Below are 72,089 nucleotides of genomic sequence, written 5' to 3'. Positions count from 1 at the left end.
CGTACTTTTCTTTACAGCATTCATTACGTATCCTGTTTCAGACCTCACGCCAGCCTGCGTGAGTTTAAGCGCGTGCCTTTCGGCTTCCTGTCATTGTGTCTAGGCTGTCTTGTCTAGACACAACACATAGCACTATGTTTTCTTTCGCGTTTGCTGGAATCTCTTTGGACTTCCGTTTCACGTGGGACTGCAGCCAAGCTGTCTCGAGTACTGTCAAGTGCGATAATGAGGGTACTTTTGTGCTGTGCATTACGAGCACATCGACTTACCGGTCAGGTGGTACAGTTAACCTGCAGTGACGTGCTCAGGTGCAGTTCACACGTAAAAAGAGACGAGCAGAGAAGCAATACAGCTTCGAATGTCATTTAATTTTAAGCAGAATGAAATAATACACTGCAAATCTCACACTATACGTTCCTTAGACGACTAGACGAAAACCGCAACAGGTTATCCTCTTTCAGCTAACGTACTGTAGTAATTAAAAACAAGAATGATGAAAACTCCTGACTTAGCCACAGGGCAATTTTTCTGCATAAATTGTGTGTAACGTCAGAGAGTATTGAAGGATTTCACCGTATAGTTAAATATTGAAGCCACTGAAGGTATTACTTACAGTCAGTCGTCTGGTAATCTCTTAGCATTTCAGTTCTGGAAGTGTCACCTGCTGCGTTGACAACGAGCCTATCAACAACAGAATCCACGAAGCCAACCAGGCGCAGCATTTTTTCTACTTTTATGACGAGCCCTTCTATATCCCGCAAGCGTTCGGCAGTGACGCGAAAAAGCTGCGTGCGTTAGTTCCAGTACGTCTGACAGCTTAGTCTTGTTACTTCTCGGGCCAAATCCCGCAACTTGGCCCCAGATCAGTCCTGTTGGGTTCATATTGTAATGGTACAGTAGCAAATGTAAAAATTCAGCATCTGTATGATTTGCTCGATGCTGTGAAAATAATTGTCTTTTATGTTTCTACGATACTTATTTACCTGCAATACGTGTAACGACATTCCTCTCAACACGGCGGGGTCAGGGATTTTCTCTGCCTCGTGATGACTGGGTGTTGTGTCATATCCTTAGGTTAGTTAGGTTTAAGTAGTTCTAAGTTCTAGCGGACTGATGACCATAGATGTTAAGTCCCATAGTGCTCAGAGCCATTTGAACCATTCCTCTCAACAGCGAGTAGTTCGCCTTCCGTAATGTTCGCACATGCATTGACAATGCGCTGACGCATGTTGTCAGGCGTTGTCGGCGGATCACGACAGCAAATATCCTGCAACTTTCTCCACATAAAGAAATCCGGGGACGTCAGATCCGGTGAACGTGCAGGCCATGGTATGGTGCTTCGACGCCCAATCCACCTGTCATGAAATATGCTATTCAATACCGCTTCAACCGCACGCGAGCTGTGTGCCGGACATCCATCATATTGGAAGTACATCGCCATTCTGTCATGCAGTGAAACATCTTGTAGTAACATCCTTAGAACATTACGTAGGAAATCAGCATACATTGCACCATTTAGATTGCCATCGATAAAATGGGGGCCAATTATCCTTCCCCCATAATGCCGCACTATACATTAACCCGCCAAGGTCGCTGATGTTCCACTTATCGCAGCCATTGTGGATTTTCCGTTGCCCAATAGTGCATATTATGTCGGTTTACGTTACCGCTGTTGGTGAATGACGCTTCGTCGCTAAATAGAACGCGTGCGAAAAATCTGTCATCGTCACGTAATTTCTCTTGTGCCCAGTGGGAGAACTGTACACGACGTTCAAAGTCGTAACCATGGAATTCCTTGTGCGTAGAAATATGGTACGGGTGCAGTCGATGTTGATGTAGCATTCTCAACACCGACGTTTTTGAGATTCCCGATTCTCGCGCAATTTGTCTGCTACTGATGCGCGGATTAGCCGCGACAGCAGCGAAAACACCTACTTTGGCATCGTCATTTGTTGCAGGTCGTGGTTGACGTTTCACATGTGGCTGAACACTTCCTGTTTCCTCAAATAACGTAACTATCCGGCGAATGGTCCGGACACTTGGATGATGTCGTCCAGGATACCGAGCAGCATACATAGCACACGCCCGTTGGGCATTTGATCACAATAGCCAGCCATACATCAACACGATATCGACCTTTTCCGCAATCGGTAAACGGTCCATTTTAACACGGGTAATGTAACCCGAAGCAAATACCGACCGCACTGGCGGAATGTTACGTGATACCACGTACTTATACGTTTGTGACTATTACAGCGCCATCTATCACAAAGCGAAAAAAGTGGTCCAACTAAAACATTCGTATTTATTTACGTGCTACACGAATATGTAATAAAAATGGGGGTTCCTATTAAAAAAAAAACGCAGTTGATATCCGTTTGACCTATGACAGCGGCATCTAGCGGGCCAACCATAGCGCCATCTGGTTTCCCCCTTCAAGCTAGAAGAGTTTCGTTCTTTGTAGTTTTTTCGTTTGATGCTTATTTCGTGAGATATTTGGCCCGGTCACTATCAATGGACCACCCTGTATATATTTCTGAACTAAACTGGCAAAAATGTAATTGTGAACATATCAAAAACTATAAATTTAAGAGTATTTCATTCTAATCTGAATTTCGTATCTTTTAATTGGCTTAGCAACTCTTAATTGACAAAATAGGTTTTCATGTTAACAATGATATATATGTGTAGAAGTAAGAAGAAGGATGTGAATGCTACACATTCCAAGGAATTAAAAACCTGTTGTTCTACGACAAAGCACATTTTAGAATTTCTTCGATGTTGTTAATAATAAAAACTGCTTAAAATAGCAGTTTTTGAAGTTTTTTCCATACGCTCTCAGGGGAAGGAACCCTGGATTTTCTTTCTCCTCTAGGAAACCGCTCTCACCAACGAAATTTCATTAATCTGCCACTGCCTGACTTTACTGTAAACTGCAATAAATCTTTAGAAACAGAATTTGAATTTTATTTTCCCTCTTACAGACAAATCATGTAATGCACAGAACAGTATGCAAGAAACAATTGATTTAATGCTAGCACAATTAGTCTGTACTAATTTTGTAACATTCTCTTTCGTGATTTCTTCTGCACCCTTAGTTTTGTTTGACATGACGTTAACAATTTTTTTTGAGTTTTCAGGTGCACGTTTATGCCATTTGGAACTGATATGCACTTTTTGCAGATGCGTGAAACCTTTTGATAACTGCCATGCGTTATACGTGGCCGGAAGGACACAACTTTAACTGAGCTAGAATAAACCAACCATGGGTATAATGACAGGCAGCCGTACCGAAAAAATCTAGTTATGCTGTCTACATCATTCCTGAAATTATAATTTCGTCAGGTGACAATGGATTCAATATAACGTTATACTTCAGGGAATCATCAACCTTTTCTTTCAACATTATTTCTGACGTCGGAAATATTGACCAGGAGACTACTATCCCGTCCATCAAAGCACTTGAAGCCAGTAGAAGTACTAGCTATGTCTGTATTTCCTTCATAAGTGCAATAACTGGAATTTTTAATAGATATATCTGAGTCTGGCTCGCTCTTGTCTTTTGATATTTCGTCGCAGGTAATATAATTTTCGATTCCCTCACGCTCATTTTCGGCTTTTATTCGTTTATGAGGTACAAAACCTTAACGAATATTGGTCATTTTTTCACTGTATTCACTATGCTTTTACGCCTCATAATATTCTAAATAAACCACATTCATGCATCACTGCTCACTTTCAACTATGGTAAACGTTGAGTAAAAACACTGCTGACAACACTCTTGCGCCGTTCCAATCAGCTGAGTTCCCCCATCCACTTCAGCAATCCCATTAAGTGATATGTTCACCGAATACACAACGGGGATAGGGAACGACTGCAGTTATAGAGAGCTATGATTCTTTCAGTGATCAGTACATCAAAACAAACACACTAAAGGAGGGGTCATATATTATTTTTATTTCTAGGTGAAATGGCATGTAAATCTGAAATATTGCGGAGGAGGAGGAGATTAGTGTTTGATGTCCCGTCGACAGCGAGGTCATTAGAGATTAGATTAGATTAGTTTTTCGTTCCATAGATCCATGCTGAGGAGATCCTCGTGGATGTGGAACATGTAAATTTTTTTTTTTTTGCTGAAATAACAATACTAATAGTATGAATATACACAATACATCATTTGTTTCTATTAAAAAATTCGTCAATGGAGTAGACGGAGTTGGCCACTAGTAAGTCTTTCAGGCTCCTTTTAAATTGATCTTTATTTGTAACTAAATTTTTTATGTTTGCTGGCAAATTATTGAAGAGGAGTGAGTGTTCCTGAGTAGTGGACCCCTTTTTGAACTAAAGTAAGTGCTTTTAAGTCTTTGTGAAGACGGAGCACGAACTCGTGTTACGGCAAGATGGGGAAGGAAATCGGCCTTGACCTTCCAAAGGAACCATCCCGGCATTTACTTGAAGTGATTTAAGAAAGGGCGGAAAATCTGAATCAGGATGGCCGGACGCAGGCTTGAACCGTCATCCACCTGAATGCAAATCCAGTGTGTTAACCACTGCGCCACCTCGCTCGGTGTGACTTTTGTTCAAATGGCTCTGAGCACTATGGGACTTAACTTCTGAGTGACTTTTGTGACCTACTGATACCTAAGTATCTAAGTTGAGTATGTGCTTACTGAAAGATATTCGCTAAAGAAAATAGCACTTCCTTCTTTCGATTCATATTTTTTTATTAGATGTATTTACACTGGTAGCATCTAATTTGGACGAAAAAACGACGAGCGAAGCATTCAACTATTACCACCGTTATACCTTAGCAAAAGATCTTCCTGAGAATCAGAGAAAATTCCGAACCTACGAAAAACCGCGAAGCAGGCCGAATCCTTCCATACAGTCACTTATTGAGCAGTCTCGTAGGGCAATAGAAGTCAGCAAAAAGAAAGCTCAAGTTTTAAAATTCTCGTTTAAGAAATCAGTCACGAAGGAAGCTCGTACAAACATACCGTCTTTTGACCGTCGCACATACTCCAATATGGAGGTATAGAAATAGGCATCCCTGGCGTTGAGAAGCAGCTGGAAGTGTTGAAAACCAATAACCACCAGGTCCGATGGAGCCCCAATTCGATTTTACAAAGAGTACTCCACGGCAATTTCCCCTTACTTAGCTTGCATTTATCGCTAATGTGTCGCCCAGCGCAAAGTCCCAAACGACTGGAAGAAACCACAGATGCTTCCTGTATATAAGGAGGGTAAAAGAACAGACCTGCAAAAAAGTTACAGACCAATATCCTTAACCTCGGTCTGCTGCAGTACTATTGAACATAGTCTCAATTCGAATATAATAAATTTTTTTGAGACGGAAAAGCTTCTGGCCACAAACCAGCACGGATTTAGAAAGTATCACTTGTGGGAAACTCAGTTCATGATACCCTGCGAAGCATGAATGAAGGGCAACAGGCAGATTCCATATTCCCAGATTTCCGGAAAGCGTTTGACACGATGCCCCATAGCAGACGGTTGACGAAGGTACGGGCTTACAGAATAGGTTCCCAGATACGTGGGTGGCTCGAAGACTTCTTAACTAACAGAATCCAGTACATTGTCCTCGACGGCGAGTGTTCATCAGAGACAACTGTATCAACAAGAGTCTCCCAGGGAAGTGTGATAATACGACCGGGGTGGCAGAGCGGTTCTAGGCGCTACAGTCTGGAACCGCGCGACCGCTACGGTTGCAGGTTCGAATCCTGCATCGGGCATGGGTGTTTGTGATGTCCTTAGGTTAGTTAGGTTTAAGTAGTTCTAAGTTCTAGGGGACTGCCGGCCAGTATGGCCGAGCGGTTCTAGGCGCTACAGTCTGGAGCCGCGCGACCACTACGGTCGCAGGTTCGAATCCTGCCTTGGGCATGGATGTGTGTGATGTCCTTAGGTTAGTTAGGTTTACGTAGTTCTAAGTTCTAGGGGACTGATGACCTCAGATGTTAAGTCCCATAGTGCTCAGAGCCATTTGAACCGTTTTTCTAGGGGACTGTTGACCTTAGAAGTTAAGTCCCATAGTGCTCAGAGCCATTTTTTTATTTTTATTTTTATTATTTTTTAAGTGTGATAGGATCGCTCTTATTCTCTATATACGTAAATGATATGGCGGACAGTGTGAGTAGTAATCTGCGGCTGTTTGTTGATGAGGCTGTGATGTGCGGGAAGGTTGAGTGACTGTAGGAGGGAAAAAGATGATTTAGACAAAATTTCTAGTTGGTGTCATGAATGGCATTTTGCGCTAAATGTAGAAAATTGTAAGCTAATGCAGATGAGTAGGAAAAACAATACCTTAATGTTCGAATACAGTGTTAGTAGTGTGCTGTCTGACACAGTCGCGTCGATTAAATATCTAAGCGTAACGTTGCAAAGCGACATTGAATGGCACTAGAACGTCATGACGGTAGTAGGGAAGGCGAATGGTCGACTTCGGTTTACTGGGAGAATTTTAAGAATATGTGGTTCACTTGTAAGGGAGACTGCGTATAGAGCTGTACTGTGACCCATAGTTAAGAACTGCTCGAGTGTTCGGGATTTCCACCAGTTCTGATTGAAGGAAGACATCGAAGCAATTCAGGGGTGGGCTGCTAGATTTGTTACTGGTAGGATGGATCAACACGCGAGTCTTACGTAGATGCTTAGTGTACTCAAATGGGAATCCCAGGAGGGAAGATGACGTTCTTTTCGGGAAACACTACTGATAAATATTAAGAACTACATTATGCAATAAACAGCTGTACCAAATGCATACAGAGGTTTACAGATCATCACATTTTTTACTAAACCTCCAGACTGCCAATGTATGTCAGCTGTCGTTGTGACATTAACATAATGTCCGCCTGCTTACCTGTGTGGTAACGTGCTCGCATCCCATACAAGCGGGCCCGGGTTCGATTCCCGGCCGGGTTGGAGATTTTCTCCGCCCGGCGACTGGGTCTTGTGTTGTCCTCATCATCATTTCATCCTCATCAACGGCGTGTAAGCCGCCCAATGTGGCGTCGACTGAAATAAGACTTGCACTTGGCGGCCGAACTTCCCCGATTGGGGCCTCCCGGCCAACGATGCCGTACGTTTATTTCCATTTCCATTTTCTTAATAGTCTACGTGTTGTTTCTGTACTATATATCATTATGATTTATAAATAATGACATGTTAATATAGATATAGTTGCTACTATGAGCATAAAAGAAAGAATTGGTCAGGGCGCCACGTGTTCTCACAATTTTTGTAATGTAGATATCTATGACTATTGGTTACCTCTAACGGGCGCACTGACAGTGTTATTTACGAATCATCCATAGTTACATAACTTTTCATGACAAAGATCAGGAAACAGTAAATGGTATGGTAGCACATAAACGTCCTTTTCTGTAATATACTATACAACTATAAATAAGTATTATGTTAAACAGACAAGGTACCAGAACTGTCAAAACTAATGATTATAATCACTTATAATAAATATTTAACTATGTACCAAATGTTGATACGCATCCACGTGGGAATAAAAAAATAATTTAGATTTTAATTGACACTGCATGTCATGATTATGTTATCTGTAAGATCACTACCTAATAACTTTCAGAGTTGGTTAGACTGAAGAGTGTCTGTCTGTGTTTCCATTAATGTTATACAGTAATCATAAAATGCGACCTGTATCTAATTGAATTATTAATGTTGCATAATGGATGCATCTTGTGTTCGTCGTTATGTGAAATGTTAATATGTAAGTAGTATTAACAAACTAGCTCATCAGTAGTTGGTGTATGTTTGCAATGCCTTAAATGCTTGCCGGCCGATGTGGCCGTGCGGTTCTAGGCGCTTCAGTCTGGTACCGCGTGACCGGTACGGTCGCAGATTCGAATCCTGCCTCGGGCATGGATGTGTGTGATGTCCTTAGGTTAGTTAGGTTTAAGTAGTTCTAAGTTCTAGGGGACTGATGACCACAGATGTTAAGTCCCGTACTGCTCAGAGCCATTTGAACCATTTTGAACTTTAAATGCTTCATTGAATACTCTTCGACCTACTCTCTTCAGTGCATGAGTATACCACACACAAATGTCTATGAGGTTAAATAAACATAATGTTACGTACACTGAGTTGACAAAAGTCACGGGATACCTCCTAATATCGTGTCGGACCTCCTTTTTCCAGGCATAGTGCAGCAACTCGACGTCACATGGACTGAAGGAGTCGTTGGAAGTCCCTGCAGAAAAATTGAGCCACGCTGTCTCTATATCCGTCCATAATTGCGAAAGTGTTTCCGATGCAGGATTTTGTGCACGAACTGACCTCTTGATTATGTCCCACAAATGTTCGATGGGATTCATGTCGGGTCATCTGGGTGACCAAATCATTCGCTCAAATTGCCCAGAAGTTTTTTCAGACCAATCGTGAACAACTGTGGCCTGGTGACATAGCACGCTGTCATCATAAGAATTCCTTCATTGTTAGGGAACATGAAGTTCCATGAATGGTTGCAAATGGTCTTCAAGTAGCCGAAAATAGCCTTTCCAGTAAATGAGCGATTCATTGCAACCTGAGAAACCAGTCCATTCCATGTAAACACACCCCACACCTTTTTGGAGCCACCACCAGCTTTCACAGCGCTTGTTGGCCGCTTGGGTCTATAGCTTCGAGGTGTCTTCGCTACTCCCGAACCTTGCCATCAGCTCTTACCAACTAAAATCGGGACTCACCTAACCAGGCCATGGTTTTGCAGTTGTCTAGAGTCCAACAGATGTGATCACGAAGAGGCGCTTGCTTCCGTGTCATTGCCATTTTCTACTACAACCTGCAATCATTATACATTAAGGTGACAAAAATCATGGGATACCTCCTAATATCGTGTCAGAGCTCCTTTTAAGTCGTTGGAAGTCCTCTGCAGAAATACTCTGCCGTGCTGCCACTATAGCCATCCATATTTGCGAAAGTGTTGCCGGCGCTGGATTTTCTGCTCGAACTGACCTCTCACTTATGTCCCATAAATGTTCGATGGGATTCATGTCAGGTGATCTGGGTGGCCAAATCATTCGCTCGAATTGTCCAGAACGTTCTTCAAACCAGTCGCGATCAACTGCGGCCTGGTGGCACGGCGTATTGTCGTTAATAAAGATTCCCTCGCTGTTTAGGAACATGAAGTTCATGAATGGCTGTAAATGGTTGGTTGGTTGTTTTGGGAGAGGGGACCAAACAGTGAGGTCATCGGTCCCATCAGATTAGGGAAGGGTAGGGAAGGAAGTCGGCCATGCTCTTTCAAAGGAACCACCCCGACATCTGCCTGAAGCGATTTATGGAAATCACGGAAAACCTGAATCAGGATGGCTGGATGTAGGCTGTAAATGGTCTCCCAGTAACAGAATATAGCAATAATCAGTCAATGATCGGTTCAGTTGGACCAGAGGACCCAGTCCATTCCATGAGAACACAGCCCACACCAATATGGGGCCACCACCAGCTTGCACAAAATTTTGCTGCACTGTCATAACGCAGAAGATCGTCGTACTTCCCGCCTGAAATTTTGTATTTTCGCCACACTCTTGACACTGTGGATCTTGGAATATTGAATTCCTTAACGGTTTCCGAAATGGAGTGTCCCATGCGTGTAGCTCCATTTACCATTCCGCGTTGAAAGTCCGTTAATTTATGACATCTGGGGCAATGCACTGCCCTTGTGTACGCTATTCTACCACCATCTGTATATGTACATACCGTTTTCCCATAACCGTTGTCATCTCAATATTATATGCAGCTCCTATCAGTGATGAAACAATATATATCTGATAACTATTATTACAATTACGCAAACGCTAAGCTGAGATGGTTTTGTAAGTATTTTTTTACATTGATGTAAGATATGATGTACTTAATGTCGTTTCACGTAACAGCTGCATACTTTAATGTTACACAATTTGGTAAATGTGGTTTTGTTCTTCTCTGGTACAGTGAACCCCATGATGGTCCGATCCTAGACAGACATTTTTCATGTCTAATAAAATATACTGTTACAGCTGTGTATTCATAACGCAGTTCTCAACATTCATGAAAGCTCTACAGCTCCACTCCCATAAAATATTATCAACGAGAAAATTTTGAGACCCGGCCTTTGAAGTTGACTGCAGAACTAATCTACTGGTCACCATATGTACATGTCGCGTAAGTACAACGAAGATAAGAGAAATTAAGGCGAGTAGGAGGTATATAGACAGTCGCTTCTCCCTCGCTCTATTTGCGAGTGGAACAGGAAAGGAAATGACTAGTAGTGGAACAAGTTATCCTCTGCCATTCACCACATGGTTGCTTGTGGAGTATGTACTTAGGCGAATGTGTACGTTTGGTTCTTAGTTTTGTATTGATTAGACACGGTATTTCATTTAAATTTCACATACTGGTTTCAGTAATTGGGTCACACAAAAAGATTCAAAGTTTTGTGCTTTAGCGATTTGTTGTTTGTCTAGCTCTACATCTGGGATAATTATTTAGCTTGGTTTGAATCAGATTTTAAGTGATTTTGATGTATGGTGGTATGCCCTCCACATATTTTCATATTTGCCTTTATTTGTGCCTTTGTGTGTAGTGTGATAAATATTTCAAGAGATAATATGTAAGTAAGTCAATTTAATTTTGTTTATTATTGCGTTTTTCGACTCTTGAACAGTTCTACGATTTTAAATTCCAATTACCTTTAGATATCATATATTTTTTGAGTTTTCTCATTTTTATTAATTCGTTAGTAATGTTTTTGGCCATCGAAGCAACAGTACAGTAGAAATGATTTGCAACTGGTTTTCCTTTACTTTTAGAGATGACGCTTTTTATGAGTCATTTTGAATCTAATTTTTCATGTGTCTCATCATTTTTCATTTTGATTGTTTCTCATAAATTGTTAATAATGACATGGTAATTGAATACAGGATTGTCTATTGATAGTGACCGGGCCAAATATCTCACGAAATAACCAACAAACGAAAAAACTACAAAGAACAAACCTCGTCTAGCTTGAAGGGGGAAACCACATGGCGCTATGATTGGCCCGCTAGATGGCGCTGCCATAGGTCAAACGGATATCGACTGCGTTTTTTTAAAATAGGAACCCTCATTTATTATTGTATATTCGTGTAGTACGTAAGGAAATATGAAGGTTTTAGTTGGACCACTTTTTTCGCTTTGTGATAGATGGCGCTGTAATAGTCACAAAAGTATAAGTACGTGGTATCACGTAACATTCCGCCAGTGCGGACGGTATTTCCTTCGTGATACATTACCCGTGTTAAAATGGACCGTTTACCAATTGCGGAAAAGGTCGATATTGTGTTAATGTATGGCTATTGTGATAAAAAATCCCAACGGCCGTGTGCTATGTATGTTGCTCGGTATCCTGGACGACATCATCCAAGTGTCTGGACCGTTCGCCGGATATTTACCTTATTTAAGGAAACAGGAAGTGTTCAGCCACATGTGAAACGTCAACCACGACCTGCAACAAATGATGATGCCCAAGTAGGTGTTTTAGGTGCTGTCGCGGCTAATCCGCACATCAGTAGCAGACAAATTGCGCGAGAATCGGGAATCTCAAAAACGTCGGTGTTGACAATGCTACATCAACATCGATTGTACCCGTACCATGTTTCTGTGCACCAGGAATTGCATGGCGGCGACTTTGAACGTCGTGTACAGTTCTCCCACTGGACACTAGGGAAATTACGGGACGATGACAGATTTTTTGCACTCGTTCTATTTAGTGACGAAGCTTCATTCACCAACAGCGGTAACGTAAACCGTCATAATATGCACTATTGGGCAACGGAAAATCCACGATGGCCTCGACAAGTGGAACATCAGCGACCTTGGCAGGTTAATGTATGGTGCGGCATTATGGGAGGAAGGATAATTGGCCCCCATTTTCTCGATGGCAATCTAAATGGTGCAATGTATGCTGATTTCCTACGTAATGTTCTACTGATGTTACTACTAGATGTTTCACTGCATGACAGAATGGCGATGTACTTCCAATATGATGGATGTCGGGCACATAGCTCTCGTGCGGTTGAAGCGGTATTGAATAGCGTATTTCATGACAGGTGGATTGGTCGTCGAAGCACCATACCATGGCCCGCACGTTCACCGGATCTGACGTCCCCGGATTTCTTTCTGTGGAGAAAGTTGAAGGATATTTGCTGTCGTGATCCACCGACATCGTCTGACAACGTGCATCAGCTCATTGTCAATGCATGGGCGACCATTACGGAAGGCGAACTACTCGTTGTGGAGAGCAATGTCGTTACACGTATTGCCAAATGCATTGAGGTTGACGGACAACATTTTGAGCATTTATTGCATTAATGTGGTATTTACAGGTAATCACGCTGTAACGGCATGCGTTCTCAGAAATGATAGGTTCACAAAGGTACATGTATCATATTGGAAAAACCGAAATTAAATGTTCAAACGTCCTGTGTTCTGTATTTTAATTTAAAAAACCTACCTGTTACCAACTATTTGTTTAAAATTGTGAGCCATATGTTTGTGACTATTACAGCGCCATCTATCACGAAGCGAAAAAAGTGGTCCAACTAAAACATTCATATTTCTTTACGTACTACGCGAATATGTAATAAAAATGGGGGTTCCTATTTAAAAAAAAAAACGCAGTCGATAACCGTTTGACCTATGGCAGAGCCATCTAGCGGGCCAACCTTAGCGCCATCTGGTTTCCCCCTTTAAGCTAGACAAGTTTCGTTCTTTGTAGTTTCTTCGTTTGACGCTTATTTCGTGAGATATTTGGCCCGGTCACGATCAATGGACCACCCTGTATATGTATGTGTGATGAATACATGAACTCCAAGTGTTTATTGTCGAACAGTAATTGCGGGAGTTATATGTGACCTCTATAAACATTAACCATCTTTTGCTCAAGCATGTTACATAATTTTTCAGCATCAGTATTTTGATTATCCTCGGAGAATAACTTTATCCATCACCGAAAAATAGGGGCTGTTGAACATATGATTTCCTGGCTGCCAATGCACAGTTTGCTACTGCAGTCATCTCGACCACTTTCGGCCTGCAGGAGGAAGGAGATTTTGTTCAGTTGAAGGAGTTTGGCCGGTTTTTCCTAAGCTTCCTAAGTGGGTCGTGGTTAGAGCTGACTAGTCTGTTTTTAAGAGACTATTTTCGCTGTGATGGACGATATTTCCATCATCTGTGGCAGAGAAAGTTCTGTAAGTCTTGCCAGGAAGCAGCAACCTACAGAAGCGTGAACTGTATCAGGAGTGGGCAAGGTTCCTTTAGTAAAGAAGACGATCTATATATTTTGATATACTGGAGGATACAGTTTTTCTACATACAAAGCGATACATATGATCACATAAATGTAATATTTGGATTCATTGTGGATTGCAACTAATAAAAACATTCCATTTGCTGTTTGGTCAAGTACAATACGTAAGTATTATGTTTTCCAAAAAATGTTCGTCATCGTATTGATCATTTTGAAATAAAGAATGATAAACGGAGGTATACGCTTGAAACGACTATTTGCTTATTACTGCACTTTTGTATTACGCTATTCATTGCATTTGCAACGAGCATCAGGAAGAAATGTAAAATTTTAAGAATTTTATTGGGATAGTTTGAATTCAGATTTTTTTACTCAATATGTAGATGCCTGGTACATGATCAAGAAAATGTAATTAGTTGTATGGAAATCAAATACTTCACTAGATTCCCTCTCCCAGCTAACGGGAACGACTCGATAAACACCCACCCTAGGTAGGTTAAAGTCGACTCCAACTAACAGTGAATGAGCAGGTTACTTCCGCGCTGCTGAAAGTTGACCTTTGAATGATTCTACAACTGTCACAGGGTTATCGGGTGGCTGGTAAACAATTCGATGACTGAGTTTACCTAGGCTGGTTACCTGCGTCTAGATAACTTCGCAGACACAATTTGATCTGGAGAGACACAATATTTTTAGCGATTACAGTAAACACTTCCTCTCTCTATCTTTTCGATATACGTTTCATGATAGAAACATCACAAAAAATCGTGACTCACTATTGTGCATCTTTTGATCTCAGACCATTCTCTGAGGGTCTGCTGCTGTTGTTACTGATTATGATTTCGCTACTTATCTTCTTGGTCTCAGTCACTTTCTCCGTGTTTTTGCTGATGCTGGTGCTGCTGTTAAATTTGTTTTAGATCTTTTTGACCTTAGTTTGCAATTCTGTGGGTGACGATGGTGATTCTGGATGGATCACGTAGTGATTTGTTGGTAGGTCTTTTTCGCTGTCCTTACTTTATTGCTGGATTCGTGCTTGGGTGGACCTGCGTTTGGTGTTTATCTCAGAAGGAAAGTATCCTCTTGATAGGGTTGTCATTAGCTGCTTGTTGTAGTTTGCAATGATGGTTTCAGTACGCAGTGTATTGGCTTTCGTAAATGTTTTCGTCGCACTTTTCTTTGTTAATCAGTTTGTAATCAGCAACTACTGAGAAGTTGTTTTAGGAGTGCCTGTAATTTCCAGGCGTCCTAAAACAGAATTTTCGCTGCCAAAAGCTGTTTTCCTTTTTATTTATGGTGTAGTCCATGATTCTCATGAATTCTGAGTCTCAAGTAACTTATATACATAATTCCAGTATTCTTAAAATTCCTGCAAAACAAATATTTATGCTCAGATTCATTGTTGACACACGACTATGACGGTAAGTCATAACGTAGTGGAGTGTTTATGATTATTACATTAGTGTGTGTTAGAGCCGGCCGATTGAGTCTCAAGTAACTTATATACATAATTCCAGTATTCTTAAAATTCCTGCAAAACAAATATTTATGCTCAGATTCATTGTTGACACACGACTATGACGGTAAGTCATAACGTAGTGGAGTGTTTATGATTATTACATTAGTGTGTGTTAGAGCCGGCCGAAGTGGCCGTGCGGTTCTAGGCGCTGCAGTCTGGAACCGCGAGACCGCTACGGTCGCAGGTTCGAATCCTGCCTCGAGCATGGATGTGTGTGATGTCCTTAGGTTAGTTAGGTTTAAGTAGTTCGAAGTTCTAGGGGACTGATGACCTCAGATGTTAAGTCCCATAGTGCTCAGAGCCATTTGAATTTTCTTAGAAGCTTGCTCTGTACACATTAACGATGGTTCCAGTTCACTGCCGGATTTGTTACCCTTCATCAAGGGCTGTTATGCTCATTCAGGTAAATACTCATAAGACCGATCTCATTACATTGTTAATACACTGAGAAGCCAAAGAAACTAGTACACTTGGTTAATATCGTGTAGGGCCCCCGCGAGCATGCAGATGTGCCACAACACGACGTGGCATAGACTCGAGTAATGTCTGCAATACTGCTGGAGGGAAATGACACCATGAATCCTGCAGGGCTGTCCATAAATCCGAAGGGCACAAAGGGGTGCAACAGCACGTTGCAAGGCATCCTGGATATGCTCAATGATGTTCATGTCTGGGGAGTTTGATGGCCAGCGGAAGTGTTTAAACTCAGAAGAGTGTTCCTGGAGCCACTCTGTAGCAATTCAAGATGTGTGGGGTGTCGCATAGTCCTGCTGGAATTGCCCAAGTCCTTCGGAATGCACAGTGGAGAAGAATGGATGCTGGTGGTCAGGCAGGATGCTTACTTACGTGTTACCTGCCAGAGTCGTATCTAGACGTATCAGGGGTCCCATATCACTCCAACTGCACATGAACCACACCATCACAAAGCCTCCACCAGCTTGAACAGTTCCCTGCCAACGTGCCGGGTCCATGGTTTCATGAGGTTGTCTCCATACAAACGTCCATCCGCTCGATACAATTTGAAACGAGACTCGTCCGACCAGGCAACATGTTTACAATCATCAACAGTCCAATGTCGGTGTTCACGGGCACAGGCGAGGCGTAAACCTTTGCATCGTGCAATCGTCAAGGGTACACGAGTCGGCCTTCGGCTCCGTAAGCCCATATCGATGATGTTTCGTTGAATGGTTCGCAGGCTGACACTTGTTGATCGCCCAGCATTGAAATTTGCAGCAATTTGCGGAAGGTTTGTTCTTCTGTCACGTTGAACGATTCTCTTAAGTCGTTGCTGGTCCCGTTCTTGCAGGAACTTTCTCCGTCCGCAACGATGTCGTATATTTCATGTTTTACTGGATTCTTGATATTCACAGTATACTGGTGAAATGGTAGCACGGGGAAATCCCCACTTCATCGCTACCTCGGAGATGCTGTGTCCCATCGCTCGTGCGCCGGCTGTAACACCACGTTCATACTCACTTAAATCTTAATAACCTGCCATTGTAGCAGCGGTAACTGATCTAACAACTGCGCCAGATACTTGTTGTCTTATATAGGCGTTGCCGACCGCAGCGCCGTATTCTGTCTGTTTGCATATCTCCGTATTTGAACACGCATGCCTAAACCAGTTTTTTGGCACTACAGTATAGATGAACTCATTTACTTAAAAAAAAAAGATAATGCTGATTTTAAGAGTGACGATCTTGATTCGTTAAAAGAATTCCTTACATAGAGAACACGGCAGGCGCCTCAGCCTGATTTCATAGAAACTTCACTCAGTGGAAGAGGTGTCAAAATAAGCGAACATTTGTCACGGCTGATCCGTAGATACTCGACCGTATTTCAGAAACGACGGTCATATTTTTCGACACAGTTTATGTGCCGTTTAGTGCGTTACAACTGAAACGGAAACGGTTTCATAGCAACTAGCGTCGTGGCTTCTCACTTTTGAGCCGCGTGTTCCAAACATGATTATTGTTTGTTTTTTCATTGATCTACCCATGTCCGCAGAAGATTGCTACAAGAATGTTTCTTATCCGGTTAGGGAACGTAAGGGCGTTATATTAAATCTAAAATTCAACTGGGTTTTACAATACGCGTCATATATTTATTATATAATATATGTTTGAATTGCTTTTTTAGGGTTTAAAATCTTTTTAAATTCTCCTAGTCTTATAATTCATTCTCATATCAGTTATTATATTCATTCTTATATTAATTTTTATATTAATTCTTAAATTCATTCTTATATTTTATTGTTACGCTTATTCTTCAGGTTGACTGGAATACTCTCTTTCAAATTCTAAAGGTGGCAGGGGTAAAATACAGGGAGCGAAAGGCTATTTACAACTTGTACAGAAACCAGATGGCAGTTATAAGAGTTGAGGGACATGAAAGGGAAGCAGTCGTTGGAAAGGGAGTAAGACAGGGTTGTAGCCTCTCCCCGATGCTATTCAATCTCTATATAGAGGAAGCAGTAAAGGAAACAAAAGAAAAATTTGGAGTAGGTATTAAAATCCATGGAGAAGAAATAAAAACTTTGAGGTTCGCCGATGACATTGTAATTCTGTCAGAGACAGCAAAGGACTTGGAAGAGCAGTTGAACGGAATGGACAGTGTCTTGAAAGGAGGGTATAAGATGAAGATCAACAAAAGAAAAACGAGGATAATGGAATGTAGTCGAGTTAAGTCGGGTGATGCTGAGGGTATTAGATTAGGAAATGAGACACTTAAAGTAGTAAAGGAGTTTTGATATTTGGGGAGCAAAATAACTGATGATGGACGAAGTAGAGAAGATATAAAATGTAGACTGGCAATGGCAAGGAAAGCGTTTCTGAAGAAGAGAAATTTGTTAACATCGAGTATAGATTTAAGTGTCAGGAAGTTATTTCTGAAAGTATTTGTATGGAGTGTAGCCATGTATGGAAGTGAAACATGGACGGTAAATAGTTTGGACAAGAAGAGAATAGAAGCTTTTGAAATGTGGTGCTACAGAAGAATGCTGAAGATTAGACGGGTAGATCACATAACTAATGAGGAAGTATTGAATAGGATTAGGGAGAAGAGAAGTTTGTGGCACAACTTGACCAGAAGAAGGGATCGGTTGGTAGGACATGTTCTGAGGCATCGAGGGATCACCAATTTAGTATTGGAGGGCAGTGTGGAGGGTAAAAATCATAGGGGGAGACCAAGAGATGAATACACTAAGCAGATTCAGAAGGATGTAGGTTGCAGTAGGTACTGGGAGATGAAGAAGCTTGCACAGGATAGAGTAGCATGGAGAGCTGCATCAAACCAGTCTCAGGACTGAAGACCACAACAACAACAATATTCTTCAGGAACATTTCATGCATTCCCTTGAATGACACCGATCGTAGAAACATTTGGAACATAGAAATTACGAACACCATGAGCATCGCCTGAAGAAGGTTTTCCCACAGTCACAGTTCCTGGTTTGAGTCTCATTCGAGAAAGAAACGGCGTTAACATTGATAAAGATTTCGCGTGTTGGCAACAATTTTGCTTCAAACCATGCATGATAGATCACTTTTCCAAAAGTGTAAGTACGCAACATCACCAATATTCCTGGCAAGACACACTAAAGGAATTTCACCGAAAACAATTTCAAATAATTTTCTCATCCATTTATTTTGTGTAATTAGTTGAACGGACAAATAGTTTGTGGGCGAATAAGGGCAATACTATTTCAATATACGTAGGAAAAATCACTCGTGTAGTAATATTCTGCAGACATGGGTAGATAAATGAAAAAAAAATCGGCTTTCGAATACAGGGTGGAAAAACTTGAAGCCATGACACCAGTGTGTGTGCCACCACTACTGTTGAACTTGACGCGGCTAAAAGACATCTAAATTACGTCGAAAACTTTGACTGTCCTTTTCTCATAAACGGACGAGTATCTACAGACAAGCCGAGGCATGTGTTCGCTTATTTTGATTCCTCCTCCACTTAGCAAAGTTTCTAGGAAAACAGGCTATGGCGCTTGTCGTGTTCTCCTCGTAAGTCATTCTTTTAATGAATCCAAGCCGACGCTCTAAAAATCAACACTGTTGCGTTTCAAGTAGATCAGTTCATCTGTTCACACTGTGATGAGATCATCTTCATGAGTTTTTGGCCTAAATAAACATAACGTTCCTTTGTATACAGCCATATTTTCTGTTTTTGTTCAGCATTCACTCAACTATTGTGTTACTTTGTATTTAAAACGCACTATTCCCTCCGTTGCTCGTTTTACACACCAACGAACATTTTCTTCTAGAGCACGGTGAATTTGTGACAAGACGTGGTTGCTGAACACTCGAACTCATCGACGTGTTTGTCTGTTTTCGCTGTGCTTATTTAGATCACTTTTGTCATTATAGAACACGAGATGCACATATTTTCACAGTGAATGTTAAGGTTTTTGCAAAATCGCTGTTTCTCATTATATTACTTACAGAGTTCCGGAATTTGCGATATTCTGTATTCTCGGCACCATTATACCACCTCGAGATACTGAAAACTAACTACCTTTGGTGTCGCACCATTAAGAACGACAAACTTAGTTCTGTCTGCTTGGAAGTATCTATTAACCTAAAGAAAAGTTTCATACAAACCTTTTAAGTTAACCTCGCATAATAATACAGCACACGACCACAGTCGCTTTGATGATGAAATAGTGCCTCACAGGTGGCTTCGCGCTCAAGACAAGCTACAACGTCTCCAGCCATGAGTCAAGGCTGGTCTTCGCAAGAGGGAGGGACATTCAAGGAAATGTGATTCACAATACAGCTAGACTGAGCACTAAAACCACTGCGCGTTCTGTTTAACAGGCATTCGCGTGGTAAACCTGCGTCTCGCTTCTTGCTTTTAAGGCGTCTTCTTTTCTGCGTCTGCAGTAATGGAATACTGTACTGAAGCTTTTGACGCTTTAATAAAAGGCTTCATCGTGCTAAATTCCAACGGCTGGGTGCTCGAGAAGCAGTCTGCCGACGGTGCCACTGTTCACAGCAAGACACTCCACGACGGGGACAAAGTGTTCAAGTTAACGGTGAGTCGTGCACGCAGCGCTCGGCACACAAGCGGTGTAGAAGCACAGTGTACTAAGGACGAAAATGTCACCGAATACTAGACTTTAAACTTTCCTGCACTGATAGCTACGTGACTCAACTTTGTGTTATTTCCTAGTTTTAGTCATTCACATTTGTGGGTCTTTGCCTTCATTAATACTCATACATCAGCCAGTCGCAACATTAACCTATTCTAAAGAAATAGTAAGAATGAAGAAGTTCAGTAATCGTGAAAATACCGTGCGCAGAATCCCGGTTTGGGGGTGGGGGTGGGAATAGTCTTGGTGCTCGGTTCCTATTTGAGCTAAGAACATGAGGTAAAAAAGTGTTTGGTTTAGCCTGGACCAGCGGCCATTTGATAGCCATTCGAAAATCTGTCTTACTGTAGCTATGTTACAGTATATTAAGCAAGGTTTGAACGATGAACCGGAACTGGAGCCTAGGCAAATTGTACGAATCGCCTAATTCCTTTTGCAAAAGATATTAATTGGGATGAATTTAACGCTCATCTAAGGTCACCATTTGTATGTGCACCGTTCGGATTTGACGCGCAAAAACACTCTTAAATAACTCCGGACTGGAACGAGACTCATGGTTCAATTTTGGTCCACCGGCGTATCGGGCGTTTAATGTAAGTTTTAACCGTTTGAAAAATCTTGCTTCGTTTGGATTTTACGTGCAAAATACACGAAGATTTTTCAAGCGCACCACTTACATACATTAAACATGTACGAATGGGTTAAAACTCTGCACGGAGGCAGATATATGGATAAAGTCAAAACGATTTTTTCTTTACCCAATAATCTTTATCCGTTGGCGAGATACGATGGTTTAAAGTAGAGCTAAACGCAACACTTGGAACTTGTTCTTGCGTGAACTGAATGCGCAGAAACGGTTTAAAGTGACTCATATAAATAAAAAATGCATCATTACGACAGAATTTAAAGCTCACTTTCAAAAATCTAGCTCCATTCTGTTTTTACGTGACAAAAACAAGTTTTTTGTAAGTTTTTTTACACGCGCCACTTCTATGTCTCAGACTTATGGGAATTGGTCCACATTTTGTATGAAGGTAGACAAATACATTTAACTAATGGTTTTCCTGTTGCTTTATGAAAGCTTTTACTCTTATTAAGATATAAGCAACATGGTTCGTAAGACAGTAAGAAAATCCATACCGGATCAGTCATCTCCTGAGTCAACAAAATTCTACATCAGTCTAATGTCAAAATTATGTTAGAGTAAAAGTTGGGAAACAGAACGAAAAATGTTCCTGTCAGAGCACAAAAATGGCGAATATGTCCTGGACAGAGTTAGGGAGGTAAAAGATTACGTGACAGTTTCAAAGACATTTAAATCAAAATATCTTGACGTATTCGCGCTTTTTTCCGCGTTAACCCTACTTCCCAGCGCAGTGAACTCTCTTAGCTGCAAGGTGGTAGCACATCTCTATCTTGCAATTTATAGGCTAAAGTCCTTGATCCCGTGCCCAAAATCCAGGAGATTCGCTAGCCATAGTAAACGATATACTGTATAATATAATATGGCTGAAGAGCATATATGCAACAGCTAAACATGTTTTCATGGGGGAGGGATGGAATAAAATTTCTAGGGGTGGATTTGTTCCTGTGGGGACTCTAAAACAATTCTTTTATTTGTGCATGTCGGCAGGTTGAAGTTTTTTTTCCCGAGGGGACCATTTCTCCCCCAAATTCTCCATCTGTTACATGTATGGTGAGGGGTGTAAGAATATACAGACACAAATGTCTATGCTTCTAGAGAATAGGACGAATCTACAATAGAAAGTATCCGAGAGTAGGGGACATCTATAATAGGAATTATCTCAGAGTGGGGACACATGCATCCTAAACTTTAATGACACATTGTGTCATATTGCACGACGTAACAAATGCCATGTTGAATGACATGATGTTATGTGTCATGTTATGCGACATGGTGTGGTATCGATAACAACGATCCACGACGTATTAAAGTTATTAGATTGGCACTACGACAGACACCGACGACAGCGCCCTCTAGTCGGTGCTGTCCAGATCTACGAGCTCCGCTCCAGATTCTGCCCATTTGATCAAGAGCAGACGGTCGGGACACTTCACTTCAGCTTCACTTCATATATTTTGCTCTGCTTACGACGGGTTTAGGCTTGCTCATCATTACAAAGTTATGTATGCCCTGTATATATTTATAAACCACTTTTACTTTCTTGCAGTACCGACGTGTATTACCGTTTCCTGCTCCTACCCACGCGCCGCCTTCCAGGCGGGATACAAAACATGGCATCATGTTACTTTAGTTGACACGACGCATTACGCTACCATGACATGAGTAGTAATACTAATAAGTAAAAGAACGGCCAATATTTCAAGTTATTTTGATTTAAATTTCTTTGAAGCTGGCAGATAAGTCGAAAAGCTTGTTCCCTAACAGTGCCCAGGACATATTCGCCTTTTTTGTGCGATGATGGGAGCACATTTCAGTCTGGTTATCTAAATAAATAATACTCTATGTTTTCTATCCTACTCAGCACACTTAAAACACAGTTTATCATCATTCGCAATGGCGGTGACTCGGAGACCGGTCGAACGAACAGGCGATTCCTGTGGTCGATGACAACAGAGTTCACAATGTGCACAGCCAGCCAGAAATGAAGACTAAAGAGTAGCGTACGCAATCAGTCGACGAAGCGACGCGAATCGAAAAACGTAAACACAGAAAAGATCAATCACTCTGCTATGAATGGTTGTATCGAAGGCTAGAGAGAATAGCGAGGGCTACCGGACTAATATGCGTCCGCTGTATTTGCGGGAACTGTCGCGTCAGTGGAAGGGGCCGCCGTGACATCTATGCAGCGACAGTGGCGGCCGTGGTATGAAGCCCGAATTTCTGACCTCCTCGGACTGGATAGGGAATCCGAATCACTGTCGAATACTAAACCCTTCCCCCTTTTGTCGGCACACAGAGCCGGAAATGGCTCTGCATGTGGCGACTTCGTTGAGGGAGAGGAGAGAAAGATGTTAGAATACTCGCAAAAGGCTACCGCGGTATTTCCTTGTCGCGAACGGTAGGGTTTGATATTGGCGCTGTTAGTGGAATTGCTGGCAGATCCTCTGTTTCTGGGGCACTGTTTAATCGTACCTGCAGGGGAGTGGGTGACGGCTGTAGTCCAGGTGGGCAAAACAGCTCAGCCTTCATGGGCACCTCATTCCGAGAATGGTCAACCTTTGGCAATTACTTAGCGAGAGGGTCTCAGGCGTTGGTAGGAGCTGGAAGTATCTTAGGGAGTTGCCCTCACTGGTTATTGTCGATCCTTGCTGGTGCCTAACACGGGGACAGAGGTTGTAGCGTGGCAGGTAGCCTGTAAGGCAGGCTTTTCCCAGCCTGGTTGCATGAACCGTGCCCAATTGGCAGAGTGGGGGAACTGGGGTGTGCTATGTCTCGTTGCAACCGGAGCTGATCGTGATGTCTCACTATGTGCTCCGGGAAGGCTGTAAGCTCAAACATTTGCCACCTCCTATAACCAACGACGACACCTTGGATCAACACGGTGTTCCGACCGAAAGTACGAGCCCACACGTGGGAGCCCAGCTGTTGATAAGGCTGTGTGTATGGGCAGTATGACCGCTGAGTCGAGCACTGTAGGTCGAAGAGAGTGCAGAGTCTGCACTCATGTAAAAGTTTTGCCAGATTACGTCCGTTTACAGCAACGAAATAGTAGGTTGCGAGGAAGCTGGTGAGTGATTCCCCAGAGTCGACTGCCATCATTATCTGGCGCATTTGTATTTTGAAGGTCCTAGCCATATACTCGGCTTTCGAATTGTATTCTGGATGGTGATGGGCCCTGGTCAGTTTCTAATACCGTTGCATTTACAAAAATCCTGAAAAGTGGGTTCTCGGAAATCACAGTGGAATGTGCTCTTCCTATCGTAAATATGATGAAGAGGGCATAGATGGTAGCTGACATGATTGTGGTAGTTATCTGTGCCACATATGAAAATTTAGAGAGGGTGTAAGAAATTAGCAACAGCAGTGCTCAGAATGGTCTGGCAAGATCAATATGTACACTTTGTCAGGGATGGTCAGGGCGTGGCCAGGGCTGAATCGCTGGGCCAGGGCTGGCTGACTGTGGACAGAGGCCTAGTAGTTCTGGACTTGGCGAGTACACTTGATTGCTGCGCTATTGCTTTCATTCTGCACATGCTCAACATGCAGTGTGGAGGAACTTAAGTATGCAGGGCTGGAGCATGGCCAGAATTATCACCCCACATACATAATACTAAGCCAGTGTCATAGCGAAAAATATGTGCCCCATGGTGAGTCTGCGCCCTTAGGTAGGCGTTCTGGTCAGGCCCGCTGTGCGACAGATACCACTTTGTGGAGCAGAGGACAAAAGCCTGTATTTGCTGGTATTCGCGTGCCATAATTGGGAATTTGTCGAGGGTGTGTCGCTCATCAGCATCTAACGCAAAATGTAGTGCTTCGTCCCTGTCATACTTTGCATCCGGGTTGTATGGCAAGTGAAAATATGCGTCCGCGTTTGAGTCTTTCGTGGTGAGCCGATAATGGATCTCGGAGTTGTAATTACTAAGGAATAACGCCCAATCTTGCAGCCACTGCGCCACCTTGTCGTGAAATTTTAAGTGGATACAGAATAGAAATAGGGGACTTGTGTTCAGTGAGAGGTGAGACTCAGTGCGAGAGATATAGATGAAGCTTCTTGATGCCGTACGTGACAGCCAACGCCTCTTTTTCTATTTGCTAGTACTTTCATTGCAGTACATATAATGTCTTAGACAAAAAATGCAAGTAGATGTTTTGTGCCATCGGCGAATTTGTGGGAAAGCTCTGCACCAGTGCTACAATCTCACTCATCAGTAGCTAGCATTAAGTTCTTGCTCTGATTGAACCTTGCTAAGCAAAGGGCCAACGCAAGTCACTTTTTAAGTTGCAAGAAAGCTTTCTGGCACGCCTCCGATAACTCGAATTTAACTCCTTTTTTATGCAATTGATTAGGACAGAATCTGGCACGATATCTCTCAAGAGAACATTCAACAACTCTTTCAAGCAATCCCAAATCGAAAAACAGCTTGCATAAGGGCCAGACGTGGAGCAATGCATTGTTGACTTGCTCAATTTATGGAACTCTTTCACTTTAATAAATCATGCAAGTTTTCTGAAATTATTGTTTGTCTGTACAACTACATCACATCTACCGATTTCCATCCCATTTGGATAATTTCTTCATGGTACATTGTTTTTTTTTCTTTTGTCTTAGAGAGTGTATATGTTCATGGTATTTCAGAATTGGCTCAAAGAAACTACATACACGAAGGCGGCAATGGAGGCCATGGGCTTGAAGCCGCTAAAACAATATTTTAGATTCTGCAGGTTTTTTCCTCATACCTTGAATGAGTTGTGGGAACGCTCGCAACATCAAACGGCTATCTGTCAGGACGATACAAGGCGACTGGCGTATTAGTTATTAAAATTTTTGTCTGAACGAGGTCTGCCTTGGAAAAATAGTGGCTCCAATCCAACTTTTTCAACAATTCCCCTTGTCTATGAATGGGTACGGATTTACATTAGTTTGAGCGTTAATCGTAGACCTAAAATCGACACACATTCCAAGTGATCCATTTGGCTTCGTAATTATAATCATGGGCGTTTCCCACAGGCTATACGAGACTCGGGATATTACTCTCGTACTTTGCAATCTATCTAGTTCCGCATTGTAACTTGGTAGTACATGGAAAACAGGCACTGGAAGTGCTTTAGAAATCTAAGGTACTGCTGATTACTTTAAGGGTTCATGGACTTTAAACTCTGTTGCTAAATCTAATGCAAACAGTTGCTTATATTGTGCACAGAATGTATCAGCTTCCTTGGAATCCCGGTTGAAACTAGATTTACTTGATCTTGAATTTGGAAACCAAAACCCATAAAAGTGTCTGGGCCAAACATGATGGTTGTCACCCAAGAGTTTCTACTACCAACTTTAGCTGCCAAGTGTTATTTTTATACTGATCTTGGACTACGATCTGATCCAGCAATGGGGTCGATTGTCCATTGTACGTCACAATTCTACGCCAAGAACACAACAGCTGTGAGGATTCAGTGCACTGTTACGTGTCAAAATTAATCAGAAACATGGTCATGCTTATGATGATAAAATCTTCTCGGGTTGTCAGCCGATTCAATGCGTTGTTCTCCAGCAACGTTTCAGCAAGTTTCTTACTTGCCATCTTCAGGCGAAGTGTCGGGTTCACTCACTCTCATTTGACACTTTTCCCTCTTTGGGGACGTGTTTAGTGGAGTTTGCAGCCTTTCGGCTTTTACTCCACTTGTTTACTTGTGTGTGTGATTATTTCTGTAGTTTTGGGTGTCTATGTAATGTGATGAATGTTCTGTGTGTGTCTGGTACTTGCCTGAGGTTGGCGAGATGAATGAAATTAAGGGGGAGGCAGGAGGATTAGGGATTGGATATAGGGATTTTCTCTTCGACTTAGTCGTCGAAGATCGTCAATGGGCGTTTGTGCTTGTCGCGGGACATGTCATACCGACGTAGGGAGTGGATGAGGATGTTTCCTGATCTGGAAGAGCTTTCATGGAAGGCCCTTGCCAGATATTGGAAACGCTCTTTCAGGAGTGGGATTTCAGCTGCAGTGTGCAGATCGTCTGTGGGGAATCCCAGGGGTAGATGCAATGCTCTCCTGAGGGCGCAGTTCTGCAACCTCTGGAGCTTGTCCAGGTGCTGCTTCGCCGCATATCCCCAGACAGGGCATGCATACTCCGTTACTGGCCGTACAAGGGCGTGATAAACATTCACTCCTACAGAGCAGGGAAGGGAGCTGGTAGTGTTGAGGATTGGGTGTAGGATGGACATTCTGGCACAGACCTTCCTGTGGACCTCGTCTATGTGGGGTTTCCACGTAAGACGAGAGTCCAAGGTTACGCCAAGATACTTGGCGGATCTGCGCCAGGGGAGTTCCATTTAGGTGAAGGTGGAGGGGAGGGCGTTGAGAAGGTCCGCGCCTTCCTCGAGCCTCCGGGTGATCAGCATAATCTGCGTCTTTTCAGAGTTGATGGAGTTGCGCCAGCGACAGGCCCAAGTTTCTGTGTCATCTAAAACCCTTTGTAGCCCACGGATGACCAGATCCTTGTTCGCATTTCGAGTCCAGAAGGCTGTGTCATCTGCATACTGTGCGGTGTGCACTAGGGGGGCCGTTGGTGTGTCCGCAGTGTACAGATTGTACAAAACGGGCCCCAGGACCGATCCCTGTGGCACCCCAGCACGAATACGCCTTGTGGTGGAGGTGGAAGTTTCTACTTTGAAAGAGAAAGTTCTATCCGTGAGATAGCTTTTGATCTGCTTAACTTTGTTCCCGGGGAACCCTTGAGTGTACAACTTGTAGAGTAGTGCTCTATGGCATACTGAGTCGAAGGCTTTGGCTACGTCTAGTAGCACTATACTGCAGTAGCCTCTGTGGTTGAAGCCTTCTGTGGCTGCTTCAGCCACTCTCATGATCTGTTGTGGGGCACAGTGGTTCTGCCGGAATCCGAATTGGAAATCTGGCAGAAGTTGCTCTCTGGTAATATGTTCCTGTATGGGTTTTTAGCATGAGGCGCTCATAGATCTTGCTGAGAGTTGGCTAGAGTGTAATCGGCCTGTAGTGCTGCTGGAATAGTGAGTCTTTCCCTGGTTTGTGTATCGCGACCACTTCCCCGTGTTTCCAGCAAGCTGGGAGCTCACAGGAACGAGTAATCTCGTTGAAGAAGTTCGCGAGGTGTTCGATAGCCGAGGGTGGGAGGTTTTTAACTAACTGATTGGTAACACTATCACATCCCAGCGCCTTTTTTGTGGGGAAGGACCTAATTACTTTTGCAATGTCCTCTGGGTCCTCCTCAGCATTGAGGAAGACAGCCAGTTGGCGACGGACTACCTCTTCATGTTCTTCATCCCGGGGTGCTGCTGCCTGGAACTGCTTCTCGAAGGAGTCGGCACGGCGTTGGCCATTTCAGCATGGCTGTAGGCTAGACCCCACTCGCCGTGCAGTGGCGGCTTCCTAGCGCGTCTTTTTTGTGAATTGTTTGGCTGCTTGCCATAGTGTGTGATCGTCTACTTTGAGAGCTGTGAGGCGGTTTTGCCATTGCTGGTTTCTGTGCTCATTGAGCGCTATCTGCAGCTCTCTCTGCAGACGATTGAGCAGCCTCCTGGTAGCATGATTTCTGGTGATCTTCCACTATTTCGCCACTCTGTTCTTGTGACGGATTTGGGCTAGTAAGTGTTCTGGGAGTTGTACATGCGGGGTCGGGCCATCCGTTTGTGGGGGAGTGGCATCTTGCGCTGCCTGTGGAATGTTGCCTGTTAGGTCTTGTAGCGCTCGTTCTACTGTTTCGGCAGTAGGTGGCGGAGCGCGAGCGATATCAGGGGCGACAGTTTCTCAGTATCTCTCCCAGTCTGTGCGTTTGTAAGACGTCTGGTAACGTGGAAGTGCTACCCATTCTCCCACATCGACCTCTAGAATCACAGGGTTATGGTCGAAGGACATTCTGTTGATTGTCCTTGCGGCCACAAACCCCGCGATCCTCCTAGTGAGGGCTATGTCTAACACGTCGGGCTTACCTCCATTTTTTGGAAAATGTGTGGGCTCGACCGGACCCCATGTTTCGAAGTGGTGGTCGCGCACTAGTCGTCGCAATTTGGCGCCTGCTCTGGAGGTTACTCTAGAGTTTCAATCGAGGTGTTTGGCATTGAAGTCGCCTCCTATTATGAGTTTGCCTTCAATTTGCCCTAAAGCAGCTATATTTCCCTCGTCTATCTCGTCTTGTGGGGGTCGGTAGATTGCAACAATTGTTAGGGGTCCGGTGGCAGTGGTTACTTCCACAGCCACGGTTTCGATTTTATTGGTAGCTGGTAAGAATACTTGGTGGTGGAGGATCCCTCTTTTTATGTATATGGCCATCCCTCCGCCTTGAGATGGCCTGCCTTTACGGTAGCTAACGTAGTTGGGGACTCTCGCTTTTATTCCCGGTTTTAGGTGGGTTTCTCCCATCATGCATGTGTCGATGGAGAACTCCTTCATGAGCTCTCTGAACTCGACCTCTTGATTAACAATGCCATCTGCGTTAAAGATGCACATTGTCAGGCCTTGGATGTATGGTCGTATATCCATGATGGGATTTGAAACCACTGTGAAAGTCGCAGAGGGGAGCGACTGCTGGACTGCTGCCTGAAGGGCAACGAGGATCTGAGTGTTCTCCTTCTGGGCCTCCCTAAATTCCTTCATCATTTCCATGATGAGGTTCATGGTCTGCACCAAAATGCCTAACAACTGATCCGAGAGGGTGAACTGAGTGCGGAGTTCCCTAGAGCTTTCTCTGTCTTGGTGGATCTGGTCGTTCTTGTTGTGTGTTTCCCAGTGTTGTTCTTGTGACTGTGTTTGGTGTTGTGGTGATAGGACTACGTTTCCATGGTTTCTCGAAGGAGAAACCACTTCAGCGTATGTTGCCCTTGGTGTGTCTGGTCTTGGTTTTACCCAAGCCCTGTCTGTGTGTGTTTGTTTCTTTGTGTGTCCGGATGGGGTGGTGGTGTCTTGTTTTCGTGTGTGGGAGGGGTCCTTTGCGTCCTTTGCCCGCTGTGAGTCTCTTTTGTGGACCTCACAACCTTGGTAACCCGCTGTGTGGTTTCTGCCACACAGCGCGCACCTTATTTGTGATTCCGAAGGTTTTAGTGTGCATAACCTCGTGTCATGGGCCTCAGTGCACTTTCTGCACCTTATCGCCATGGTGCAGTGCGCGGCGATATGATTAGGCCCTGACATCTGAAACACTGCACCGTCTAGTTTTTTCAGCGGAGTGGTTCGGTGTTGACAGACAAAGCCAGGACCATCTTAATTTCCCTTTTGTTCTGTGGGATGTCTGGCAGTGTGACCTGGAAAAGTGGCCACTTGCTCTCCACTTTGCCCATCTGCTGCACGGCCTCGACGACGTACCCCTGGGCAGTCAAGTCTGTTCTGATTGCTTGGGGGCACAGTCGTCTTGGGAGGTCTCTGATGACGATATTCTTGTTTCGTGTTTTCTTGTGGGGCACGTGTAGTGAGGTATGTTTTTATTCGTGAAAAGTGTTTTGACTGTATTGTAGTCATCTAGTGCGTGTAGTGATATTTTTGTTTTGTCATCACCTCCCCCGATTTCTGTTTTTAGCAACTCGAAGAGTTCCTCGTAATTCTGAGAAAACTCTGCTACAATTGGAGGGAGTTGGGGTGGGTTCCACTCCCTGGGCCGCTGGAAGCCTCGGCTGGCGAAAGGTTTTCTTCGCCAACACGAAACCGTCCGAGACCTGCGTCAGCAGCGTCAGTACTCATACAAAAACACCAACTGGCAGCAATTCCGTCATGACTTGGCCACGGACATTGCTGACACCCCGCCTCCCACAGCAGAAACCACAGAACAGGCGCTCCACCACCTCATCGGAACGATCCTACATGCAGCTCAGGAAGCCACACCCAGGCCTCCAGAAAGCGACCCCCCCTCTAAACAGCTCCCACCGCACCTGCTTACTCAGCTTAGGAACAAAAATACGATCACGAAAGAATTGAAATTTAACAAGAAACCCAGGCACCAGAAGACTGCTTAACAGGCTCCAGAGAGAGCTGAAAGCAGCCCTCATAGAACACAGGAACCAGGAATGGTCCGCAAGTCTCTCCACTCTTAAAGTAGAAGACAACAGCCTTTGGCAGGCAACCAAACAGTTTACCAAAAGACGCGAAAAAATGCCCCCCCTCACGGTGAGCGAAGCCTCACGTTCAGTGCTGCTGACAAGGCTAACACACTCGCGGACATCGAAAAACAATTCCAACCGGCAGAGTCACAGGATAGGGAACACGACACCATCGGCAGGAGGCAGTTGGCCGCCTTCCTCGATGAAGACGATGAAAATGACGCTCTACCGCTCTTCACCGCAGAAGACGTAGTAGCAGTCATAAAATCGCTACCAACTAGCAAGGCGCCTGGCCACGACAAAGTCACAAACGAGCTGTTGAAACGACTCCCCCAGTAGCGAGTACGCACATCGCGAACATCTTCAATGAGATCACGCAAGTTCCCTAACGAATGGAAACATGCAGAAGTGATTGGAATCGCGAAACCAGGCAAAGACCCAATCTTTCCACAACATTACAGGCCAATAAGTTTGCTACTGTCACTAAGCAAACTATATGAACGTCTCTTGCTTCTCCCCATACAGCAGCACATAGCAGGAGAGCAGATACTCCCCAGGACGCAGTTTGGCTTTCAGAGAGGCCATGCTGCCCCACAACAACTAATTAACTTCTGCGGAATGGTCCTAGTAGACGTAGCCAAAGCTTTTGATACGGTCTGGCACGAGGGACTATTATATAAACTGTACACGCAGGGCTTCCCAGAGCACATAGTCAAACTCACAAAAAGCTACCTGTCAGGCAGAAGTTTCGCAGTAAAAGTTGACAACACACACTCAGCAAAAAGACGCATCCATGCAGGAGTACCACAAGGTCGCGCCATAGGACCCATCCTATACAACCTATACACAGCGGACACCCCACCGAACCGGCGGTAGAAACAGAGCAGTACGCTGATGACACAGCCCTTTTTGCACAGAGCTCAAACAGGAACCTAGTCACTATACGATAAAAAACGTCCTTGACAAAACGGGCAGATGGGCCAAGAAATGGCGCATAACACTGAACAGTGGAAAAACACAAGCAATTATGCTTACGCATTAGAAAGGGAAGAGACCTTCACGCCGCCGCCCACACCCCACCCTCCGTCACCACAGGTGCAGCATAGAGTGGCGGCCCGACAAAGTACCTCGGGGTGACTATGGGCCAACGCCTCACATAGCATAGACACATAGAAGCCCTGAGGGCAAAAGAAAGTCAAAGGCTCCACGTACTATACCCCATTCTAAACAGAGAGAGCAGCCAATGCAGACTAGTGCGCCCTATCCTCGAATACTCCTGTCCTGTATGGGGCTACACTGCAAAATCCCATATCAAAAGATTGCAAGCAATAAAGAACAGAGCCTAGAAAAGAGCCATACACGTAGACTCCAGTTTCCCCACTGCAGACTTGCACGCTGCAGTCAATATAGAACCTCTTAAAACAAGGTTTAAAAATATCACCCAAGCATTCTACCTACGATAGAGGTAGACAATCCCTGAAAGCGCTGATAAGTTCCCTTGGTAACTACAACCCAAGAGAATTCAGAATCGAAAGCCCAGATCCCTATTAACATGAAAATTCATAAAACCCACTAGCTAATCACAGATAAACCCAGGATAATAAAATACTTCTCTCACAAACGACAGGACCCACAAAAAATGCCATGACCATTACCCTTCCACTCTAAAAGCAGAAGTAAATGTCGCAAAGACAAAACACCTCACCAATTCAGCCTTCAAGTAAGGCTTATAGTTAGGCCGTGTCCTACATGAGCGACAGAAGCGAGCGGCAGCGAGTGACTTCTGGATATGCGACACTCAAGTGGCAAGCAGCAGCATCGGGCGAAAAGCTTGGGCGTCCTGCGTCCGAGCGACCATGTCGCGCTACAAGATTGCTGCTTAGGGCAAACCAGCTGTTTCTAGAAAACGGCGTCCCTAACCTGTAAAATACTGCAGCTGGAGAGTAAGGCTGCAGAATTAGATTTACTTAAGAAAATAAAACCAAAAGGAATGCTGTGCATGAAATTTACAAAGAGAGGAATCTCCATGGAGAATTTCATAAATATCATCAACAACTACGAAGATCACCAGACAAATTCTTCGAATACACGTGAATGAGCAGAGGAGCATTCGACTATCTCATCAATAAATTAAATACGAATATATTTTTTTACATGATCAAAAACTTTTAACAGCCAATAAATGCGGAGGAATGACTACTACACGACTAACTACGCTAAATACAAACGTAAGTAAACAAATTGACACCTGTGAACAAATGCTAGCTGTGGTGTAGGGGCAGTGCATATTGTTCGTGATTACGTGTTTGACAGAGGTCTAGGTCTGTCACGCCAGACGAACTCCTACACCCAGATACCACTTTCTTTCCCACTACAAGAACTAACGCCGTCAACTGGCTGAACGGCATGGTGCTGTATTACATTTTGCAAGCCGCTCCCGAAAACGCTCTTGACCTGTGGGTCCACCTGACAACGACTCATGAGGCATTCCGCCACCATGCATTGTACCGCACACGACTATCGAACTATTTATCCACATTATTCGAAGATCCTCTTGCCCATTGGGGCGTTCCGAGTACTAGTAGGCTCACTTAAAAATGATTCACGGCATACGAGTGATCCTTAGAGCAAACGGTTTAGAGGGAGTCCCCCTTACATTCATTACGCGAAGACGACTCGGAACCTTCTGGTGGCGGTAGTAGGATCCCGTTAAATGTATAAAACTAAATAAATACATGGGAAATATATATAGATGTATACTCAGAAATAAGTGAATTTGATCCAATAAAGTTCTCTAGATCCTATCGAAAGAAAAGGTTTCGATTCTGGACCGTTCTTATATTTTTACTGACTCAGTTACAATTATGTATACTAAGTTTTATGTATACTGTTTACACTGCATCGCTAAGTATGTTTTTAAGGTCTTGCCAAAGAACTTGATCTTCACACCTATCCCAGTATATCACACACATTTGATTCCTAATAAATTACAATGAATCATGAAATTTTACAGATATTTGATGTTGCGAACGTAATTCATCAGCAGTCAATGTTAAGGTCAAGCGTTTCAATTACTCTAAATAGTCTGTAAAAGTAAAGCTTACAATTTTTTGAAAAGAAAATCAAACATTTTGTGTAATGATTCGTCTAAAAGTATGAAATAAAAAGTATTAGGGAAACGTTTGGTGCACCTCATTTTCTGTTCATGATTTTGAGCATGATTCAAAGGCACTTAGAACATTTCTCTGATCTACTTATTTCTTTTACACAAATCATTTCATAAAATACTTGACTGATTTCTTTCATTTTTTAATTTCAAGTTTTATTCAGAAAACATAATCTTACTGACTCCTCGTTTGTCGCCTTTAACGTACTTGATTCGAACGAAGCCTTTTTGACATTTAAATACCGTACCAATGTATCTTTTCGTGTGCAAAATAATTAGGTCTTGAACAGATGAAATTTTTGACACTTCATTTACAATAGCTATTCGTAAAATATTTCAATTTTTCCTCAGCTTATTAATTAAGTTTTCGTTAATTACCCTGATTACTTTCAAGCAGTTAAATATTTTCATGCCAAACTAGACATCATGCTGGTCACTTTGATACCCCGTTTACTTGTTTCTCAACCTTTGTTTGGCTATGAAAATTTGGAGAGAACCTCATGGTGTAAGTTGTAGGGAGTCTTGTTTTCACTCTACTCACACGTTTTCAAAAACGTATCGAGTGTTAATCATATGATAAAATAGTCCTTTCTGCGTGCTGCCATTTACAAAATTCGTCGTTTCGATATCTTGAACCTTTTATGAGATACGACGAGTTTTACGACCACTTGATTCCTGAACTGCAGGAAGGGTTCTGGCGCGCCGCGAGCGACCCGTCCGTGGATATAACAACCAATATCTCAAGAATGAAAAGAGATTTCATTCCATCCCAACTTTAAATACAATTTATATATATATTGATTACATTTCATACGAAATAATGTATGGCCTTAAATGAACTATACGGAAAGTCTACACAATGTGATTTTACCTCCGGAAATTCTTAAAAATTTCGTGCAGCTATGTACTCAATTTCGTGCAGCACAGTAACTATGCCGAATAACGAAAATAAATTCAGACCTTTATTGTTTAAAGATATCAAGCTATAGGTTGTGGAAGAATCAAATTTTTTCAGCGAATAGTTTTCGTAAAATCAGATGTTAAGTAATTCATAGCTGCCGTCGCGTCCGCTCCACTGCCTTGCTGAGAAGACACGTGGCTGTCGCTGTCGCTCTCACTGTCGCGCGTGCTGCAGCGACAAGATTCAAACCCGTCTGAATTCAAACGTCGCCAGTTGCAGTAAGAGAGAGAGAGAGAGAGAGAGAGAGAGAGCACACGCGACGCACACAGTCGCTCGCCTACGCCACTAGCCGTAAGATATGACTGGACGCAAGAGAAGCAAGCTTGCAGCCGCGCTGGAGCTTCTCATCGACGCGATGGGGAGTAACCGTCGCGGCAAACGACAGCCGAAGCGTACACAGAAGGAGGTGCAGTGCTACAAGTGCCAGCAAGGAGGCACACTGAGAGTGTATGCAAGAACGCCGTCGCGTGCTTGAAATGCGCGGCAGCGCACGACACTCGTAATTGCCCCAAGACACGAGGGTTGGCTTGCAGATGCGCGAACTGCGGAGGCTCACACGCCGCAAACTTGCGTAGCTGCTGCTATCTCAAAGAGTTCCGCCGCCAGCACGCCGCGACACGCACTGCGGCGGTGTCTGGCGTCAAGACGCCCCCCCCCCCCCCCAAACCGCACTGGCAAGGGGTGCAAGCCGCGCCGCCTCGAAGCCGCCACTGACGACGCCATGGCCGGCTTCCCAGCCGCCTTTGCGGCCGGATGGGCCGCACTCAAGGATGAGATAGCAGCTGTCCATCGCCAGCTCTAGCAGCTGCGCGAGGAGCTGCGGGTTCTGAAGAAGAAGGCGCCTGTCCCCGCCCACGCCTCCCCTGTGAGGCGGCCGGTGGGGGTGGGCGCCGCCACGCAGACGACCACCGCCTCACCCCCTGCAGAAAAGCAGGAGGCGGTGCACCTGGAGATGGACGTCGAGACGCCTGCTCTGCCTCCCGATGTGGAGACAGACACAAGAACTGAGGAAGAGACGCCGTCCGCTTCCTCACACGATGAGGAAGAGGCATCAGAAGAGTAAGAGCTGCCCCTGTACCTGCCGCTCCCAGATGAGCGCAGTGTGCAGCCATTTCTCAAGATTGCACCGTCCATAAGGGATGGGTTGTACCCACACTGGGACAAACCTTATCCCTTTACGCCACCAGACATGCCGAAGCCTCCCCTTCCACACCACCCGGACTAACTTCGCCACACCCGTGGCCTGTTGCACGAGGCAGTGTCTACATCTACATCTACATGACTACTCTGCAATTCACATTTAAGTGCTTGGCAGGGGTTCATCGAACCACAATCATACTATCTCCCTACCATTCCACTCCCGAACAGCGCGGGGGAAAAACGAACACCTAAACCTTTCTGTTCGAGCTCTGATTTCTCTTATTTTATTTTGATGATCATTCCTATCTATGTAGGTTGGGCTCAACAAAATATTTTCGCATTCGGAAGAGAAAGTTGGTGACTGAAATTTCGTAAATAGATCTCGCCGCGACGAAAACGTCTTTGCTTTAATGACTTCCATCTCAACTCGCGTATCATATCTCCCACACTCTCTCCCCTATTACGTGATAATACAAAACGAGCTGCCCTTTTTTGCACCCTTTCGATGTCCTCCGTCAATCCCACCTGGTAAGGATCCCACACTGCGCAGCAATATTCTAACAGAAGACGAACGAGTGTAGTGTAAGCTGTCGCTTTAGTGGACTTGTTGCATCTTCTAAGTGTCCTGCCAATGAAACGCAACCTTTGGCTCGCCTTCCCCACAATATTATCTATGTGGTCTTTTCAACTGAAGTTGTTCGTAATTTTTACACCCAGGTACTTAGTTGAATTGACAGCCTTGAGAATTGTACTATTTATCGAGTAATCGAATTCCAACGGATTTCTTTTGGAACTCATGTGGATCACCTCACACTTTTCGTTATTTAGCGTCAACTGCCACCTGCTACACCATACAGCAATCTTTTCTAAATCGCTTTCCAACTGATACTGGTCTTTGGATGACCTTACTAGACGGTAAATTACAGCATCATCTGCGAACAACCTAAGAGAAGAGCTCAGATTGACACCCAGGTCATTTATATAGATCAGGAATAGCAGAGGTCCCAGGACGCTTCCCTGAGGAACACCTGATATCACTTCAGTTATACTCGATGATTTGCCGTCTATTACTACGAACTGCGAACTTCCTAACAGGAAATCACGAATCCAGTCGCACAACTGAGACGATACCCCATAGGCCCGCAGCTTGATTAGAAGTCGCTTGTGAGGAACGGTGTCAAAAGCTTTCCGGAAATCTAGAAATACGGAATCGACTTGAGATCACCTGTCGATAGCGGCCATTACTTCGTGCGAATAAAGAGAAGAAGTTGCGTCTGCTTAATGCCCACCCTAATTTCAGCCCCTGCGACTGTCTACCGAGTCACGGAGAGGTGGGTGAAGGAAGAGTGGCGCTCGGGCGGGCGGAAGCCTGCCCCTGAAGATTAAGCAGCAAAAGCCTACTTCAAAAACCTAAGGAAGTAGCCACATGCCGATTCCAACGAGAGGCCACCAATCAACCTGAGAGGTCGACGGAGGAACAGCAGCCGTGCTGCTTACCCTCCCACACCACTGGACTCGAGGATAGTCTGTGAATAGAAACTTGCTGAAACGTTGCTGGAGACCAATGCATTGACTCGGCTGTCAACCCGAGAAGATTTAATCATCGAGATTCGCCGAGAAAGCCTGCATTCTCATATAATGTTCATGCCTCTGTGCAACTGGAATTCTGCCACTGCTCCATTAACTTCCAGCTGCACCATGAGCTTCTGCACATCGTCTGCTGCTGTTATTGGCACTGGCAAGATAGCATGCAGCGCACTGGTTGCTGCTGTTGTCTCCCGCCGGACAAGGTAGACACTTGCTATATTCTCGGTTTGCAGCATGCAAAATAGGCTGACGTCACGGACTGGGCAGCGACATCGTTCATTCCTTTGGTCGCAATCTGGATACGATTTGATTTCACAAACGTTTCTGGGACTCTTTGATAACGATGTGGAAAAAATTTTTGTATGAGCTTCTTCTGAATTTGGGGCACCCCGACAGCGAACAATTTGTGCACGTCTACCAACAATGAGGGAAGTGGACCGCTACCTACTGCGGTAAGTACTGAATCCTGCTTCGCCAGACTACCAGACGATCTAGTGCTCGGTAATAAGGATTATGATGATTGGTTGACATCTGCTGATCACAGAATACAACGGCGACTAACACTACTTGTGGTGTCCGTTCAAAATGGTTCAAATGGCTCTGAGCACTATGGGACTTAACATCTATGGTCATCAGTCCCCTAGAACCTAGAACTACTTAAACCTAACTAACCTAAGGACATCACACAACACCCAGTCATCACGAGGTAGAGAAAATCCCTGACCCCGCCGGGAATCGAACCCGGGAACCCGGGCGCGGGAAGCGAGAACGCTACCGCACGACCACGAGCTGCGGATGTGGTGTCCGTACCGTAAGACCTTCAGTACACACACCATCAGATTATTTGACTTGTCGCTCTAACGAAGTAGGCGAGTGTCAGGAATATGTCTGGTGGTTTTATCGTGGCGTGTTTATCTTCTGCCGTTAGGTCAGACGATAGAAATGCCACTTGCACGCTTAGAGTAGCAGATTGACGGTGACCAACTTTAAACAGAACTTGATTAATTTTCACACACATTTATTAAAATAATAAAAATCATAGATATTACGTAACTTGATTCTGGATGCTGTTTACAATTGACAATCTGAAGTTCCTTTGGTCTTGGTACGTTAATCTTATTCTCACATATCTCTGATACTTGACAAAGTGTCCATACATTTATCTTCTTGGCTATGTACAGGAATATGATAATCTTATTAGGCGCAGACTGAAACTTGACTATAGACTGGTACAGACAAATGCACTGCAGACTGACTAATTGGCGGTCTGTACACTCGTTATAATACCTCGAGCGTTCAGGTATCACTGCGCGAGTGTGATCCGTGAGGAGAAAAGGTTCTACGTTAGCAGCAATTTCATTGGCTGCATTAAATATTAATACGCGGATCGGCGGAAGCAGAATTTGGTCCGTCTCTAAGACATCGCCATCTCGTAGTGCGGAGATGGACGAGTGCTGCGCCTGCTCTGTTGTGCTTAGCGGGGCGCGCTCTATTGGGAAAGTTGTGTACGCGCTGACTACGCGGAACTATGTACACAACACTACAACAACAACTACTACTGCTGCTTATAAGGCCGATAGCAGAAGTACTGTGAAACACAGCTCGCAGTGACGCTGTTACCTTGTGAGATTAGGTAGTTTTTAACACATCGCTCAGTGGTGGAACAGATGACTCTAAAAGTTTCTCTCTAACTTTTCTATCACGAGCTAGACGTATAATAATATCAAGGATAAATGACACTGCATACGATGTGCCACACCGTTTACTGGAAGAATCACACTTAAGTGCTAAGCCTTGCATTTCAGCAGCCCATGCTGTGTATATTTGCTTGCACTGCTTAGCGTATATGTTAAATTTGAGCCTAGTTTCAACTACATAGGTTAGGCGAGCGCAGTAGTCAGTCAGCAATCCACAAGCATCAGAAAGATCAAAACATTGTTGTCCTAGTGTGTGTGTGTAGTTTTTGCACCACTCTAAACAATTCGTCTGCCTCCGTAGCTGAGTGGTCAGTGTGTCTGGCTGCTATGTGGGGGCCCTGTTTCGATTTCCAGTACTTCCAGGGATTTTTCCTTTATGGGAGGACTGGGCTGGGATATAGCAGCCTTGTGAGGTCAACTGGGGAGCTACTTGAATAAGAAGTAACGGCTCCAAGATCAAGAAAGTCAATAACGGCTGAGAGAGTGGTGTGCTGACCCCACATCCCTCCTTGCTGCAACCGATGACACCTTTGACAGGAGGTAACAAGGCGATCTGTCAGTCCCAATTGATCCATCAGGACCAGAATCTATTTGGTTTTGCAGTAGTTGGAGTAGCAACTCCTGTTTTTCGTCTGTGCTGCTGTGGGAATTACCACTGCTTTTTCCTATCGCTGCAGTTGTTATTCCATTTGCAGCTGTAAATCCGTGTCCACAAATTTAGAAGCTCAGGATCTATGCTTCACAGTGAATAGCTGCTCAGAGAGGAAGCCCACGTCATCACTTTTCTATCCTACTTGGCGCAGGTAGAACACAGTTTACGAGCGATCACTCGCACTGACAGTGACGCAGAGACCGGTGGAATAAACAGATGGTTCCTGTGCGCAAAGACGATGGTGTTCATGACGTGTACTGCTATGTAGAAGGAAAGTTCAAAGTGTAGTGACAGTCATAGTAAGAGGGCACAGACAGTGCAGGACGCGAACCGAATCGAAAAACGTAAACACATCCAATAATCATTCTGTTATCAATGGCACATATCGAAGGTACAGGCAATAGCGAGAACTGCCGCACAAGTCCGGAGTCGCGGTATTTAGGAACACTGTCAAGTCTGGATGGGCCCACGTGACGTGTCTGCAGTGGTGGCCACGCCCTCTGCAGGAACCAGTTGCACCCGTGGTTTGAAGCCTGAGTAACCCTGAGCTTCCCTCCATATTGATACTCGGGCTGTTGGGGGAATCCAAATCACTGTCAGATATTAAACCAGGCCTGGGGCCCTCTTCTGTATCTTTCCGCCATTTTGACGATCGGTTCGGTACGCAATGGCACCAAACTGTCTTGTTTTCGAAGAAGAACCTCAACATTATTCTGTAAGCATTTCGGAAGCGATGCCGAACGGTCCTAGTGAACCGAGACGCTGTTGTCAGTTCTCCTCGCACCAACCCGTCAAAAGCAATCTGCCTCAATTCGGCGCATGCGCACTCCAGCAGCACAAACCAAAAGTGGCTAGCAGCCGACAGACGGCTCGCTATTCTTCACGGTACCGGAAAGTGTGGTTAGAGTATGTAATACTGTTCAAATTTCGCTGACTATGGGCTTCCATGAATGCGTGATAACGATGGGATATTAACTGTGTTCTGGAAACTGTCATAAATGTCAAATTATTCACATCAATGTCTTGTTTTGGATTTTACGTTTCGCAATATGGGTTAGGAATGGATTGTAGTGCCACATTGTACAAATACATCTATAGAAACCCCTCCCCCCCAAACAAAAATTGTCATTTTTTCTGTTTTCCAGCATTCCGTAGTTGCTTCAAAATTCATGGAGGTATATTCCTCTATGCAACTAATTGAAGGCAGTTTGTTTATTGCTATATGCGCTTAGCTTCTTTTATTTGTGAAGATGCTTCATAAATAAAAGAAGAGTATGGCAGAAAACAAACTGCCTTCAATTAGTTGCATAGTCGGAACACATTTCCATGAACCCGAAACATTGTTTAAGAGAGTGACAAAGAATAAGAAGTTGCGTAGAACGTGGTTGTAACTCGCTCCTAGAGATCCAAATGATGAAGTACCTACTTCTCTACATGTTACATCAATGATTTGGTTCATAAAAACAAAATTAAGAAATGGCCTTTTCGTAGCAGTTGGCGAGTTCAGCTTTATAAGTTCGTTGTAGTTCATAACATGCATCTGATGACTCAAAATGTTTCATATGTGGTAGTATAGTCTAAAAATATTGTGGCGGGAATCTTTCATCTCAGTCTGCTGCTGTTAAAGGTTTCAATCGCAGATAAATACTTGTGAGAAGCTAGAGTATAATGCAAATTGCTGCTAGTTTCATTCTCAGTAATTTAAGTTGTGCTCTTAGATCCCTGTCTGACCACACACTCGGAGATCACCATGTATTCAGAAAAAAATGGTGAATTATTTGTGACAAGAAAAAGTATAAATGCCACTGTCAGTTGTTTCACACACGGGAATGTCATCTTTCATTTCTTAAACAGATGGAAGTCACGAAATCAAAGTTACTCATTACTGAGAAAGCGTGCTCTTATGTGTAAATTACAACGAATATTTCAGAAAAATGCTTAACTTTGATGATTAATGAAGTCTCAGAATGTGTTACTTGGCTACTACAACTCACATGTATTTAGTACTTTATTCCACATAATTCCAGTCGAGAAAGATGCAGGCTGACTTCCTTGCCGAATGATGTGGACGTAAGCCGTAAATACATGAAATTTTGGAAGGTTTCCTCTATCAGGTTTCACAGAATTCCATTGCATTGTTACTTAAAAGTTTTGAATGCGTTTCGATAATTAACGGATAAACCATTTGCGGAAAAAGTACGCGAAGTCAGTAGTAATTTCAGCTAACACTCATGTGACATATAGCACAGTCGATGTTTTGACATTTAATGATTTTTTAAACTATTAATTACGTAAAAAAAGAGGTATTTTGTGAGAATATTGACCGAAATAGTTTTCTATGTTATAATCATTCACAGTAACAATACAAACCATATTTCTAACGAAGGAAAATAGTCTATTATGAACTACTAACTTTCCACCCAGACACGTCCAGGTGATTCTTCAGTAACACAATCACTAAATCCGAAGCTAAAACCACTCGATATATCAAATTCCAAACTCTAGCTGTAAATAAATCCCACCGAACCGAACGAGAGGGCCATATTAAAATCTAAAACCTCTCAGTACAGTTGTCGAAAAATCGGCAGAAGGACCAATCGGTAACAGGTCTCAGAAGCTTACTGAATAGGAACTTCGGATAAATAACCGAAAATGACATCACTACCGAGGCTAACCTACTGCACTGATCGGTATGAATGATACAGAATAGGAACTGCCAAGCCTTGCGCTCCTGGAGCATGTTCACGCTCTGCGAGTGCAGCTGTCAGCTCAGCTTCCTCCGCCACTGCGCTATTTCGAGCAGGTGTGTGAGTGAGCCGACTATATGCTGAAGACTGCACACATGGGAAACTTAGGAAATCATATTTGCAATACATTGTGATTACTTCTGATATGCGAATACTGCAGCATACTTTTATAAGCAGGATTCTATTGCTAGTGTTTATTTTTAACTTTTTGTTTTTCTGCCAGAGCAATACATATGTCAATAAGTGTGCTAGATAGTGGTAATACAATGACTTTAACTACAAAAAGCTTTACATACAGGCATTTAACATTAAGTTGCTACGTTTATAAATTTATAGACATTTGGATTTTAGAATGTCATATATCTGGAATTATGGTTCGTGATACAGTCAAATACATGTAGTTACACGGATTAAAATCTGTTAAAACCAAACGTTGGCGGGACTTTTTGGATTTCATAGCAGAAAAAAAACCGTCTGCACACACACATGCCTGCCGCTGTGGTCGAGCGGTTATAGGCGCTTCAGCCCGGAACCACGCGGCTGCTACGGTCGCAGGTTCGAATCCTGCCTCGGGCATGGATGTGTGTGATGTCCTTAGGTTAGTTAGGTTTAAGTAGTTCTAAGTCTAGGGGACTGATGACCTCAGATGTTAAGTCATTTGAACCATTTGAGCCATTTGAACCATTTGAACCACACACACGTTGAACCACTGACATAACTTTAGCAGCTATCCTGTGCAGTCAAGGATATTGCTCTTAGGAGTCTTGTAAATACCTGGATTGGACAGACAGGTCATTGAGCCAGGAGCAACAATGCACAGCTATCAACCCAAGTTGGAAATAATGACGAGGTACATCAGCAGCCAAAAGCGAAAACGGAATGACAAATAAATCGAAATTAATCATCAAAGTGCTACGTCTTGAAGTCTCTTTAGAGAATTCATAATGAAATGTTTGAATTATTGAAATATAGTCGATAATATCTGATGCACAAATGACTGCCCCGAGTTGTGGGAAATGTTCCATGTCATGAACCTGAAGCTGGCTTTTCCATAACATTAACTTTGGTTGCATATCATTAATCTTGAGGGCCATATCTGTTACGAAATGATTCTCCACTTGCATTAAGACATTTAATGACTTAAATTAATTGATAATGTCGACCATACAAAATTTTTTCACCGCTCTGTATAGCCTTAACTCCGATTTTTTGCTACAGGCTTTTTTTCTCTTTGTCAGAAGGCAAGTGCAGCTTATTGCCTTTGTGGCTAGTCTTGTAATGATGTTCCAATGAATGTTTTTCCAACACACAACAGTGCGATGGAGCATTAAGCACATTACGTGGCCTTCAAACTACAGTAAAATAAAACAGCTACCACTGAACATTGAGTAATATGGCTTCTCCGCTTTTGCTTTTTTGGGCAAGTGCGTGGACGCCATGGTATTCCTAATGCAGAAAGTGAATCTAATTTAACACAATTTTAATTTTAGCAGACTGTGAGAAACCGACTGCGTCGTCTTAGGATGTGTCCTACGTGAGCGACAGAAGCGACCGACAGCGCGCGACAGCTTCAGGCGACAGAAAAAACAACTACAGGTATGGTTAAGGACGTGTACGTGGGCGACATCCGTGGCGCTGCCAGTTCTCTGTGCTCCAACTAAAGTGCGCGTCATTTATGACGGCGGCCGAGTTTAGGTTCGTTCTGCGCATCTGACGTCACAAAAGACAGTCAGCCAATGAACAGAGAACGACGTTGCCAGAGCTTGACTGCAGTGCAGAGCACAGACAAGTGTCTTCAGTTTTAGAAATGTTCAGTCATAAATAAAGTAATTGAACAAAAGCAATGTTTTGATAGCAGACTTTCTTTTGTAGAAAGTTTGGAAAAAGCATTCTTTATACCAATTGCTTCATATTCTATTAATTAATTAAACCAAACAAACAATAAGACTCCTAATAGCGATAGCAAGGAAAGGTGTTGGTATCATTCTGACTAACCGCTTTTTCGCAATAAAGAACAGCGGTAATTGTTTATTTCCTATTGTACCTCAACGAAACGTAGTTCATAGTCGTACCAACAGTGTTTCTCGGTATTTTGCGTGATAGTTTAAAGTCCTCCGAGAGTCGAATTAAATGTTGAGGTGCGTTAGCGTAATGGTTAAAGTGTAAGGTCGTTAAACGAAAGGTTCTGAGGTCAAACCGTGTATGGTGCTAAGTATTTTCTTTATTTAAAATCAATATTGAAGTGTCTTACTTCATGAATTTTATTCGTATGAATGTAATTTTTTGAAATTTCTAGTGGCAACTAAAATCGACCATACGGAAAGTATACGCTATGGACTTTTACCAGTGCAAACTCTTCAAAATTTCGTGCAATGGTTTACTACATCAAATGCTGCACAATAACTGCCTTGAACATCGAAACAAAATTAAGTCATTTATGGGGGGAAGGTATCAGCAAGACGATGTGTAAAAATCAAATTCTTGGGCCAAATAGTTTTTGTGAAATCGAGTGATAAAGTGTGTCAAAGCAGTCGAAACACCATGTGTCTGCAGAGGCGAGTAGTTCAATGATGACAAAATCGCCCACATCGCGGAATGCGGGGAGCACGTCTCTGTAGCAGCGAGAGGGTTAATGCGGCCGTGGTGGCTTTACTTCATAAACTGTGCGCTCCCCCCGAAACGTAAGTTTGCGAACTATACTATGGTGCTGCTTCTCTTGGCGCGTACAACTGGCAACGCAGCAATCTCCCGCGTCTGGGCGGGCATGCGCGAACCGCCAAGATAAAAGAATTGAACTATAGCGACGTTTGAATTCAAACGTGTTTGAATCTCGTCGTTGCAGGACGCGCGACACAGAGCGACAGCCACGTTTCGTACTCGGCAAAGCAGTGGAGCGGTCGCGACGGCAGCTATGGAATACATATCATCCGATTTTAAGAAAACTTTGATTCTTCCGCATGTTATAGCTTGATATCTTTGCTCGATAAAGGTCTGAATTTATTTTCGTTATTCATCATAGTTACTGTGCTGCACGTAACTGAATACATGGCTGCACGAAATTTTTAAGAATTTGCAGAGGTAAAAACACATTGCAAAGACTTTCCGTATAGTTCATTTGAAGCCATACATTATTGCGCATGAAATGTTACCAATATATCTAAATTGTATCTTCATTATTGAGGCATTGGTTGTTATATCCGCGGACGGGTCGCTCGCGGCGCGTTCAAATCCTTTCCTACGCTTCGGGAATCAAGTGGTGGTAAAAATCGTCGAATCTCATGAACGGTTCAAGATATCGAAACGATGTTTTATGGAAATGACAGCACGCAGAAAGGACTATTTTATCGTATGATTAACACTCGATACGTTTTTGTAAAAGCTCGATCAGACGAAAACAAGATTCCCTATAAATTACATCTTGTGGTTTTGTCCGAATGTTCGTAGCCAAACAAAGAGAGAGAAACAGGCAAACGGGGTATCAAAGTGACCAGCGTGAGAGCTATTTTTGCATGAAAATATTTAACTGCCTTAAAGTAATGAGGGTAATTAAGGAAAACTTAATTAATGAGTTGAGGAAAAATTGAAATATTTCACGAAAGGCAGCTGCCAAGCTGTGTAACTGAAGTGTCAAAAAGGTAATCAGTTCAAGGCCTAGCTATTTTGCACTTAAAAAGATACATTGGTGCGGTATTTAAATGTCAAAAAGGCTTCCTTCGCATCAAGTGCCATATTTAGGACTTTTGAGAACAAAAGACTTTCGGAAGGCAAACGAGGAGTCAGTATGATCATGCTTTCTGAATAAAACTGAAAATAGAAAACGAAAGAAATCGGTCAAATATTTTGTGAAATGATTTGTGTAAAAGAAATAAATAGACCAGAGAAACGTTCTACGTGCCTTTGAATGATGCTCGAAATCATGAACAGAAAATGAGGTGCATCAAACGTTTCTCTAATATTTTTTTTTTTTATACTTTTAGAAAATCATTTCACAAGACATTTGACTGTCTTTTCAAATATTTTGTATCCTTTACTTTTACAGACTATTAAGATTAACTGAAACGCTTGGCCTTTATTTTTAGACAAATCATTTCACAAAATATTTGACCAATTTCTTTCGTTTTGACTTTCTTTTCAAATATTTTGTATCCTTTACTTTTACAGACTATTAAGAATAACTAAAAAGCTTGGCCTTAACACTGGTTGCTGATGAATTACGTTCGCAACATCAAATATCTGTAAAATTTAATGGTTGTTCATTGTAATTTATTAGGAATTTAATGTGTATGATATATTGGAATAGGTGCGTATACACCTTAAAAATACACTTTGCGATGCAGTGTTAACAGTATAACTTATACAAAACTTAGTATACGGTATTGTAGCTCAGTCAGTTAAAATATAGGAAGTGGCAGGACTTTTTTTCTAATAGGCACTTTTCACTAAGTAATGCCTGTATCCTAAAAGAATATACTAAAAATAATGAAGTATACATGGATGTTATGCAACACTCCATGATGGGAAGTGCATGTTGTCTCTTTTAACAAACACGCGTTTAGAACGCACTGGTGGTACTTTTGACTCTGATTTGGATGTGAGCATGACAGATGTGTAGTGGGGAGCACATTGTAGCACTGATTTCACTGAGAAGAAACGCTTTAGACTACTGCTTCACTATTTGAGACGGGAGGAGGAACACTTTATCTTTTCTGTTGAGGCCGCCCATTATGGCCTAGCGGTTCTAGGCGTTTCAGTCCGAAACCGCACTGCTGCTACGGTCGCAGTTTCGAATCCTGCCTCGGGCGTGGATGTGTGTGATGTCCTTAGGTTAGTTAGGTTCAAATGGCTCTGAGCACTATGTGACTTAACTGCTGAGGTCATCAGTCCCCTAGGACTTAGAACTACTGAAACCTAACTAACCTAAGGACATCACACACATCCATGCCCGAGGCAGGATTCGAACCTGCGACTGTAGCGGTCGCGTGGTTCCAAACTGTCGCGCCTAGAACCGCTCGACCACAGCGGCCGGCTTTATGATTTAGTGAAATGCCAAGCTTACAAAGAAATCATACGAATTTTCGTTTGGCACGTATGCTATTCCCTTTAGTTCTGTTCGTTCGTCTTTTATGGTAGTCCTTAAAAATAGATTACACAGAAAGCAAAAAAAAAGTATTATTACAGAGCTAGCTTTTCTTCGCTAGTACATTTTTGTTATGCACCCACAGTGGCAGATACAGCCGCAACAGAAGTTGTGTAGGTTGTTCTGCAATTATATGGGTAAATCCGTTATAGTGTTGTAATAGTGATGTTGAAAAATTTTTGGAATTTTTACAATTGGTGTAATTACTTCACTAAAAATATTCAGTTTTTGTAAAAAACACACTATCTGATCAAAAGTATCTGGAAATTCCGAAGTAATGCAGAATTGCAAATTACATGTCATGAGAGGCAGAACCAATTGTATAAAAGGAAGTAGACAATATTGTGTTTTCGGTAGAGGAGCAGGAACAGCATAGTGGGTCGCTCAGAGAGTTCAGTGACTTCGGCCATTGACTAGTCAAAATGGTTCAAATGGCTCTGAGCGCTATGGGACTTAACATCTGAGGTCATCAGTCACCGACTTAGAACTACTTAAACCTAACTAACCTAAGCACATCACACACATCCATGCCCAAGGCAGGATTCGAACCTGTGACCGCAGCAGCAGCGCGGTTCCGGACTGAAGCGCCTAGAACCGCTCGGCCACAGTGGGCGGCACTGACCAGTCACTGGAAGTAAAACAGTGACATTTCCACCTTTCTAAAACTGTCGAAGTCGACTGTTGATGAAGTGAATTGCGGTGTGGAAATTCAGAGGAACTACCAAAGATAAAGAAAGACCAGGCAGATCTAATGTACTGATGGACAGGGACCGTCGAGCTTTGTGGAAGAAGGTTGTAAAAAAAACGTATTAAACCAGCGGAAGGAATCACTCATGAGTCGAGAGCGCTACCAGCTAACACAGCAAGTGTGCATAGGGAGTTAAAAACAATGGGGAACAATATCCGAGCAGATCCTTACGAGCCACACATTTCTGTATTCGATGCTAAGCAACGCTTGGTATGGTGTAAAGAGCGATGTGAATGGACAGTGTGTGACTAGAAAAGAGTGATCTGGAGTGATTAATCACACTATTCTCTATGACAATTCGAGTGAACGGGTGGGTGTGGCGAATGCCCAGAGAACGTCACCTGCGATCATGCGTAGTGCCAACAGTAAAGTTCGGAGGAGATGGTGTTATTGTATGGGCGTGTTTTCCGTGATTAGAATGTGGCCCCCTTATTGCGGTTAAGAAAACAATGAATGCGGGAGGATATGAATAGATTTTACCTGTCACCGCACTGCGTACTGCTTACAGCAGAGGAACAGTTCAGATGAGATGACTGGTTTATCATAATGACGACGTAGCATCTGTCTAACAATGGTTTGTGGAGAATAACGTTTTTGAAATGTACAGACCTGCCCAGAATCCCGACCTGTAGCCGATGGAATATTTTTGAGATGAGTTAGAACGTCGACTTCATTCCATACTCCAGTGTCCAACACAGCTACAGCATCTGATTTCGGCTCTTAAGGAAGAATGGGCTGTCATTCCTCCACAGATATTCAGACGCCTCATTGAAAGTGTCTCAAGCAGAGTTCAAGCCACCAGGAAGTCTTAGGGTGGACACACCCCATATTAATGTCCGGGCGCTTTTGATCAGATAGTGTACTTTTGTGCTTTTGTAACTCATTGTTTTACATGACTTTCGAATTTCCCTCTAAAACACTCACAGTGACCGCGTGACTTTTGCTATGCCGCCACGAGTCAATAAGCTGTCTGTCGGATGCCATGGGTTCCTAAATATCTTGCGCACTTCCTGCACTACGTTGTCTAAGAATGGTTTAGCCCAGCTTCTAGAGGTCAAAAATGTGAGCCTGATGACAAGAAAGACAAAAAATTTATGGATCCTGATTTGGGTGAAATAAAGCGTGTAAGAAATAGGCCTTTCACGCCATCGACTTCACTTAACGCTCACAGAATTCCTTTAATCAGTTTAACCAGTCATCCTGGACCGTACACTATGCTTCAAACAATATCTTCTTAACTTAGCACAAAAGTTGAGGACTCGAAACAACATAAGCTATGCGGAACTACCTGGTGATCTTCAGCAACCACCCTGCGATCTTCAGCTCTGGGCTTGGTGTACTCAAGTGCTGAGTATTGTGCACCTATTTGGATGAACAGTCATCATGCAACGCTTGTTGACACCCAGCTGAATACGACAATGCGCATAATATCTGGCGCAATCAGATCTACTCCTGTTTATTGGGTTCCACTGTTAACCGGTATAATGCCTCCGGATCTACGCAGATGTACTGCTCTTGCGAGAGAATTCCACAAGATCTCCAGGAATTCTAACTTGCCCGTGCATAGCGACCTGCCGCTTTTAAATCGTAAGAGACTGAAATCACGCCATCCAACTCTGTGAGATGCTGCTGTCGTGGTTGCTATGGTTGCTAAGGATTTCAAACCTCTTGAAGAATGGAAAGGTCGGTGAGAAGCAGTGACAGATGTGCGCCTGCTTAACATCTTCTCAGGTGCTAAACTTCAAAGTTTCTTGTGTGTCAATATGTACATATGTATACGTAATTTAATTTTATGATATGTCTGTATCAGCCATACGCTAAATAAAAAACCAGTCGTTTAAGTCTTGGCAATATTGACAACTGAAGAACCACGTGTTCGAGCGCTGGGAATTTGACACGAAGGAGCGCAGGGCTACATATTGACTTAGTTCGTGTCAGCTATCCACTGAAAAGTTAAGCAAAATAAACCTATATAAAATAATTAGGTCTAGGTATTTTTCAATACAAAGAGATGTATTGCAACTAGAAAAATTATTTGAAATTCTTGTGGCTCGGGTTCCTATGCTGTAATTGATATCCTGTTGGTAAATGGAACACTGGTGGTCACTAACTGATGTAATTATACTAAAAAACCAGAATTGGAAATGGTTCAAACGGCTCTGAGCGCTATGGGACTTAACTGCTGAGGGCATCAGTCCCCTAGAACTTGTAACTACTTAAACCTAACTAACCTAAGGACATCACACACATCCATGCCCGAGGCAGGATTCGAACCTGCGACCGTAACGGTCGCGCAGTTCCAGACTGTAGCGCCTAGAACCGCTCGGTCACCCCGGCCGGCGCCACCACCAGAACTGGAGTTGCAGCATCGTTACACACAACCTAGGCTTTTCAGTCTTCTCGCAGTTATGCTGCTGTTATTCTATGTTGAGACAAAAAAATGGTTCAAATGGCTCTGAGCACTATGGGACTAAACATCTGTGGTCATCAGTCCCCTAGAACTGAGAACTACTTAAACCTAACTAACCTAAGGACATCACACATCCATGCCCGAGGCAGGATTCGAACCTGCGACCGTAGCAGTCGCGCAGTTCCGGACTGAGCGCGTAGAACCGCTAGACCACCGCGGCCGGCTGTGTTGAGACACATGAGGACACTCCAAGATAGACAAAAAAAATACCGACGCACCACGAAGGAATCATCTGAACGAGACGGAAATCGTAAATGTCATGAACATGTAAATACAAGTAAATGCTCATTATTTCACAATATACATAAATGACCTTGTGGATAACATCGGAAGTCACTGAGGCTTTTTGCGGATGATGCTGTGGTATATCGGGAGGCTATAACGATGGAAAATTATAGTGAAATGCAGGAGGATCTGCAACGAATTGACGCATGGTGCAGGAAATGGCAATTGAATCTCAATGTAGACAAGTGTGATGTGGTGCGAATACATAGAAAGAAAGATCTTTTATCATTTAGCTACAATATAGCAGGTCAGCAACTGGAAGCAGTTAGTTCCATAAACTATCTGGGAGTAGGCATTAGGAGTGATTTAAAATGGAATGATCATATAAAGTTGATCGTCGGTAAAGCGAATGCCGGACGGAGATTCATTGGAAGAATCCTAAGGAAATGCAACCCGAAAACAAAGGAAGTAGGTTACAGTACTGTGCTGTAAGAGTGTCGCGGATATCAATCAAAGGGGTCCTGCTATGAAATGAAGTGGCACCTCGGGCCATTACTCCTGTTTGCCGGGCTATATGGTGGGCGACAGTCAGGCTGGTGTCCCACCACTGTCCGGGGCGTTTCCAGACACGTCTTCTCTGGTCGTCATAGCTCAGTTCGAAGTGAGACTCATCACTGAAGACAATTCTGCGCCAGTCAATGAGATGCCAGGTCGAAGACGTGTCTTGAGACCACGTGGACATCAGTGGGACACAAACATGACCGTTGCCCGCCATACGGCCCGACAGGGAAATCCCTTTCGTCGGCATTGCAAGATCCCCTCACATTGCAAGATCCCCTGATACTGTTATTACTCAGCTTAGCCGCGAGTCCGTAGAGGGTGGTATATGTGACGTACAGTATGACTGATCAGCATTTTCACCTGGAATTTGTGAGTGTAAGTCGGACCTTCCTTGATACACCAAGGTGGGTCGTGTCGTCGGATTTCTTCCTACCTGTGCGCGGTGCAGCTCTCGTAAATCTCGTCCCGTGCAGATTCTTCATTGGCGCATTGGATGTCTCTGTCGGTGGAAGCTAATTATCTGAAATTGCTATCGATCAACTTTGGGGTATCTATTTACTCGAAATTAACATTCAGAATGCCGTAATATCACTTTTATTCCTACCAGATCGATATTGAAACACTCATGTCACAAACTACTCGTAACCGAGAGCATGGCTACCATCGAACAAGACAGAAAGAGCTCTTAACGCCGACTGCCGACTTTGGCGCGCAGTCCGCATCTCTTACTAGTCCCGTCACAGTTCGTGGATTTCCGATCAAGTTCGTACTTACTAAGATATGCATTTGTTAATGAACGGGTGTGAATTTTAACGAGGCAAAATCATGATAAATAGTTTTAAACATCCAGAGGCTCCTCCTAGTATTCATGTTGTCATAAATGACTTTAATTATTAAATATAAATAAACAAACTCGGTGACTTTGGCGCCAAGATGGCGGTACTTCCCGTCATGTATATTTCCCAGGCTGACGCTTGTTGCTACGGTCCAGCGCCGAGCCCCACCCCACTACGGGCGACATATGGTCGCTTCGTCACCTAGCCAGCCAGCGTGTGAAATGCTCTCCGACTCATGGCCGGCTACGGACTACAGCACTTCCTAACTATCGTGAATACATCAATAAGAGACAATAATTTATTAAAACTGGTAAAAATGTCTTTCACGCGTAAGAGGCACATTACATCATCCACGGCACCCTTACAGCACTGCGGAACATCGACGATGCTCTACGCCTCGTGTGTTGTCCTTCATCGCAAACCGTTCTGGGCTTACATTTCAGCAAGATAATTCCAGCCTGTACACGACGAGAGTTTCTATTGCTTTTCTTCGCGCTTTCCAAATCCTATCTTGGCCAGCAACGTCGCCTGATCTCTCCCAAATATAGAACGTTTCGAGCATTAGGGGTAGGGCCCTCCAATCAGCTCGGATTTCACGATCTAATGCGCCAATCGGACACAATTTGGCAAGATATCCCTCAGAAGGAAATCCAACAACTCTCTCAATCAATGCCAAGCGAATAACTGCTTGCATAAGGGCCTGAGGTGGACAACGCGTTATTGACTTGCTCAGTTTGTGAAGCTCTTTCACTTGAGTAAATCTTCAATTTCTCTGAAATTATAACATCTGTACATGTGCATCACATCTACCGATTTCCGTCCCATTGGGATAATTCCTTCGCGGTGCATCGTTTTCTTTTCTCTTTTTTTTCTTCTTTTTGTTCTAAATTGTATTACCATTTGAACATTAACACACTCTGAGGGTGACAACTATTGAGTGAGTCTTCAGCTGTCTCAGGCTTTCTCTGTGTTGGGCGGGCAAATTGGGACCACTGCTACTTTCCATCGCAAATTCTACCGCGGTATCGTTAGCAGAGCAGTGTGCTTGGATCCTGTAGATGCGTCGGTACCGATTTCCCAGTGGGACGGAAATCGGTAGGTGTCATGCACTTGTACTGTATTGCGAATACATAGAAAGAAGGATCCTTTATTGTATGATTATATGAGAGCGGAACAAACACTGATAGCAGTTACTTCTGTAAAATATCTCTGAGTATGCGTACGGAACGATTTGAAGTGGAATGATCAAATAAAATTAATTGTTGGTAAAGCGGGTGCCAGGTTGAGATTCGTTGGGAGAGTCCTTAGAAAATGTCCATCAACAAAGGAGGTGGCATACAAAACACTCGTTCGACCTATACCTGAGTACTGCTCATCAGTGTGGGATCCGTACCAGGTCGGGTTGACAGAGGAGACAGAAAAGGTCCAAAGAAGAGTGGCGCGTTTCGTCACAGAGTTATTTGGTAAGCGTGATAGCGTTACGGAGATGTTTAGCAAACTCAAGTGGCAGACTCTGCAAGAGAGGCGCTCTGCATCGCGGTGTAGCTTGCTGTCCAGGTTTCGAGAGGGTGCGTTTGTGGATGAGGTATCGAATATGTTACTTCCCCCTACTTATACCTCCCGAGCCGGCCGCTGTGACCGAGCGGTTCTAGGCGTTTCAGTCCGGAACCGCGCTGCTGCTACGGTCGCAGGTTCGAATCCTGCCTCGGGCATGGGTGTGTGTGATGTCCTTAGGTTAGTTAGGTTTAAGTAGTTCTAAGTTCTAGGGGACTGATGACCTCAGATGTTAAGTCCCATAGTGCTCAGAGCCATTTGAATCATATACCTCCCGAGGAGATCACGAATGTAAAATTAGAGAGATTCGAGCGCGCACGGAGGCTTTCCGGCAGTCGTTCTTCCCGCGAACCATACGCTACTGGAACAGGAAAGGGAGGTAATGACAGTGGCACGTAAAGTGCCCTCCGCCACACACCGTTGGGTGGGTTGCGGAGTATAAATGTAGATGTAGATGTAGATATAGATGTAGGTCGGTGAGCAAGAGACAATATCGGTTTTTTGCCCAATTTACCAAAGTACACAAAAATGTAGCTCTATATTCGTGGGTGTGACAGAAACACTCAATTAAAGCAGAAAAGTTCATATGGACATATGCCCCATTGAGACCAGTTTCCGAGATAATACGCATTTAATGTAGTTTTGTTTTTGGGCTGGTGGTGCGCGCTGTGTCTTACCGAGCCAGCATCTTTGACGTTTCATTCTAGGCCAACCTGCCTCGTTGCTTTCAACCTGTTTGCTCTGGATGTCTTTCTGCCATTAAACTAGCCTGTTGAACGTGCAGTTGTCCATGGTGTGTAGTAAGTGAAATAGTGCGATGGAGTGAGAGTGTATCAGAGAGAAGTGCTGGTCAACTTTTTTCGTACATACACTGGCTAAAATGCCTCACAAATACACTAATGTAGAATGTGTAGATATAGTGTATGTTTACGGCTATCGAAGAATACCGTCGGCGCTTTGCGACACGTGGAATTCCTAGTCATAGAGTGTTTACCCAAGTTTTCAGCACATTGCATGAAACAGGCATTCTTCGAAATTCCCATTTTTCATATGAACACGTATTTCAACAACCTGTACAGGAACAGCAACACATTGTTGCAATGGCACGGCCTAGCCCTACGAGGGGCGTTTGAAAAGTCCTTGCAGAGCCCGAGAGGTGGCACCACAGGCGCGTATCGAGGTCATGTTTAATTAGTAGCATCTTTGGAAAGAACGCACACCAAGTTTCAGGCATATTGGTCTATTTCTTTGTGGTTCGCATTCGTGTAATCAAGGAACTCAAGTGACTGTCAAAACATGGACGAAAAAGAATTTCGTGTGGCTAAAGAGAAGCTTGATAAACATTACGGTGACTCTGCACCTTCAATTAGAACAGTTTATAAGTGGTTTCAAAATTTTCGGAGTGACCATATGGGCACAAGTGATGCTGAACGTTCTGGACGCCCTGTGGAGGTTACGACTCCAGAAATCATTGATAATATCCATGATATGGTGATGGATGACAGAAGAGTTAAGGTGCGTGAGATTGCTAGTTCTGTGGGCATCACGAATGAACGGGTACATAATATTTTGCATAAACATTTGGACATGAGAAAGCTTTCCGCAAGATGGGTTCCGCGATTGCTCACGCTTGCCCAAAAACGGAATCGTGTGAAGTGCTGCAAGGATGGTTTGCAGCTGTTGAAGAAGAGTCCGCAGGACTTTAAGCGTCGATTCGTCACTGTGGATGAAACATGGATACATTACTGTACTCCTGAGACCAAACAGTGGGCTACCAAGGGAGAATCTGCACCAAAAAAGGCGAAGACCATTCCTTCGGCCGGAAAGGTTATGGCGAGTGTCTTTTGGGATTCACAAGGGATAAACCTCATCGACTATCTGGAAAAGGGTAAAACTAGTACAGGTGAATATTATTCATCGTTACAGGACCGTTTGAAAACTGAGCCGCAAGAAAAACGCAAGCGATTCGACCGCAAAAAAGTCCTTTTCCACCACGACAATGCACCAGCACACACCTCAGCAGTTGTGGTCGCTAAATGATTGGAAACAGTATTCCAACTCGTTTCACATCCACCCTATTCTCTAGACTTGGCTCCCTCGGACTGGGATTTGTTCCCCAATTTGAAGAAATGGCTGGCGGGACAAAGATATTATTCAAACAAGGAGGTGATTGCAGCAACTAATAGCTATTTTGCAGTCTTGGACAATTCCAATCGTTCGTTAAGGGATCCACAAATTATAACAGCGTTGGACAAAGTGTATAAATCTAAAAGGAGACTTTGTCGAAGAATAAAAAAGGTTTACCCCAAACACGTAAGTAGTTTTTATTTTTGCACGGAATTTTCAAACGCCCTTCGTACTACAAGCATATGGCGACACTCTGCGCGTATCAGTGTCCCACGAACACTTGTGTGATTAACATTGCATGCTGGTTACTTTTACCCATTTCAAATACTATGTGCAAAAATCTTCACATTAGCGACAATGCCACAGTAATTAAATTTTGTCACTTGTTGAATGTCTATCTTCATTTGCTTCCATTAAAACTATTCACTGATGAAGCTACGTTTATATGGAATGTAATCAACAACATACGTAATAATTATCGATGTTCACAGGAAAATCCGTACGCTACAATGGAAACCAATTTCCAAATTCTTTTTCCGATCAGTGTTTAGTGCGGTACGATCGGTAACATGTTGATAGGTTCACTCATTTTAGGACTGATGACCATAGATGTTACGTCCCATAGTGCTCAGAGCCATCTGAACTCATTTTACAACAGCGAATGACAAGAGAGAATTCCTTGTATGTTGAACAGCTTGAAAGCGTTCCTTTGGCCACACGGAATACAATGAAGTTCCAGCATTACGGAGACCCTCTACATTTTACCAGACGTATGAGAGACCTTTTCAACAGCACTTACCCTAGTTGCTTGATTGGTCGTGGTAGTACAGTTAACTGGCCACTAAGATCGCCAGACCTTACGCTATTTTGATTTTGAGGTTGGATGAAGTCTGAGATGAACAAGCAAAAGATGAATACGCGAGATGAACTGCGTGGACGCATCATGGACACTGCTGCCTTCATTAGCGAACATGCTGAGGCACTCAGACAGGCAACACAACGTGTTCTCCCAAGAGTGCACAAATGCATTGAAGTTTGCGTTGGGATACTCGAACATGGATGATGCACCGTACATCATCTGTGATGTGACGTGTACAATACTTGGAGATGAATGTGCTAAAAATACATATTTTTAAACTGATACTTTGCTAAACGAATATTGTTATATTAACTAACTGTTGTACATGCGTACATGTGTGAAGCTGGCAATTTATTGCCGGCCGGAGTGGCCGAGCGGTTCTAGGCACTACAGTCTGGAACCGCGCGACCGCTACGGTCGCAGGTTCGAATCCTGCATAGGGCATGGATGTGTGTGATGTCCTTAGGTTAATTAGGTTTAATTAGTTCTCAGTTCTAGGGGACTGATGAACTCAGACGTTAAGTCCCATAGGGCTCGGAGCCATTTGAACCATTTGGCAATTTATTGAAGGATACAGAAAAAAAATAACGATGTACATTAAATATGTTCTGCCTCGAAAATCATTCGGAATAGGGCATATGTCTGTATGAAGTTTTTTGCTTCAAACGATCGTTCCTGTAACATCCCTGAATATTGACCATACCTCCTGGGCCACCCTGTGCCCCAGGAAAGTGTGATGTGGCCCTTGCTGTTCATGTTCAATATTAATGACAGTGCAGAAAATATTAACGGTAACCTCAGACTTTTCGTAGATGGTGTAGTTATTTACAATTAAGATCTACCTGAAATACGATTCACAGATATTCAGTCTAATCTTGATAGAATTTCAGAGTGATGCAACACCTGGACACTCTCTTCAAGTGCTGAGAATCCAAAACTACGCACTCCGCAAAAAGGAAACAATGTAGCATTTTATGTCTACAATATCAACGAGTCTTAACTTCAATCAGTCAACACATACAAATACTTGAATGTAACAGGTTTTGAAGGTATGAAACGGGATGATCGTAGAATTTAAGAAAGGAGAGACACACGACAATCATTCGCGCCCCATTAGTTTTACTACTTTTGCCTATCTAGATTTCGGCTCTAAATAGCCGTCTTCACCTATGCAAAAGTAATAAAACTAATGGAAATGCGACTGAAAGCTGTGCTTCTCTCCTTCCTTATAGTCTACGGTCGCTGCGCACAACAGTTCCTTGTGGAATCCAAGTTGATCGCAGAACTGGTACTTTTTGCAAATGCCATTAAAGGGAAAGCAACAGAAGACATTGTTAATGATGTTTTTCAAAGGGATATTAACTGGTTCTCTGAAATTGGACTTTCCCTAAATTTTTGGGAAAATGCACCATATTCAGTTCTGTACAATGAATAGAGTAATATCAACAATTGAAGCGGCACAAGAACAGGAGGTAGTAAACAGGGTAGAATACTCCAAATTTTTGGGTCTACATACTTAAGAAAACTTGAACTAGAAGAAGCGTATTGCTGAGTTTCTCAAACAGTGAAGTACAGCTACTTTTGTACTTCGTATAATTGCTAGTCTTGGAAACAACATACTAACATATTTTGCGTATTTACTCTGAATAATGACTCATGAAATAATTTTGTTGGAAAGTTACCAGTTTGAAATAAGGTACTGATTACCCAAAAGCAAGCAGTAAGAATAATATGTGGTGTTCACCCGCGGTCGTCATGTTGGTACCTCTTCAAGGAACTGTGCATTTTAACTGTAGTGTCACAATACATATATCCGCTAGTAAAATTCGTCATAAATAATCCATCACAATTTGAGAAGGATAGTGATTTACACACCTACAAAACTATAGGAAAAAATGTACTTTATTACATTATTAAAGCAGTCAGTGGCTAACAAAGGAGTTCAATGCCCTGCAAAAAAATTTTGATCATTTTTACTATAACATACTATGTCTGACAGGTAGCGCAGCAAGATTTAAATATAAATTAGAATCATTTTTCCTGGACAACCCAGTTGTACTACATGGGCGAACTTCGCTTTAAAAGCTGGTAGCCTGAGAAAGGAATTATTTTTAAATGTAGTTGAGTGAGTATGACAAAATAAATGTGTTCATTAATGTAAGCAGTCGTCATATATACGTACCCTGTAAACTGAATAATTCCATATCATTTGCTGCGCTGTAGGCAAAGCAGATCGCAGAATTCGTTTCATTGGTAGAATACTAGGATGTACTCAGTCTTCAAATGACACTGCTTACACAACACTCATACGACCCTTCCTAGAATATTGCTCTAGTGCCACAGTTCGTAGTGATAGATGGTAAATCATCGAGTACAACAGAAGTGATACCTGGTGTTCCCCAAGGCAGTGCCATAGGCCCTCTGCTGTTCCTGATTCACATAAATGATCTAGGTGATAATCTTTGCAGCCGCCTTAGATTGTTTACAGATGACGCTGTAATTTGCCGTATAGTAAAATCATCAGACGGTCAATTATAATTACAAAATGATCAAGAGAGAATTTCTGTATGGCGCGAAAAGTAGCAGTTGGCACTGAACACAGAAAAGTTCGAGGTCATCCACATGGGTTCTAAAAGAAATCCAATAAATTTTGGGTATACGATAAATCGCACAAATCTAAGGGCTGTCAATTCCACTAAATACTACAAGCAACTTAAATCGGAAAGACCACATAGATAATATGGTGGGGAAGGCGAAACAAAGTCTGTGCTTTGTTGGCAGAACACTTAGAAGATGTGACAAACCCACTAAAGAGACAGCCTACATTACACTTGTCCGTCCTCTGCTGGAATATTGCTGCGTGGTGTGAGATCCTTACCAGGTGGGATTGACGGAGGACATCGAAAAAGTGCAAAGAAGGGCAGCTCGTCTCGTGTTATCGCGCAATAGGGGTGAGAGTGTCATTGTTATGATACGCGAGTTGGGGTGGCAGTCACTGAAACAAAGGCGGTTTTCTTTGCGGCGAAATCTATTTACGAAATTTCAATCACCAACTTTCTCTTCCGAACGCGAAAATCTTTTTTTGACACCCCGCTTTGTAGGGAGAAATGATCATTATAATAAAATAAGAGAAATTAGAGCTCGATCGGAAAGATTTAGGTGTTCCTTTACCTCCGCGCCATTCGAGAGTGGAATGGTAGAGAAGTAGTATGAAAATGGTTCGATGAAACCTCTGCCAGGCACTTAAGTGTGAATTGCAGAGTAACCATGTAGGACAGGTCACGGAAATTCTGGAGAAACTGGACTGGCAGACACCTACATACAAAGTGTCAGGAACCAGTTTTAGTAGACAAATTATGGAATATACCACAACGCCCCTGCAGGGATCGAGAGGACAAGATTAAGTTAACTACAGAGAGTATAAAGGCATATAAACAGTCATTTTTCTCGAAACCTGTACGTGTATGGAACGAGAAGAAACCCTAATTAGTTCAGTTGGAACTACCAAATGGTTCAAATGGCTCTGAGCACTATGGGTCTTAACTTCTGAGGTCATCAGTCCCCTAGAACATAGAACTACTTAAACCTAACTAACCTAAGGACATCACACACATCCATGCCCGATGCAGGATTCGAACCTACGACCGTAGCGGTCGCGCGGTTCCACACTGTAGCGCCTAGAACCGCTCGGCCACACAGGCTGGGTGGAAGTACACTCTACCATACATTTCATAGTGGTTTGCAGAGTATGGATGTAGATATACAGGGGCTCGACAGTGGATGTAGATGTACGGGTGTTGGACAAAAACATGGAAGCACTGCGAGAAATACAAAGGATTCTTGAATATAAATGCAGATACTACCCGAACCTGCTGGGTGCGCTGTTGCATTTGATCACGAACGGCACCTGTGTAATGTCCTCAATACGTTGCAAGTGTCGGTCGTGGTCAGAAGAGTGTCCGTGAATTCATAAATGGACAGATTGTTCGTGATTTTGTGGTATTTGCTTCTGTTACCAAGTAGCTGAAGTGGTTAATGTTTCATGAGGCACCATATCAAAGGTCTATACCGAATACAAAGAGAGCGGAAACACGATTTCTTAGTCGCAATACGAACAAATGTGTGTGTTGAGTAACCATCGCAAATGATCACTGAAGAGAACTGTTACGAAAAATAAGAGGACCAAACTATAATAGTCACTGCAGAACTCAATATCGCACTCGAGTACCCTGTCAGCACCAAAAGCTGCAAAAGGAAGGGGTCTTTATAAGCAGAGAACTGCAGGCCGATGTGGAATTTCAAACCAAGCATTAGCGACTGCAATGGGTGTAACAGGAAAATGTGGTACTGAAGCCATAAAAAATTAAATATGGAGCAATGGAAGAAAGTCATTTGGTTGGCTGAGCCTTGTTTTACACTGTTTCCAACTACTGCCCGAGTTAATGTCTGGCATATGCATGTCCCAAGCCTACGATACAGACAGCTTACTGTCAAGAGCGAAATATGGCGAGGGTTCGGTGATGATTAGGTCAGCCATACCCTAGTATTCCTTGGACTCCATGGTTACTCTGCAAGGTCATATTACTGCCAAGGATTGTGTGTCAATTTTGTGTGATCAGATCCATTTCATGGTACAATATTTGTTCTCCAATAGTGATCTGCAGCATCGTCAATAGAACGCAATCTGGTCCTTTGGTGCAGAGCCGAGTGGAGATTGTGAATCAGAGGCTCGGGCGGTTCTGTGACGGTGTAGGCTGCAGATTCCTTGACTTGCGCCCGCGGGTGGTCGGTTTCCAAGTTCCGCTTAATTGGTCAGGAGTCCACTAAACACAGGAAGCTACTACACGGGTAGCGGGGTCTGTGTGGAAAGGACAGGGCGGTTTTTTTTTAGATTAGTGGGACTCAGGGAACCTCAGAAAGTGCGTCCATCTAAAATGGGGCATGTAAAACACAGTAAGTTAGTTGTAGAAACGATCGGTATTGTGGTTGTAAATTGTCGTAGCTGTGTTGGGAAAGATTCAGAGCTCCAAGCCCTAACACAAACCACTGAAGCTCAAATACTCATAGGTACAGAAAGCAGGCTAAAGCCGGAAACAAGTTCAGCAAAAATTTTTTCTAACGATCTAAGAGTTTTCACAAAGAATAGGGTACATACAATTGATGGTGGAGTATTTATTGCTGTCAGAAGTAGCTTGCCTTGTAGTGAAACTGAAATAGATAGTTCCTGCGAAAAAGTATGAGTAGAAGTTATACTTGAGAACTTGACTAAACTATCAATTGGGGCCGGCCGCCGTGTCTGAGCGGTTCTATGCGCTTCTGTCTGGAGCCGTGCGACCGCTGCGGTAGCAGGTTCGAACCCTGCCACGGGCATGGATGTGTGTGATGTCCTTAGGTTAGTTAGGTTTAAGATGTTCTAAGTTCTAGGGGACTGATTACCTCAGTTGTTAAAGTCCCACAGTGCTCAGAGTCATTTGAACCATTTTTGACACGTAGTCAGCAGGGATTCAGAAAATATCGTTCTTTTGAAGCACACTAGCTCTTTATACTCCTGAAGTAATGAGAGCTATCGAAAGGGGATGTAAAATTGATTCCATATTTTTAGATTTCCAGAAGACTTTCGACACCATTCCTCACAATCGTCTTCTGACCTAACTGCGTGGCTATGGAATAGCACATCAGTTGTGCAAATGGATTCGTGATTTCCTGTCAGAAAGGTCACAGTTCGTAGTAATAGACGAAAAGACATCAAGTAAAACAGAAATAATATCCGGCGTTCCCCAAGGAAGTGTTATAGGCCCTCTATTTTTCATGATCTATATTAACGACATAGAAGACAATCTCAGTAGCCGCCTTAAATTGTTTTTCTCCGCGCCATTCGAGAGTGGAATGGTAGAGAAGTAGTATGAAAATGGTTCGATGAAACCTCTGCCAGGCACTTAAGTCTGAATTGCGTAGTAACCATGTAGGACAGGTCACGTAAGTTCTGGAGAAACTGGACTGGCAGGCACCTACATACAAAGTGTCAGGAGCCAGTTTTAGTAGACGAATTTTGGAATATACTACAATGCCGCTATAGAGATCGAGTGGACAAGATTAACTACAGAGAGTATAAAGGCGTATTAACAGTCATTTTTCTCGAAATCTGTACGTGAATGGAAGGAGAAGAAACCCTAATTAGTTCAGTTGGAACTACCAAATGGTTCAAATGGCTCTGAGCACTATGGGTCTTAACTTCTGAGGTCATCAATCCCGTAGAACATACAACTACTTAAACATAACTAACCTGAGGACATCACACACATCCATGCCCGATCCAGGATTCGAACCTGTGACCGTAGCGGTCGCACGGTTCCAGACTGTAGCGCCTAGAACCGCTCGGCCACACAGGCCAGGTGGAAGTACACTCTACCATACATTTCATAGTGGTTTGCAGAGTATGGATGTAGATATACAGGGGTTAGACAGTGGATGTAGATATACGGGTGTTGGACAAAAACATGGAAACACTGCGAGAAATACAAAGCATTCTTGAACAGAAATGCAGATGCTAGCCAAACCTGCTGGGTGCGCTGTTGTATTTGATCACGAACGGCACCTGTGCAATGCCCTCAATACGTTGCACGTGTCAGTCGTGGCCAGAAGAGTGTTTTGTATAGCTATAAGTGTGTTATGTCAGAGGTAAGTGAATTCATACATGGCCAGATTGTTGGTGATTTTATGTATTTGCTTCCGTTACCAAGTAGCTGAAGTGGTTGGTGTTTCATGAGGCACCGTATCTAAGATTTATACCGAATACCGATAGAGTGGAAACGCGCCCTCTTGGTCACAATGCGAACGAAAGTGTGTGTTCAGTAACCATCGCAGATCATCATTAAAGAGGACTGTGACGGAAAATAAGAGGACAAAAGCTATAATAGTCACTGCAGAACTCAATATCGCACTCGAGTACCCTGTCAGCACCAAAAGCCAGGAAGGGGTCTTCATAAGCAGAGAACTGCAGGCCGATGTCGAATTTTAAAACCAAGCATTAGTGACTGTAGTGGGTGTAACACGAAAATGTGGTACTGAAGGCATAAAACCTTAAATATGGAGCAATGGAAGAAAGTCATTTGGTTGGCTGAGTCTTGTTTTAAGCTGTTTCCAATTTCTGCCTGAGCTAATGTCTGGCATATGCATGTGACAAGCCTACAATACAGACAGCTTGCTGTCGAGAGCGAAACATGGCGAGGGTACGGTGATAAATCGGTCAGCCATACACTTGTATTCCTCGGACCCCATGGTTACTCGGCAAGGTCACATTACTGTGAAGCATTGTGTGTCAATTTTGTCTGATCAGATCCATTTCATAGTACAATATTTGTTCTCCAATAGTGATCTGCAGCATCGTCGATGTACCGCTCTGTGGTCCTTTGGTGCAGAGCCGAGTGGAGGGACTGAATCAGAGGCTCAGGGGGTTCTGTGACGGTGTAGGCTGCAGATTCCCTGACTTGCACCTTCGGGTGGTGGATTTCCGGGTTCCGCTTAATAGGTCAGCAGACCACTACACACAGCAAGCTGCTACACGGGTAGCGGAGGCTGTGCGGAAGGGACTGGGCTGTTTTTTCAGATTAGGGTGACTCAGGGAACCACAGAAAGGACGTCTGTCTAAAATGGGGCAGGTAAAACACAGTAAGTCAATTGTTGAAACGTTCGCTATTGTGGTCGTAAATTGTCGTAGCTATGTTGGGAAAGAACCAGAGCTCCAAGCCCTAATACAAAGCACTGAAGCTCAAATAGTTATAGGTACAGAAAGCTGGCTAAAGCCGGAAACAAGTTCAGCAGAAATTTTTTCTAACGATCTTGTAGTTTCCAGAAAAGATAGGTTAAATACAATTCGTGGTGGAGTATTTATTGCTGTGAGAAGTAGTTTGCCTTGTAGTGAAATAGAAATGCATAGTTGCTGCGAAATAGTATGGGTAGAGGTTATACTTGACAACTTGACTAAACTATCAATTGGGGCCGGCCGCAGTGTCCGAGAGGTTCTAGGCGCTTCTGTCTGGAGCCGCGCGACCGCTACGGTCGCAGGTTCGAATCCTCCCTCGGGGATGGATGTGTGTGCTGTCCTCAGGTTAGTTAAGTTTAAGTAGTTCTAAGTTCTAAGTGACTGATGACCTCAGATGTTAGGTCCCATAGTGCTCAGAGCCATTAGAACCATTTATTAATTTGGTCGTTTTGCCGACCCACCGACTCAGAACGTACAGTTGCTGAACAGTTCAAAGAAAACTTGAGTCTCATTTAAAATAGGTACCCTATTCATACAGTAATAGTCGGTGGTGACATTATTCTACCCTCTATATGCTCGAAAAATTATACGTTAAAACTGCGGCAGGCATAAAACGTCATCCGAAATTGTACTGGGGCTTTCTCAGAAAATTATTTTGAACAATTAGTTCATAAGCCCACTCGAAGCGTAAATGCTTGTCAAAGCATACTTGACCTCTTAGCATTAAATAATCCTGGACAAATAATAAGGCAGAAAACCCAAAGAAATTCTGATCATACTTAAAGCACACCAGTGGCAAGACGCAATCATTACCTTCACTACGCGATAACAACGGTGAAGTCACTGATGACAGTGCCACTGAAGCACTGTTATTAAACACGATTTTCCGAAACACCTTCAACAAAGAAGAGGAAGTAAATATTCCTGAATTCCAATCAAGAACAACTGAAGATGAGAAACATAGAAATAGATATCCTCGCAGTCGCAAAGCAGCTAGAATCACTTAATTAAAGCAAGGCTTCCAGTCCTGATAGTAGACCAGTCAGGTTCGTCTCAGAGTATGCTGATACAATAGCTCCATATTTAGCAATTATATACACCCGCTCGCTCACAGAAAGATCCGCACCTAAGGACTGGAAAATTACTCAAGTGACACCAATACCCAAAACAGGAAGCAGGAGTAATCCGTTCAATTGCAGGCCCATATAACTAACGTCGATTTGCAGTAGGGTTTTGGAACATATACTGTATTCGAACATTATGAAGTACCGCGAAGAAAACGCTTTATTGACACGTAGCTGCCTTCCACTGTGGCCAAGCAGTTCTAAGCCCTACAGTCTGGAACTGCGCGGCCGCTGCGGTCGCCGGTTCGAATCCTGCCTCGGGCATGGATGTGTGTGATGTCCTTAGGTTAGTTAGGTTTTACGAAGTTCTAAGTTCTAAGGGACTGATGATCTCAGTTGTTAAGTCCCATAGTGCTCAGTGTCATTTGAACCATTTTTGACACGTATTCAGCACGTATTCAGAAAATATCGTTCTTTTGAAACACACTAGCTCTTTATAGTCATGAAGTAATGAGAGCTATCGACAGGGGATTTCAAATTGATTCCATATTGTTAAGTTTCCAGAAGGCTTTAGACACCGTTCCTCACAATCGTCTTCTAACGTAACTGCATGGCTATGAAATATCGCATCAGTTGTGCAATTGGATTCGTGATTTCCTGTCAGAAAGGTCACAGTTCGTAGTAATAGACGGAAAGACATCAAGTAAAACAGAAATAATATCCGGCGTTCCCCTAGGCAGTGTTATAGGCCCTCTATTTTTCTGATCTGTATTAACGACATAAAAGACCATCTCAGTAGCCGTCTTAGATTGTTTGCAGATGATGCTGTCATTTACCGTGTTGTAAAGTCATCAGATGACCAAAATAAATTACAAAATGATTTAGATAAGGAATCTGTATGGTGCCAAAAGTTGCAATTGACCCTGAGTAAAGTAAAATGTGAAGTTATTAACATGAGTACTAAAAGAAATCCGCTGAATTTCGTTTCGCGGAAGTCACACGAATCTGAAGGATGTAAATTCAACTAAATAATTAAGGATTGCAATTACAAATACCCTAAATTGGAACGATCACATAGATAATGTGGTGGGTACAGCCAACCAAAGCCTGAGATTCAATGGCAGAACACTTAGAAGGTGCGACAGGTCTTCTAAAGAGACTGCTTACACCACGCTTGTCCGCCCTGTTCTGGAATGTTTCTGTGCGGTGTGGGATCCGCATCAGATGGGACTGCCGGATGACATCGAAAAGGTATAAAGGAGGGCAGCTCGTTTTGTATTACCACGAAGTTGAGGAGATAGTGCCGCAGACATGATACGTGAATTGTGGCAATCATTAAAACAAAGGCGGTTTTTGTTACGATGGGATCTTCTCATGATATTTCAATCACCAGTTTGCTACTCCGATCGCGAGAACCAACCTACATAGGGAGAAATGATCATCACGATAAAATATGAGAAACCTGGGCTCGCACAGAAAAATTTAAGAGCTCGTTTTCCCGCGCACCGTTTGAGAGTGGAACGGTAGAGAGACAGCTTGAAGATGGTTCATTGAACCCTCTGCCAGGCACTTTCTTATGAACAGCAGAGTAATCATGTAGATGTAGATATAGATGCTGTGTTCCAAGAAGACATGGTTCCTGTTCGCACAGCTCACATAGTCCAGGACTGGTTTGTGACCAAGAGATTGAGTTGTCGCATCTCCCCTGGCCACCACAGTGACAGATCTCAGCATTATTCAGCCTTCATCGTCAAATTGGGAATGAAGTGTACGTGATCACTACTCACTTCCTTCATCACTACCTGACGTTCCCAATATTTTTCAGGAACAATGGTATAAGATTCCCCTGAAAACGGCACAGAACCTGTATTTCGCCGTTCTGTGATGACTAAAAGCTGCTTTTTCCTTCCCCGCGTTAGGCGTGGTAAGATGTACTTTACGTTGTTCCATATTTGTGTCCACGCCCTGTAGATGTAGATATTGACTAGTGCTAGAAATGACCAAGTTACGAAGTTCCTCCTTCTTTCTCTGCTTCTCCAGAGATGGCTGTGTACTATAAGATTGTTCAAGGGAACAGGAACGGTAGTAAATCCGTCATCTGGCTATCCGACACAAGAGAAAGCGTCGTAACGTTCCTGGAGGTACGCCTTCGCGTGTCTGCTACCGTCGCCCCAGCCTGCCTTCCGCCGAGCACATGACCACGAGCTCACAGTCACACACACACACACACACACACACACGCACACACACACACACGCACACGCACACACACAGAAACGCGCGCATGCGCAATCACGTCCACATATCTGTGTAGGAGAATACTCCTTTCCTTAGACGAAAGTACAAACCCAGCGAGGTGGTGAAGTGGGAAGACACAGGACTCACAGTCAGGAGGGCAGTGGTTCGAATCTCTGTCAGGCCATCCACATTTAGGTTTCTTTCTCAGCAGTCTCCTATCCAAGCTTATGCTTGGAAAACTGCAGGAAACCTAAATGTGGATGGACTGATAGAGATACAAACCACTGATCTCCTAACTGTGACTTCTGGGTCATCCCACTTCATCACCCCGCTGCGTTTTATTAATGAAATTTGGTGAACGCGATGGATGCGCTCTGTGTAGTTTATAAGGTTTTCTTTTATCAAGACAGCCTTCGCATTGGCCAGTTCACGTGAGGTAGCTATTTTTGGTGTAGCCAACCCAACATGTTCGAATACTTCAAAACTTGTTCTTTCAGCAGAATCCAACAACAGATAATAAAAAATAATAGCAGCACATCAGCAGTCCACATTGTATTTTATGTCCGATGTGGTGCAGCCATGGAAACACTGGACTCTCGTTCAGGAAGATTAACAATTCCTCATGTTTCTCTAACTCATTTCATGCAAATGATATTACAGCTCCTTGAACAAGGTTATGACCAATTTTCTAAACTGTCCTTTCAAGTAAGATAGTGCCCCTTTGTAATAATTCCGATTCAAGGTACGTTACATTCTAACCTTCATTACCACAGAGCAAAAGTTAATACTCACGAGAAAAAACATAGATTATTATCAGTGTAACAATTACCTGGCAAACAATCCTATGAAATGTTTAAAATGCTACAATTTTGAAGTTTCTTACTACAATTGCATTAACTAGTCTTGACTGAAAACGATAGCATTAAGATTCGTGTAAAATGCTATTTATTTGCATAACACTGGAGTGTTTTGAGTTAATTTTCTAAGAATTTGATGCCCTCAATTCAAACAATTAGTTAATATTTGCCAAGCAGCTCAAAATTCTAAAATACAAGATTTTAGTGAAATATATGTTATACTGTTTAAATATAAGTCCATGGATAAAAAATGAAACAATAATGTTGCTATTGTATTATATAAATATTATTATATCCTAAATAAAAAAGTCATTGATGATAACATCCAGTCCCTGAACATTTAGGAAACTTCTTTTCCATGACATTCTTGAATGTATTATGAAGCGGTCCATTTTTAAATTCCAGCAGTAAACTGACATCACGTGCATATCCGATCTTCCTTGGTAGCGTTCCTCGGCAGTTTTCATATGCAGAGTTGCACTGTTTGTGGATCGTCAAATATTCGTGCCTGAATTTTTCCGTTCTCAGCTCAGACGTTTCTCCCTATATATTCAAACCGTGGCTCGTTCTTATCAAAAGCCTTTACAAACTGCTTCAAAAGGCACAACTTGATATGATTCAACGAAGGGGTCGTTAATGACATTATTCCTCCCTCCGAAAATATTTTCTCTCTTTGGCCGTTCTTTTCCAACACTGTGATGTGTTTTTTCTCTGCTATTCCAGAGTCACAAGAAGAGAAAGTTTACCATTTATTGATGTTTATGAGATTTAATCTTCTCAAAGATCAAAACTGTGGTTTTATGTTCTTATTTCATTTCCCTTGAGGGATCAGCTGGCATTGAACTAAATTTGTTACCATTGTGTATTAGTACAAATTTCAAACTTGCCTTGAGCTGTGCGCAAACACAAGAAAATCATCTAGAACACATTCAGGAAGACCCATTTCCTCAGGTGTTCACTAATATCGTGCAGAACACGAGATTGTCTTCTTGAGAATATAAAAAATAAAAATGAAGGGCTTCCTGGATCAACTGGTCGTTACAACACCAGCCTGGGCACAACCGAAAGATACGATTCCACATCCATTTGTTTAACATTTATACCGATTTAGATCGTATAGTATGAGATTTACGACTCTTATATAGGTACCTCTTTAGTGCGAGTTAAACCATGAAGACATAAAATTATGAAAACTGGTTATCCTACAGATTTCACTTTACAGCAGTCTATATTTAAACATATTGTTAACCTTTAAGGTTTTTATTGGATTTCATTTCATATATACAGTTTTTCCCGTATATGACAGTTTCTCACCAAAATTCCAAATGTCATATGTGCTATAGAAAAAAGGAATTGATTGTTTATCAGACAATAGTCTTGAGTGTATTCAAAAACTGTAGTTAACTTCACCAGAAAATTTCCACTTGACTTAATAATTTAAACCTGCAATATGTAAACAAATCTTGGGACATGGTGGATTTTTATATTTCTAAATTTTGCTACAGGAATATATAACCACAAAAAGGTATAATTTTTGCATAAATCGCCACTGTTTGTAAAAACAGATGTCGTACTAATAACTATTTTGACAAAGGAAATTCTAGAACATTTTGGACAAAAATTTTGTGTTACATAGAACTGTATGCATCCCAAATCAGATTGGGCATAGTTGTTAGCTGAATTGACTTTCAAGATTTTGTATGTGACGCATCGTGTGTAATGTTTTTGTTATCAGCAATCATCTAAAAATGAGCTCCAGCTTGAGATCTCTGGTGGGTTATTAACTCATCCCAGTTTAAACACAGAGGAATTAATGCCGTACCCACATAATCACTCTCATTGTCATTAGTATCAGAGGGACAATACTAGTCCTCACAAACAACAGGTTTTGGAGTGGCTTTTTTTTTTCAGAAGCTTTCATTTTCCAGTAGTCCACAATCGTAAATGTTCTGTACAAGTTTTACAGATTTATTGCTTTACAAAGTCAATAATAGGTTTTCGGTTTCCTTTCAGCGTTTATTCTTTGCATATGTAGCAAAAACCATCAAGGTGATTTACGCAACATCTTCTACTTTATTTTATATTATTTCTGTTCAACAACACAAGTGTAAGAAACTACAACATAGACGTTTCCTAACTGAATTATCAAGCGACGTCATTCTCGCTCAGCCCTGTACGGCCTAGCTCACACAGTAACCTCCAACTCCATCTGGTGGATATTCCTGGAACTAATTAGAAAGCAGACCCACAATAGTGCAAACCTACAGGAACCAATTCTCATACATGTGAATTACAAGTGCACAAACCAGAGTTACAAATGCACATTTCATGTAGAAGTGCATATTAAACAACAATGATCAAAAAAATAAGAGCGGATAGAGGAAGACTGATTTCACTTTTTGATTCAACGCCCCAACTGTGGCTAAAATCAATTCTAAAATCCTAGATATAAAAAAAACAGTTTGTTCTTGGCCTTTGTTATTACCTTATTGCTAGTTTCCCTTGAGATCTCTCGTGCGTTATTAACTCATCCCAGTTTAAACCCTGAGTAATTAATGCTGTACCGGCTTAATCACTGTCATCATCATTAGTATCAGAGGGACAACACCAGTTCTCACAAACAACAGGTATCGGAGTGACATAAGTTTCAGAGGTTTTCGTTCCCCGGTAGTCCACAATTGTAAATGTTCTGTACACGTTTTACAAATTCATTGCAAAAGTCTTTCGAAGTCAATAATAGGTATTCGGTTTCCTTTCAGTGTTTATTCTCTGCATATGTAACAAAAACCATCAAAGAGATTTACGAAACTTCTTCTATTTTAACTTATATTATTTCTGTTCAACTGCACTAGTGCAAAAAACTATAGCATAGATCAAGCGACGTCATTCTCGCTCAGCCCTGTACGGCCAGAGCTCACACATAACCTCCAACTCCATCTGGTGGATATTCCTGAAACTAATTAGAAAGCAGACCGGCAATAGGGCAAACCTACAGGACCCAATCCTCGTACATGTGATTTAGAAGTGCACAAACCAGAGTTACCAATGCACATTTCACGTAGAAGTGCATG

Source organism: Schistocerca serialis, chromosome 3 (assembly GCF_023864345.2).
Source record: "Schistocerca serialis cubense isolate TAMUIC-IGC-003099 chromosome 3, iqSchSeri2.2, whole genome shotgun sequence".
In the NCBI taxonomy this organism is placed as follows: Eukaryota; Metazoa; Arthropoda; class Insecta; order Orthoptera; family Acrididae; genus Schistocerca; species Schistocerca serialis.
Note: the sequence above shows the minus strand (reverse complement) of the source record.